Genomic DNA, 72089 nt, shown 5'->3' with positions numbered 1-72089 from the left:
ATCACATCAGAAACTCATGATGATTTTTTTTAAGATGACGTCATCTGCTTGCTTCCGAGTCATTACCTATAAGTAGATCTTCCCATAACCTTTCCTTCTTTACTTTTTCAAATTTTCCAAGCTTTCTTTTTCTCTGAAACCCTCTCAAACTGTGACCTTGCTCTTCATTTCCTCTTCCCAAAATCCTTTTTTTCTCCCAGTCTTTCAACCAAATTCTCACCATAGTAAGTTTCCAACTTCATTTTTTGCATTTGCATGACTCTTTATTACTTGTTGCATAAATTCCATGCATCTTTTGGAGATTTCATATCTCTATGTTCTTGATTTTTTACGTAAAAATAGTATGTTTTTTGCAAAAATCAGTGATTTTCTAGGAAAATGTCTGCTTAGGGAGTAGTAAAATGATTTTTGGTCTTGGATTACCCTTGATCGTGTTGTTGGCTTCGAGATGATTTCTTGTTTATTTGAAAAATCAAAGAAGTAATGTTTGCCTTTTTAAATCAGCACTAGTTTCTGCTTGAAAGTAGAATAGTGTTTTTCGAACAACTCAAACTTAGTTAGGCACACACATAGGCTAGTCGAATAGCTTATCTCTCCTCTATTTTTCAATATATGTATGCACGCGATCACTGAGGGAATGATTATGCTATTGACCCGAACCTGCTATAGACTCTGGTCGATGAAGTAGAACGGAGTCGACCAGATATTGACCTCAATCGTGATATTCCGGAACCATCTAATGAATCTAGTGAGCACTCTCATTATGATTTTTATTTTGTTCCCAATCATGACTGAGAGCCTTGAGGGTGTTGCGTTTGTGGAGCCCTTGGCTGCTGAGAAAAATAATTCCTCTGCCCAGACTAGAACTCCACTGTAACCTTTCCATGACCTTCCTGCACAGAAAATAACACCTTCTCAGATTTAAACAGAATACTTTATTTATAGCTACTATATATATATATATATTTTTTTCTATTTGTTTTTTTTCTTTATTTTCTCTCTAGTTTTTTTTTTATATTATGGGGTGCCTTTGATTTTCTTTCTTTTTTTTATATGCATTAAAACACTAAAGAAAAGTAAAATACTGTATAACATATAGCAAGAGAATTGGTTTGATTGTATATATGTGTTTGTCTTGTGAGCTAATTCCCCCACCCCAAACTTACATCCCAACATTGTCCCCAATGTGGCTGATATTGAAATTTCGGATTAGCTCACCACAAAGCTACACTCACCTCACTCACCCCAAACTTAGTGGGAAGAATTAATTCTTGACAAGTGAACGCAACTAGGTTGGGAGGTGTGTGGAAGGTTCATGTTTAGGAGGGGATATGTAGCATGTAGGATCGGGATAAACAAGAAAAATAGGCTTATAGGCTCAAAGACGGGGTCACTAAGGGAATTTGTTATATAAGGGAGGCTAGAAAGGCTCAAGCGTCCAAAGATGGCCTAGATCATTTCTAAGGGATAAGATTAGCTAGGATTTCGCCTCAAGGGGTGCACTAACCAATTCTAGATGCTTAAAATTTCACAAACAGCAGTCATTGGAAAAACTCAAAACAAGGTGGGATAACAAAAGTACATCACTATTGATTGGAGACTAAGAGGAAGCATCAATGATACCTAGCAAATCATCAAGCATAAACAACATATAAAATCCAGGCAGCAACACAAATGGAGTGAGCGAAAAAAATTCATCATCGAGCAGTACACTAAGCCAGACTAAATCATCAAATCTCTCAAAGACACATTTGACAACACACAAAAACAAAACCACAAAAACAATTACTGGACACTAGATAACTAACAACTAACAGACAGAACAAATATACAAAACACAGTACAGAAACTATAAAATAGATGATAGGAAAGGGAAACCCCCTGTTACTCGGAGTCCTCTTGTGATTGCTGCCCAGAATGCTAAATGAATGCTGTAACAACTGGGAAATGCCCCACCAATCGACCAATCAACCTTTTGTAAAACCCCGATACGAAAAACAACGTCAATTTCTTTTTGGACCCAGCCTAAATGCTTGCTGCCCAGTGTTGTTGACTGGTTGCTATAGCAACTGGGCAACAACTCTCCACCCCAAACTTAATTCCTCTGCCCAGACTAGAACTCCACTGTAACCTTTCCATGACCTTCCTGCACAGAAAATAACACCTTCTCAGATTTAAACAGAATACTTTATTTATAGCTACTATATATATATATATTTTTCTATTTGTTTCTTTTCTTCTGTTTTCTCTCCAAAAATGGTCTCAGAAAATCAGCTGTTTCTCCTAATGGGGGCTGCTTCTTTTTCGGCTGGTACTTTTTCTTTTTAGGGTACTTGGTTTACCCTAATTAGCAAGTCAATTCCCACCTTGTCCTCCACGTGCCACATCACCTAGCTGACTTAATTGTACAATTCTCTCGCCACCTCAGTGCCACTTATGCCTCGTTAAGTCCAGCTCGCAGTTGTCACGTTTCCTTCCTGGCTCTGCCCGATGCTACGGTGATGCTACAGCATTGAAGCAGCATCAAGCCCCTTTCAGAATTCGTTGTTCCCTTTTTGATTCCAAAGTTCCCTTTCACAAATTTTGCAAGTTTCCTTTCCTGATTAATACAACACAGAAATTTACATAAAAAAACACTGAAAAATATTACAATACAAAACTTAACTCTACCCAGACTCACTACCTAGAATAACACACTAACACTGACAAAATTACATGAAAACAAGACTCATTACTCTTTTTAATTTTGAAAAGCAAGTTCAAAGATTATAAAAATAACTCTAAATTCTAGAGTTATCAACACCCCAAACTTGACCTATTGCTCGCCCTCGAGTAATGATAAAAACAGAAATAAATAAACACACACACAAAACATGAGAGAGAGATCTAAATAATTCAATATGGCTTAGTGAACAAGTTGCTCTCAGAAAGGTGGAATGGAATGAAATGATGCAGTGTTTATGCCTTGACTTTATATGCTGTTTTTCTCAATTTCAGTACCTAGGATACCAGTAATACCTCCCTAAAGTCACCTAGCCAATAGTATGTACAAAAGCTTCCCACCTACACCTTGAATTCCTATAACAACTACCCCTTGATCCTCAAAATTAACTATTGCTCCCATAAGTTGAATTAGTGCACTCCTCTCCACTAATGTAGTCTAATCTTATCCCCTCGATCAAAAGGACTTTATTAAGCTTGTAATGTAAGGCTTGGGTTAGGGTACGGTAAAGCATGTCATTTAACTAGCTCATAACCTAACCACCTCACTTGTCAAGAACCGAGCCTCCTTATTATGATTCATATCTCTCAAACTCACTTCCCCAACATTTCTTTTATACTCACAAAGACATATTGCTCTAATGTACTTCTCTTGCTATTATTTCTGAACTTTTTCACTGTATTTTTGTTGTTGTTTTTTTTTCTTTCTCTTTTTGTTTTTTTTTTATTGCTTCTATTTTCTTTTTCTTTTTTTTTTATATGCATTAAAACACTAAAGAAAAGTAAAATACTGTATAACATATAGCAAGAGAATTGGTTTGATTGTATATATGTGTTTGTCTTGTGAGCTAATTCCCCCACCCCAAACTTACATCCCAACATTGTCCCCAATGTGGCTGATATTGAAATTTCGGATTAGCTCACCACAAAGCTACACTCACCCCAAACTTAGTGGGAAGAATTAATTCTTGACAAGTGAACGCAATTAGGTTGGGAGGTGTGTGGAAGGTTCATGTTTAGGAGGGGATATGTAGCATGTAGGATCGGGATAAACAAGAAAAATAGGCTTATAGGCTCAAAGACGGGGTCACTAAGGGAATTTGTTATATAAGGGAGGCTAGAAAGGCTCAAGCGTCCAAAGATGGCCTAGATCATTTCTAAGGGATAAGATTAGCTAGGATTTCGCCTCAAGGGGTGCACTAACCAATTCTAGATGCTTAAAATTTCACAAACAGCAGTCATTGGAAAAACTCAAAACAAGGTGGGATAACAAAAGTACATCACTATTGATTAGAGACTAAGAGGAAGCATCAATGATACCTAGCAAATCATCAAGCATAAACAACATATAAAATCCAGGCAGCAACACAAATGGAGTGAGCGAAAAAAATTCATCATCGAGCAGTACACTAAGCCAGACTAAATCATCAAATCTCTCAAAGACACATTTGACAACACACAAAAACAAAACCACAAAAACAATTACTGGACACTAGATAACTAACAACTAACAGACAGAACAAATATACAAAACACAGTACAGAAACTATAAAATAGATGATAGGAAAGGGAAACCCCCTGTTACTCGGAGTCCTCTTGTGATTGCTGCCCAGAATGCTAAATGAATGCTGTAACAACTGGGAAATGCCCCACCAATCGACCAATCAACCTTTTGTAAAACCCCGATACGAAAAACAACGTCAATTTCTTTTTGGACCCAGCCTAAATGCTTGCTGCCCAGTGTTGTTGACTGGTTGCTATAGCAACTGGGCAACAACTCTCCACCCCAAACTTAATTCCTCTGCCCAGACTAGAACTCCACTGTAACCTTTCCATGACCTTCCTGCACAGAAAATAACACCTTCTCAGATTTAAACAGAATACTTTATTTATAGCTACTATATATATATATTTTTCTATTTGTTTTTTTTCTTTATTTTCTCTCTAGTTTTTTTTTTATATTATGGGGTGCCTTTGATTTTTTTTTTTTTTTTCACTCTTTTCTGTTTCTGCTTCTTTTCTCTCTTTTCTTTTTATGAGGCACCCCAAGTTACAATTTTCAAGCATCCTTCAAGGAGATCGAGGTCTTTTCTCGGTTGACCTCGCCTCCCCAATAGTGTTTCAGCCGCTGGCCATTCACTTTAAACTCTCTTCCTGAAATTTCATCACGCAAGTCCAATGCACCACACGGAAAGACTTTAATTATCAAGAAGGAATCAGAGAAACTTGATGCTGGCTGTCTGGAACTTGCTTTTATTTTAGAATTAGAGAAATACACCCGCTGCCCCACTTCAAACCTTTGGGAATGAGCTTTCCTACCACACTTCTTTTTCTTCTTTCTACGTGGCTCTTGCAAATGAGACGATGCCTTGTTTATACTTGCCCCTAGCTCATTGTTGCTCTCAAATTCTTTAAGAGATAGCCTCATCCTCACTTTCTTGCTATACCTTGTGGGTACCTCTTCCTCCATATTAGAGTTCTTGACAGTGATGGCCAAACAATCTCCTACTTCATCTGGAGAACGTATATGATTGAATACCTTGAAAGTTACCTGTTCTTCTTGAGCTCTCATTGTGAGCTCCCCTTTTTCCACGTCAATCAAGGTCCTCCCAGTAGCTAGAAATGGCCTACCCAAGATAATTGGAACATCTCTATCCACTTCATAATCAAGAATGATGAAATCGGCCGGAAAAATGAACTTATCAACTTGCACTAGAACATCTTCAATTTTTCCTTCTGGGTGCGCCATAGAAAGATCCGCCAATTGCAAAGTAACTGTGGTTGGCCTAGCTTCCCCAATGCCTAGCTTTTTGAAAATTGACATAGGCATTAGATTAATACTAGCACCTAAGTCACATAGAGCTCTTCCCACATCTCTTCCACCAATTGAACAAGGGATTGTAAAACTACCAGGATCCTTCAATTTCGGAGGGATTTTACTCTTCAACATGGCGCTGCAACCTTCTGTAAGAGCAACAGTCTCAAACTCTCCCAATCTTCTTTTTTTCGTCAAAATATCTTTTAAAAACTTGACGTAGTTTGGCATTTGTTCCAATGCTTCCACTAAGGGAATATTGATGTGGAGCTTTTTTAACACATCCAGAAACTTCCTGAACTGCCCATCTTGCTGCTGTTTGCGAAATCGCTGAGGAAATGGTAGGGGCGGCTTTGGTACAGATTCCACTGGAACAGATTGCTGACCCGATGCTGTATCAACTGGGCCAGTTTCAGTAACTTCTTTTGCTGGTTTTTTACTAGATTCTCCTTCAGTTTGGATTGAAGTGGGCTCCCCACTGCCTTTTATTTTCTCCTCAGAATTTTCCAGAATTTTTCCACTCCGTAGCGTGATTGCCTTGCATTGTTCTTTGCCATCCCTCCTTGGATTCTCGGTGTCACTAGGCAAGGAACCTTGGGGCCTATTTTTCAGATCATTGGCTAATTGTCCCAGCTGCATTTCAAGATTACGAAGGGATGCTGCCTGACTTTGTATCACTGCATCATTCTTTGCCATATAGTCCCTCATTAGACTCTCCAAAGAATTGGATTGAGAGCCTTGAGGGTGTTGCGTTTGTGGAGCCCTTGGCTGCTGAGAAAAACCTGGTGGATAAGCTTGCTTCCCTTGTGCTGATACACTGCTGGAACTTGCTCCTTGACCCCCCCCAAGATAGATTCGGATGTTGCCTCCAAGCTGGGTTGTACGAATTTGAGTATGGGCCACTGTTTCGGTTAAAATTTTGGTTTCCCACATAACAAACTGCTGCTGGGTTGGAAGGGCAATTCTCAAACATGTGCCCATCTCCACAATATACACAGGAAATGTCCCCACTTTGGATGGCAGCAGCTGGCTGAATGTTGTTCCCCAAACTCATATTTTTCAGAATATTAGTCATGGAAGCCATTTGGGCTGTCAAAGCAGTCAATGCATCTACTTCCAGAACCCCCGCCACTTTTCTACTTGTTGGAGCTCTTGTGTTGGACCATTGATAATTATTACTGGCAATTCTCTCCAAAATTTCGAATGCTTCATTATAAGACTTGGACAAGATAGCACCATTGGCCGAGGCATCTAACACCATTCTAGAAGCTGCATTGAAGCCATTATAGAAGGTCTCCATCTGTATACAGTGCGGGATGCCGTGGTGTGGACACTTCCGCAAAAGCTCCTTAAATCTCTCCCATGCATCACTGGTTGATTCATCTTCAAGCTGCTGGAATGACATGATTTCGCTCCGAAATTTTGCATTTCTGGTGGGAGGGAAATATTTGCGCAGAAACTTTTCAGCAAGATCATTCCAATTTATGACAGAATCAGGAGGCAAAGTGTTGAGCCATGATCTAGCTCGGTCTCTTAATGAGAATGGAAATAGCTTCAGCCTTAATGCTTCTTCACTCACTCCTTGAAGCTTAAAGGAATCGCTCACCTCCAAGAATGAACGAAGGTGGAGATGAGGATCCTCCGTTGGCATCCCGCTGAACTGCCCCACAGTTTGGAGCATTTGAAACATCACTGGCTTGAGCTCGAATTGAGCTGCTTGTATTTCTGGCCTCACAATGCCTGGATTTAGCTCATTAAACATAGGGGCAGCGTATTCCCGTATTGCTCTGGCTCTGTCATCCGCCAAAACAATGGGATTAGTGACTTGCTGGCCATCCCCCTCATCATCAACACGTTCAGCCATAGTACCTCGGCTTTTAGCCTTTTGATCCTTTCTCCTTTTTCTGAAAGTTCGTTCGATCTCGGGGTCAATAGGAGCAAGTTCACTGTCCTCTTGCTGGTTCATACACTGTAGGTACCTGAGTTTGCACAACCCGAACCAACAAGGTCAAAAACAATGAAAATAAACTGTAAAATAGTTGATAAAACAGAATTTAATTTTAAAGTCCCCGGCAACGGCGCCAAAAACTTGTTGTGAATTTTCTAACAATTAAAATATGCGCAAGTATACACAGTCACAAACAAGTAATACAGTGATAAAGTATCAAAGTTCGTCTCCACAGGGACTTTTCAACTAAAATAAAGTAAAATCAACCAAAGACAGTTTATAATACAGTAACCAAATCAAGAGAAAGGTTGTGTAATTAATTCTGGAATTAATTGTAAATAAGCAAATTTAATTAAGCTAAAAATCAGAGACCAAATGAAGTAATTCTGTGCAAATTTCAAATATGAGAAAATAGATCTGGGTGGTTAATTCCCCTCTGTTCGTTCCAGTTGCTACAGCAATGCCTCAGCAATGGGTCAGCAATTTATGTCACAGTTAACAGAATTCGTAAAACCCAGTGAGTTTTTCCCAAAACTTACTATCTATTGTTTATAACCTCCCTCAATACATTCCTGTATTAAAAACAGACAATAAACAATCCATCAAGCACCAAATCTTTAGGTTATGCAAGGCAGCAAAATAGTCATATTCCACTACTAAAAATCACCTAAAACTAGGTAAGTTTCTTGCATCAATTGAATGGGTTCAGCTAGACTTCCCTTTTCCAAGTTAGATCTAACTTAATAAATGCTAAATATGGCCAGTAATTAACATTCAATTAACATTACAGCACATTCAATTGAACTATGACATAAACAACTTCACCATGCATTCAAAATATTGATCCATACAAAGGGTTCATAACCACCCAAATCCTCAAAAGCTTAGTTCATGTTTAATAATAGAAATACAAAACCAGTAGCCTTTAGCAAATCCATGGAGTTTGTTCACAAATTAGATAGAGAGAAAATACAATACAAAATGAAGAAGGGAGAAGAAGAAGTTAGAAGGAATTGTTGTGCTCAATCCCTCTAGTTGTCAGCTCGTGGTCCTCTTCCTCCTCTGTACTCTCTCTGTTTTCTTTTCTTCTGTTTTCTCTCCAAAAATGGTCTCAGAAAATCAGCTGTTTCTCCTAATGGGGGCTGCTTCTTTTTCGGCTGGTACTTTTTCTTTTTAGGGTACTTGGTTTACCCTAATTAGCAAGTCAATTCCCACCTTGTCCTCCACGTGCCACATCACCTAGCTGACTTAATTGTACAATTCTCTCGCCACCTCAGTGCCACTTATGCCTCGTTAAGTCCAGCTCGCAGTTGTCACGTTTCCTTCCTGGCTCTGCCCGATGCTACGGTGATGCTACAGCATTGAAGCAGCATCAAGCCCCTTTCAGAATTCGTTGTTCCCTTTTTGATTCCAAAGTTCCCTTTCACAAATTTTGCAAGTTTCCTTTCCTGATTAATACAACACAGAAATTTACATAAAAAACACTGAAAAATATTACAATACAAAACTTAACTCTACCCAGACTCACTACCTAGAATAACACACTAACACTGACAAAATTACATGAAAACAAGACTCATTACTCTTTTTAATTTTGAAAAGCAAGTTCAAAGATTATAAAAATAACTCTAAATTCTAGAGTTATCAATGACTATTTCCGGATGACTGATGAATTAGAAAAAGGAATAAGGAAATTCCTTCCAAATAATTGGACTTTTATTGTGCACCCTAACTTTGTTGTTCCACTCCCAGTCGGAATTTCGATTAGAGAGAGGGCAATAAGTAGGTCTTCGTTAGTTGAAGATGCCATAACGGTTGTATTCTGTTCTTCAGATATGGCTAATATCAAGCAAATGAATAGACACATATCTCATACAGATCCTCAAGTTGCTAGGTATGCAACCATGTTGATCCCAAAAGAGGGTGTTTTAATATTTAAACTCGCAAGTGCACGAATCGTTTCGGAATATAATGTTCATGTAAGTACGAGGTCGAACCCATGGGAGTTGACTAACATCAAAAGAAACTATTTCAAAAAAGCAAGAATATTCTAACCTAGTTCCAAATATTTGATGAGATTTTGTTTTAGAAAAATAAAAGACAAGTAATAAAAAGATTTAAGATTAAATATAAAAATGGTTTTCAAATGAGATATGTAAAATAAGATTATTAAGATTTTAAAATCCACAAAATGCAAGTTCAATAGTATTTACAAGTATATTGATTACCAAATTTAGATATAGTTGAAATAAATCACACTATACTTTTTTTCAAAATACATTTTCTATTCAAGCACAAGTTACTTTAAAAAATGTAGGATTTTTCTTCACTTATAAAAGATATAATTTCTAAGCATTAGTTGTGTTACAACCTAATGAAACTACAAAAAATCAAAGAGATTATGTTTAGGCAAAATATGATACTTATGCTCTAAGAATTAGATGTGAACAATTTAATGAAAAACATTTAATCAAAGAATATCATATTTTTGCATAATGTAGAACTAAGTGTAATATGCTTTAACACTCAATAATAGATGAAAAATGCATATATTTGATTGAAAAATCCATAAACAATGTTACACAAATGGGAAATCAACATACAATAAAAAAAATACTATCTAGTTACATTTTGCTTCATCATCATCTTAATAACCTTTGAAAAAGATTAGAAGCTCATAACTAGATTGAAATAAAAATTACAAAATAACATACTTGACATGCTCTTCAAAAGATGAAAATGGTAGAGAGAAACTAGTGAAAAGAAAAGAGAAAAATATGAGTAGAAGATGTTGAAAAGATGAAGAAGAGCTCCCCAAATGGTCTTACAAGACTCTATTTACAGGCAAATATATGGAGAATAAATTAATCAAATTAAAATAAATAAATTGATTAATTTAATTGTGTTGGGAAGTGGTAGGATAAATAGAGTAAGTGTAAGAGTGTTAGAAAGATGAAATGTTTAGTTGGGTAAAAGATTAGTGAAAAGCTGGGGTAAAAAAATAAATTAGGAATGTTTATTTAGGTAAGAAAAATAGGGAAGAGTGAATTGATATTTGAGTGAAAAATATTGGGAATAAAAATGTGAGTTTTGGTCTTATTTTTGTGGCTGGGTTGACTTAGGGGCAGTTGGTGTGTGATTGGGCCAGGCGGCAATGTGGTATTTGGAGCAGCTGCTGGCTCTTGGAGATGCATCTTGGGCCTTGGCTTCATGCGTGGAGGAGCTTTGCTGAAGGAAGAGGATGCGCTGGGTGATGATTTTATATGTTGAGGAAACATCTGGACAGGTGGCGGCAGGAGACATGGCCAGGTGTTGGCTGAATGGAGACAGGGGTGGGCCTGGAGAAAAATGCCACTTTCCTTGCTTTCCTTTTACAGAAATGCCATTTTTTTCACCATTTTTCTTGCTTTTCAAGAGCAAATAACATACAAAAAATTCCCTATAAAACAAACATAAATTAAATTAAAACTAAATATTTTCAATAATGAAATATACAACAAAAGTTCAATGAAAATATTAATTAAAATTTAATTTACTTAAACATTTAAGCTCAAAATTGCATATTTTTACTCCTAACATAACAATATTAATTTTAAATAATTAAACTATAATATTTTACAATAATATAACTATAAAAATACACAAAAATCTATAAAATTAAAGTAAAATTAATAAATTCAAAATTACTTAAAAACTTAATAAATCAATTAAAAACTCACGAATTAAGCAACAATTAGCACATAAAAAGTGGTAAAATAACTCTATTTTGTAGAGTTATCAAACCAATGGGGAAAATGCTGAAGAACCCATACAACAACAACTCGAACAACTAGAAAGAGAACAACTCGAGCAACAACCACAACCACAAGAGCAACCGTAGGCACGACCTCAAGACGTACCTTTTGATGAGGTTGATTTTGACGACGAGGAGCTAACCAATATCATAAGACTCATCACGAAGAGAAAAGTCTGCTCGAGGAGGCAGGTTAAGTGGTATGTGGCTCCAACCAGTGTTACGATTGATTAAATACAAATGGTAAAGTGTTAAAATACAAGCAAGGTATAAACACATACTGAAGATGTGAATTTGAGTTTAAAATTGTAGGCACTTAGAAACTGCCAATTTGGGTCAAAAGTGATACATAAAAGTATCTAAGGGTTCCCAAAAAGTCTGGTGGCATTTGAAGCATTTTTTGGACCTTTGGAAATGTCCAAAGTCAGAGGGGGTGGTGATACATCGCCACCCAGGAGGCGACACATCGCCTGCTGTATTACGTGGATTTACATAAATGCTCAAAAATATGTGTTTTGTAAGTCTAATCCTATTGGTTAGACCTAATGATGCTGCATACTCTATAAATGGGCAAAAACAGTGATTTGGGAGACTTGATCACTCTCTCCAATCTCTCTCTACCCTCTCTCTCTCTCTAGCTCCAAGAATCTCTAGTTTTCTCCAAGAATTCTCCAAGAAAGTGCTTAACTTAGAGAGTTGAAGGCTTGTTCAATCTCAATCCTCATTTCTTCAAAGAGAAGGCCTTAAGCATCAATGGTGGGTGGGAAATAGAGTATTAGGAAATTATTCTACAACATGTATAAGCCTTGGTTTGTGTTTTGGTTTGCTCAAAGGCTTGTTAAAAGTGATGAATTTGCCTAGGGTTTGAAGCTTCATCAAAACTTGAAGAACACAATTGTTCTACTTGGGTTTGCATGTTCTTTCTTAATCTTTTTTAAGTCTCTGTCAATCCAAATTTTGTGCAGATTCTATTTTATTGTGGTGGTGTTATCTCACTCTCCCCCAGCATTCTAATACTCTATTATTTGAGATAACATATCATGGAAGAATCTAACTCTCTTTCGGCTTTGAGATTCATGACGCAAGACTTTGTTAGATTAGATAGATTTGATGGGACTAATTTTGTGCGTTGGCAAGACAAGATTAGGTTCTTGCTCACTAATTTGAAGGTTTACTATGTCTTGGACAAGGACCTAAAAGCCTTGGAGGGCCCAAGGAAGACGATACTCAAGAAATCGTCGAAGAAAGGAAGAAGCGCGAAAAAGATGAATTGATCTGTAGGGGTCACATTCTCAATGCTCTATCGAATAGGCTCTATGATCTCTACACCAACACCAAGACCGCAAAGAAGATTTGGGAGGCCTTGGAAAATAAGTACAAAGCGGAAGAGGAAGGTACAAAGAAATTCATTATTACTCAATATATGGAATTTAAATTTTATGATGATAAACCCATTCTCCCTCAAATTCATGAGCTGCAAATTATTGTGAATAAATTGTCTACTCTCAAAATTGTATTGTTGGAATAATTTCTTGTTGATGCCATTATAGCAAGGTTACCTCCTTCATGGAGATGCTATAGGAAAAAGATGCTCCATAGAAATGAAGAGATTTCTTTGGAGGAGATTCTCAAACACTTGAGAATTGAGGAGGAATCTCGTTATAGAGATTTAAATGATGAGAAGTCCAATGGAGAGACTTCTATGACCAATGTTGTGGCAAATCCTCCTAACAAAGGCAAGGGAAATTTCAAGAACAAGGGCAAGGGCCAAAAACCCTTGGGGCCCAAAAAGAATGAGTCTAGTTTTTGTCATGTTTAGGTGGTGTTTTAGGTAGTCTTTTATGTCATTTAGTGCGGGTTTATGCTTTTGTTTGTTTGTTTTGCAGTTTTTGTGAATAATAGGAAGATTTGAGTACTTGGAAGAAAAATGTCCAACAAGAGAAGAAATATCCAAGTTTTGGTAATATTTTTGACAAAGGATGGATCTCGATGTGATTTGGAGGTGTTGGTGATTTTTCGGGCTTTAAAATGCAAGAGTTTAGAAATGTCTTAAGCGTTGCGGCATGAGTGCTCTAGAGCCGCAACCAGCCCTCTAAACAGATCCATTGTTTTGGAGGAGAGACTTGAGTCGTGGCATGGCTAAGGAGGGTCGCGGCATGGAAGAGCCAAATCCCAGAAATCAGGACTCGGGCAGCGGCATGGCTTTGGGAGAGCTGCGGCTCAGAAGTGTAGATCCTCGTGAATTTGGGACACGGGCCGCGGCATGGTGCATGTAGAGCCGCGGCCCGCCTCTTCTAAAATTGAAAAAAAAAAGTTTTATAAGAAAAAGAAAGGAGCGAAAAAAAAGAGGAAATAGAAGGGGAAAGTCTTGGAGGCTGAAGGAGGCTTGGAGAATTCTCAATTGATTACTTTTCATCTATTTTCTTTATGTTATTTTTAAATTTCTTTGTGATTAGAATTACAATTATGAACTAATTTTCTGTTTAGGATTTTTAATTGAATCACTTGAATCCCTATTATGAATTAATGCAATTTCAATTTTCTTCTTCATCTCTTTTCAATTCCTTATAGCCTGTACTTATTGATTGGCCATCTATAGTCATTATCTATATGTTTTTTAATCAAAATCTGAGAAGTGCGATTTGAATTTGCTTTGGTTATATTGGACACAATTCTAATTTGGAACGAGAATATCCAGATTAATTGTGTAACTATTTATTGAATTGTTAAGATTAATGATGTCTTTGTGATTAAATTTACCATAGAAATATAGGAAATTGTCACTTAGGTTGAGTTTATAATTCATAATTTGATTATAAGCTGCTTTTGTCAACTCGTTAATTGAAATAGGCAGAAAGAATAAGAATTTAGTATTTTGTATTAGGGAGTGGTAGGGAGGATAGTTGATGAGATTAAATATCCTAATTACTCTTTCATTGTTTAATTTTAAGGTTTTGTTATTACTCATTGTTTTATTTAATCTTTAATTATTGTTTCTGCACTTTATATTTTCTTTTGCTTTGTCTACAAGAATCGAAAGTCTAATCGACCAAATAGAAAAAAAGATTAATTGACTGGTGGCGCCCTGTTTTTCCCACGAGCTGATTAGCGAGCTGAGCTGCGGGACTAATCATGGTTACCTCGTGGATGCCCCCGCAACCGGAGCTGGGTCGTAAGATCATACCTCCTTAGCTCGAGGTAATCTAAGGAGTCACCTCTGGTTGCTTAATGACAGAGTCCGGGCTCTGAAGACCGAAGGTCGAGTCAAGCATCCAGCCCGTAGTACGAGCTGGGGGTGAAGGCTCCGATCCTTTATAAAGTCAGCCACGCAAGGTAAACGTGCATATATAAGACATCACGTGTCTGATATATCCCTGACTTCTCGGACACGTAGCAGGAACGTGCGTATTCAGACACCCACGATTGGGTTGGGCCGTGCAGCCCATTATCTCCTTACCAATTGATTTGACCACACTTATGTGTCAGGTTTAGGAATTAATCATGAATTTCACAGAGTTGATATGATAGGTAAGAAGGTCACGGGATGACCTTCTTACCAACTCCTAGGTGCCCTCTCCTATAAATATGGTGACCCTGGGAGTTAAAAAGGGTTGGATCCTCTCTTGTAAGAAATACCCTGTAATCGTATACCCAGAATATAGCAATAATATTGACTAGTGGAGTAAAAGGATTTTAACCTTCGAACCACTTAAAAAACGTGCCTTGAGTAGCCATTTCATTTTCCTAAGATCATATATCTGTTTTGGTTCAACTTTAAGCACTAATCCCTTTCTCTCCTTTTCTTAATTACCTGTTGACGAAGAACCGCGTCAACAGTTTGGTGCTTTCATTGAGAGCAAATTCGATTAGTGTTGTTGCAAACATCCAACTATGGTGACAACTTGATCTAGGCACGGTAATGAGGCAGAGCAACATGATGGGCAGGAGGCTCATCATACTGCCATCCCTGGCGAACAAGGTCCTGAAGTCCAGCAGCGACCCGGAAAACAGCCGGCGAGCCAAGATGATACTGGTAGTTCGGCGCCTCGACCGCCTAATCCAAACCCGTGTTATTACACGGCGGTGGAGATGGAGAACGCTCAGCTGAGGAGCCAGTTAGCAACAGCTAGCCAACAAATCAAGGATATGCTGGCTCGACTACCCCCTCTCACAACCGACGTTAACGTCGGAGAGAGGCAAGGTGAGGCTTCTAAGTCTCGCCGGGATAATTGGTCCAGGCGTAGCCGCTCAGACAGACTTCTGATGCCCAACTCCATCCCTTCATCACACCATCGAGAGGCAGATTCCAGAGGACTGCCTAGAGCCGAACAACAGCAATACAGCTGTTCGGTCAGGACGTCGACTTCTAGCTCCCAACCATCCTCGAGGACGCCCAGAAGAGCTCGAGGAAATTCTCGAAGGAGATTCGGAGCGGGCTCACGACATCAGCCCGTTCCCATCCTGCGCCTCGTCCAGATCGCCAGGCACGGGACCAGCAGGTTGGCAGGGCTGAAAGGCCCTCACCAAACTTGATCCGTCCTGACGAAACTAGGATAGCCTCCCCAGTCAGGCATCCTCCTTCTCCAATCAGATACCCGTCTCCTCCTCGGCCCGTCCGAGACATCCCAGCCTATGGGAGTAGTAGGAGAAATCCTCCATCGGCAGGACCTTCCCAGCGTAGCAGGGCGCCGAGGGAAAGCCCAGATCCTCAGCACCAGAGGCGGACTACAAGCCTATCTAGCAGGAGCCATTGGACCGGCAGTCACCAGAGTGATCTCTCTGGGGGAGACCTGCGCCAACGTCTGAGTTCGGCGCAAAGTCATCAAACCACTCAGGGAGGCGACCTGCGAGATCGCCTCAACTCTCATAGAGGGGAACAAGCAGGAGGAGATGGCCATGCTCGCTCAAGGGGGGCTCTGTCAGAAGTACGTAACGGGGGGAATGTCCCAAATAACCTATCTCAAGATAGGAGGGGCAATAACCCACCAAATATGTACAATGGATTCGGAGTTGTTGAACAGTCCCGGAATAACCAAGGACATCAAGACCAAACCCTCGAACGCTTGACCCAGATGGAGGAGCTGATGAGGAAGCTCCTATCAGAAAAAGAAAAAGACGAATATGATTCGGGGAACGAGATGGAACTCTTCTCCCCCAGCATAGTAGCAACGGCGTACCCATCTAGTTTCCGTATGCCTCACTTGTCAAAGTTCAATGGGGATGGAGACCCATCGGACCATCTAGGGATGTTCAACACCCTGATGATGGCCCACAACATTGGCCCCGAGCTGAGATGTTTAATCTTCCCTTCCACATTGACCGGACCTGCCAGACAGTGGTTCAAGCAAAGTAAAAGACAGTCAATCAGCTCCTGGAAGACTTTCTCAGCAAATTTCAAAAGGGCATTCCGAGCCTCCCAGGCCGCCCGTGTTCAAGCCGACTCCCTGGCTAACGTAAGACAGCAGCCCGGTGAGACTCTGAAGGCCTACTTGAGCAGATTTGCGAACGTCGCTGCTCGGGCCAGAGACGCAGATGATAGCTCCAAACTCATGGCCATGAGAACTGGAATCCTCGTCAGAGGAGATCTCTGGAAGGATATACAAAGGAAGGGAGTGAGCTCGGTTAACGAATTCCTTAACAGAGCCCAAGAATGGATAAACTTGGAGGAAGCCGAAGCCTCAGCTGCGGGAACCAGCCAGGTCCCCGAACAGCCCGCTGGAGTGGGGACGGAGGTCGTGGCAGCAACCCAGAACGTCACACAGAACAACCAGCTCGGTGGAGGCAAAAGAAAGGGTAATGGTGAGGGCAGCCAGCACGGCCAAAAGAAGAATAAGTCCATAGACAAGTTTAAGCCTGTCTTCGCGACTTATACCGAGCTCACCCAGTCTAGGGAGAATATCTTCCTAGCTAACTCTGCTCGAGTCCCTTGGAAAAGGCCGGAGCCATTAAAGCACCACAAGGGGAAGAGAGACGCCTCCAAGTTTTGCCGCTTTCACAACGATGTCGGCCACAACACCGACGATTGTAGGCATTTGAAAGATGAGAACGAGACTCTCATTCGAGCCGGCCCTTTGGCTTAATACGCATGGAACAGGGTCCCAGCAAGTCGACCTGCTCCGGAAATCCTGGCCAGTCAGCCCGGGTCTCGAGTAGACCAGGATGTTCCTCCTCCTGTGGTAGGAGGAGAGATATCCACCATCTCTGGAGGTCCACACATGGCCGGCACAAGCAGAGGCGCCCAGAAGAGATACGTGAACGAACTAAAGGCTCATAATGGAGTGGAGTTCGTTCCGAAGCAGCGCCTGCCAAAGCAGCAGCGATTGGAGAAGCAACCAATCATTTTTACAGAGGAAGATGCGGGCCATGTCCAGTTCCCTCACAATGACCCTCTGGTCGTAGCAGTCTAGCTCGCCAACCGGAGAGTGAGGCGGATACTGATAGACAACGGGAGTTCGGTGAACCTCCTATTCCGATCCACCTTAGAGAAGATGGGTTTGACTATCGCCGAGCTGAAGGCGACCTCCATGATGTTGTATGGTTTTTCGGGAGAAGGTTCAGCAGCGATAGGGACGATCGAGCTGGTGATCACCCTAGGCGAAGGATCTCGGACAGTCTCCAAGCTCCTCGAGTTCGTGGTCATTGACTGCTCCGCTGCCTACAACGCCATTTTGGGGCGACCTACGCTCATAGCCTTCGAGGCCATCACGTCCATTCGCCACCTCGCGATGAAATTCCCTACTTTGACGGGAATCTGCACTATCCATGGTGATCAGCTCGCTGCCAGGGAATGCTACATCATTTCCATGAAGGGAAAGTCTAAACCCGGACAGCTGGCTATGGCCATCCAAGGTGAAGAGGAATCTCGGGAACCCTCGGCGGATCCCTAGATTGAAAAACCTCAAAGCGCCGAGGGGGAAAATGTCGACTTAAGTGAGGACATTGACCCCCGAATAGGCGAGGACAGATCCGAACTCCAGGCGATTGAAGAGCTCGAGGAGGTGAACCTTGATCCGCAGACTCTATCACGAATGGTCAGGCTCGGGAAAAACCTCTGTAGCAAGAGGAAGGCGGAGCTGACCAAGTTTCTACAAGACAACCTGGACTTGTTTGCCTGGTCCCACGAGGACATGGTGGGAATTAGCCCGAGTGTCATCATGCACACACTTCATCTGGATAAAAGCGTTCCTGCCAAGTCCCAGAAGCAAAGGCGTTTAGGAACAGCTCGAGCTGAAGCCCTAAAGGAAGAGGTAGACCGACTCAAGAAATGCGGCTTTATCCGTGAAGCCAAGTTTCCAATATGGGTCGCCAACCCCGTGCTGGTCCCGAAGCCTAACGGGAAATGGTGGACCTGCATCGATTTCTCCGACCTGAATAAAGCCTGCCCCAAGGACTGCTTCCCATTGCCCAGAATCGACCAGTTGGTGGATGCCACGGCGAGGCACGAACTCATGTCCTTTATGGACGCGTACTCGGGCTACAATCAGATCGCGATGAATCCGGCGGACCAGGAGCACACCAGCTTCATGACCCCAACTAACGTCTATTGTTACAAGGTCATGCCGTTCGGTCTGAAGAACGCCGGAGCTACCTACCAAAGGCTAGTAAATAGGATATTCGCAGACCAGATCAGAAAAAACATGGAAGTGTACGTTGATGACATGCTAGTCAAGTCAAAGATTGCCGATAACCATGTTTCCGACTTGGAAGAATGTTTTAAGATACTACGGGAATATGGCATGAGGCTAAATCCACATAAATGCACTTTCGGAGTCGCGTCAGGGAAGTTCCTGGGGTTCATAGTCAATACCCGAGGAATCGAGGAAAACCCTGACAAGATCAGATCACTGCTCGAACTTCCTTCGCCCAGGTCGCGAAAATATGTCCAAGGCCTGACCGGAAGAGTGGCAGCCCTCAACCGATTTATTTCCAAGTCCACCGATAAGTGTTTGCCATTCTACAACCTGCTCCGAGGAAACAAGAAGTTTGAAAGGACAATAGAATGCGAAAGCGCATTCCTCGACCTGAAGGCACATCTGGCCGAGCCGCCCGTACTGTCCAAGCCCAAAGTAGGAGAGCCTCTTTTTCTCTACATGGCAGTCACTGAGGACGCAGCAAGTGTCGTTCTGGTTCGAGAAGAGGACCAAATTCAGAAGCCGGTCTACTACATTAGCAAAAGACTTCTTGGAGCTGAGTCCCGATACCCGTTGATGGAGAAATTGGTGTTCTGCCTCATCACGGCCTCTCGAAAGCTCAGGCCGTACTTCCAGTCCCACTCGATTCACGTCATGACCGATCAACCTTTAAGGCAGGTTTTGCAAAAACCTGAAGCATCGGGACGTTTGTTAAAGTGGGCCATTGAGCTTAGTCAGTTCGAGATTCTGTACACTCAGCGAACTTCCATAAAAAGTCAGGCCCTGGCCGATTTCATGGCAGAATGCACGGGATTCCAGGAGGACCTCGCAGAAAACTCACCCCAAAACAGCTCGCCCCTGGCTTCGTGGAGAATCATTGTGGATGGTTCATCCAACGAGAACGGCTCCGGAGCTGGAATCATTCTGATATCCCCTGAGGGACATAGATTCCACTCGGCGCTAAGATTCGGATTCAAAGCCTCCAACAACGAGGCCAAATACGAAGCTTTGCTGGCAGGACTGAGGATAGCCCAGGAGTTAAAGGCGAGCTCCGTCCACTGCTTCAGTGACTCCCAGCTCGTGGTAAACCAGGTTCTGGGCGAATATCAAGCACGGGGACCCAAGATGGCCGCCTATCTGGCGAAGGTAAAAGTTGAGCTGTCCGCGTTTGAGCGACGCTCGATCGAACAGATACCTCGGGAGCAGAACGCTAACGCAGACGCTCTCGCCAAGCTCGCCACCTCTGGGGAAACGGAGACCTTGGGGCTAGTACCAGTTGAATTCCTGGAGAAACCAAGCGTAGAAAATGTCAGGACGGAGGTCTAGATGATCGATGCCAGGCCGACCTGGATGACCCCCATCATTGAATATCTCGTTGAAGGCAAGCTGCCTGAAGGACGTAACGATGCACGATGAGTCCTATATCAAGCTCCTCGGTATACGGTAGTCGATGGGGTGTTGTACCGACGTGGGCACTCCCTACCTCTCCTCCGGTGTGTTCTTCCAGGCGAAGCAAAGTCCATCCTGCAGGAAGTGCACGAAGGATTTTGCGGAGACCACACTGGGGGGCAAAGCTTGGCCTTAAAGGTCCTGAGGCAAGGATATTACTGGCCAACTCTGTCCAAAGACTCGATCTCGTACGTGAAGAAGTGCAACAAGTGCCAGCGGTTCTTTGCAGTTGCCCGAGCTCCTCCAGTCGAGCTGAAGATGATCTCGTCCCCATGGCCGTTTGCCGTTTGGGGGATAGACTTGGTTGGCGCCGTCCCCACTGGAAAAGGCGGGGTCTGTTACGCCGTGGTAGCCATCGACTACTTCACTAAGTGGGCTGAGTCAGAACCTTTTGGCAACGATAACGTCCAAAAAAGTGCTTGACTTCGTGGTTAAGAGCATTATCTGCCGGTTCGGCCTGCCTAAGAAGATCGTTTCCGACAACGGCACTCAGTTCGACAGCGACTTGTTCACCGAGTTTTGTGAAAGATACGGAATCGTAAAAAGTTTCTCCTCCGTGGCCTATCCTCAGGCTAATGGCCAGGTCGAAGCTGTCAACAAGACCCTAAAGGCGAGCCTCAAGAAGAGATTAGACGAAGCAAAGGGGGTCTGGCCAGAACAGCTCCCCCAGGTCCTATGGGCATACCGGACCTCACACCGGACTCCTACGGGTCATACTCCCTTTTCCCTAACCTTTGGGAGTGAGGCAGTCCTCCCCGTGGAAGTTAAAGTGCTTTCGCATAGAGTCCAGTCTTACGACCAAGTTCGAAACCACGAGCTCCTGTGCAATTCCCTCGATCTAGTTGATGAAAGGTGAGAGGATTCGCAACTCCAGCTCGCCCATTATCAGTAGAAAATCACTCGCTACTTCAACACCAAAGTTAAAAAGCGCGCCTTTAGCGTTGGCGACTTGGTCCTAAGGAGAGTTTTCCTAGCCGGGAAAGATCCCAAAGATGGAGTTTTGGGACCAAACTGGGAAGGACCATACCAGGTCATCGAAGTCATTAAGGAGGGAACTTATAAGTTAGCTCGACTTGATGGAGGGGCGGTCCCGCGCACTTGGAACGCCATCCACTTAAAGAAATATTATCAATAATTCACCTGTAAGGCTTGGAAGGCCACTTTTTATGTATTAATGTGAATCAATTTTTATGTATGTTTGCAAGTGTAACCTAAAGTAACCACGAAAGACCCTTTCCCAGTTACTTGGGGGGCATATGGTACCTGGATATAACCAGGTCTCCTTAATGACTTAGAAGTTGATTCATATCGATTGACCGCTGTTTTTCTTAAAAAAACACGAGATATTGATAAGGATTAACGCTAACTAAGTCCTATCCTGGTTTTAACCGGGTCATAAAACTTAGAAGTTAATTTAAATCTATTGATCGTTGTTCTTCCTAAAGAGCCCGAGATATGGATAAAAGTTACCACGCACTAAGTTTTCAAAATAAGTTCCTGGTCATAACCGGGTCATAAAACTTAGAAGTTAACTTAAATCATTTTATCGTTGTTCTTCCTAAAGAGCTCGAGATATGGATAAAAGTTAACACGAACTAAGTTTTCAAAATAAGTTCCTGGTCATAACCGGGTCATAAAACTTAGAAGTTAATTTAAATCTATTGATCGTTGTTCTTCCTAAAGAGCTCGAGATATGGATAAAAGTTAACACGAACTAAGTTTTCAAAATAAGTTCCTGGTCATAACCGGGTCATAAAACTTAGAAGTTAATTTAAATCTATTGATCGTTGTTCTTCCTAAAGAGCTTAAGATATGGATAACGGTTAACACGATCTAAGTTTCTAAAAAAAAAATTGTAACCAAAGTGCGCAAGGACAAGAAAGAGGATCAATTAAAAACATAAAACCAAATTGTCTCGAGGTGGAAGCACCTAATGCAAAGGTTACACAAAAAATATATAATAGTGAAGGGCACAAGAGAGGAAAAGCCCTAAGCTCCGCTAGGTGGCCCCTTGGAGGTCGCCGTCTCGCCTTGCTCAGCTGCGCCAGAGCCTTCCCCGGCCTCGGAGGGCGCTTCTTTATCGAGGCGAGCCTGGAACTTCACCAGCAGACGCTCCCAAAGACTCGCTGATAGGAAGGAGTAATCAGCATCCGGGTTGTAGGCCCAACAATGATAGAACAAGTCTTCCAAGGCCTTTTCCGAAGTTGCCTGCTCGACCTCCAAGGCGGCCTTGGCCTCAACCTTCACGGTATCTAGGTCTGTCCGCGAGGTGGCGAGGGAGGTCTCGAGCTCTTGAACCTTCGAGCGGGTCTTCTCCAACTCGGTCTGCGAGGTTGCCAAGGCATCCTTAGCCGCCTGCAGAGAGGTCTAGTGCTCCTTCCTCATATCCTCGAGCTGAGTTTTGGCCCTGGCGATACTCTGGTGAAGAGCAACGACGCCCTGCGAGAAATGAGAGATAAATTGCCTTAGGAAAAAATAGGGCAAAGGGTAATACTAAAAAGTCATAAAAGGGTGAGTCAGCTTACTGTTAGGGTCATGCCCATTGAAGACTCCATCACGCGCACTGGGCTCATTGTCTCAATAGCCCGGAGCTCCTTCTCGGTGAACTTGTATATGTGGCTTACGGCGTAGTTTGCCGACTCATACACCGTTCCCCGGAAGGCCTCTGGGATCTTCTCCAGGTCCTGGGGGTTGACTGGGATGCGTACCTCGGGGGGTACAATCACCGAAGCCCCGGCCTCCGTTCCTGCGTCCCGGGCGGTGATAGGAGCTCGCGGAGGAGGTGGGGGCATGTTACTCCCACCAGCAGCAGGAGGATTAGTTCCCGCGACCTGAGCGGCGGGGGGCTGCTCCTTTTCCTTTGCAGGAGATTTAGTGGGAGTTCCGACAGTTTTCTTCAAGATCCGGGGCTTCTTCATCTTTGGCCCAGAGGCCCCGGCAAACGCACCTCGAAGGCTCTCTTCGGGCTGAGACATCTCTTCTGTCAAAGCAAAAACATGGTTAATACGAGATTTAGCAATCATACAGAAACAAAAACAAAGGGGGAAAGAGTAATTAAAGTACACGCATACTAAAGGAAGCCCTACCCCCCGGGCTAGAAGAAGAACCTATGGTTAAGACCATCGGTTCCGGAGTTTCTGCGGAAGAGTCTAAGTCAATTATTTCCCGAGCTAGAGCAGGTTCTGGTCCGACTCCGGTTCCGGGCTGGATTCTTCTTCATATTTCCTAAGTCCCGGTGCCACGGCACCTCTCCTGAGGGATGGCCAGGACCTAAGGTTGGTCCCATACTCCTCAAATAGGATCGACCTAAAGGACGAGGTGCTATCTACGACTACGGTACCCCTAGGTCGGCTATCTTGATAGTCCAGCACGAGCTGGTCGACGCAGTGGAGCAGGGTTGTGTCCAGATCTGGATCACTTCTGTGGCGATGGACGAGCTGTCTGGGGTTGAACCTAGCTAGCCGGGGGTCGGCAATGGCCCTATCTAAGTTCCTAAACATATAAAGGTTACCTTGGCCAGAAGGACCCGTGGCTGCTCCGGACTGGGTCCTCTCCTCGTCTGTTATCTGGGCGACCTCCAACGCCCGCTTCCTGTTCCTCACAAGTGGAGTCTCGTCCTCCTCGTCCTCGTCCATCACGACCTCCTCCACGATGATGGGCCTCGAAGTACGAGCTGGGGGAAGCCCCCGAGGCCTCCTTAGATTCAAAGTCTGATTTGGGAAAATCAGCTTACAGGCCACCATCGTCTCGTCCTTCACGAGCACTCGGTAGTCCTTCTCACTGGGGGGCAAGCCCGCCAGTGTCTCGTATTGACCCCCGAGGGTCGCAGATTTCTCTGTCCTCGCGAAGATAGCTGCAGGATTAATCTAAGTCAGATAAGGACACAAGAATTGTATGAAACTTAACTTCCGAGCTAAAGATAAAAAGCACTTACGAGGACGGTTGAAGTAATGGAGCTCGCAGTTCCTGAACCCCGTCGACATAAAGAATTGATATTTAAAGTCATTGGGGTGGCTGGGCAGCTCGATGACCGCAGCCGTGTTGGGAAATCGGGTTAGATAGTAAAACCCATCACCTCGCCCCTGCTGATCCGGGCTAGCCTTGAGGCAGAAGAAATACAAAATATCTACAGGAGTGGGGACTCCCACTCGTGCTTCAAAAATAAGTATCTCAACCCCGCCAACAACCGATAAGAGTTGGGGGGGAGCTGGAAGGGGGCCAACTTCACATAATTCAGGAAGTCAGTGAAATACTGATCCAATGGCAAGAAGGCCCCCGCCTTAAAATGCTCGTCACTCCAGGCCGCGAACGATTCGTCGAGTGGCGCGCAGCTCCGCTCGCCCTCTGCGGGAGGTCGGGCCACTATAGATGCCTTCCCCAGTGCGATGTTGTGGGAGAGGAAGATTTTGTTGATCTTCGCCTGGTCGGTGATCTTTGAGACGATCCTCTCTGCCTCAAAGAATGCGTCAGGAGCCACCTCGAGCTCCTGCTCCACTACCGGCCCAAAGCTGGGGATCGGAGAGTCCGGCATCGCCGATTTTCCTTTGTCCTGCTGAGAGGCCGAGCTGCCGACTGTCTTCTTTGGAGCGTTCCTCTTCGGTGCCATCTAGTCGCCTAATGAACAAAAGAAAAGATTTCAGAAAAGGCGACCTAAGCATAAGGAAGAATCAAATTGTTCTTTACACGAGCTAAGGTAAGCCCAGCCCGTGGAGAGTGAGACCACGCGGTTCAATGAACACGCGCCTGTTCTCCCAACAGATCCCCAATTACTCGGAATTCGTGTGTCAGGAGGGTTAGATTAAATTTTTGCCTTGGAGGGAAATTTCCAATTGGCATGAAAGGCAAAACCGCCTATGAAGCGTATCCCCTAAGCTACCCGGTTTTTCACCCAAAATATGTCAAAAATCCTACCCAGAAATCATCCCCAGAAAAGGCATCCTGTAAACCATACTCTTAAGTGATTTCCTACAGCAAAAATACCCTAACCTAAAAGGCTTTCACCCTTCACTCCCACAAAAAACCAGTAGACCCTTGCATGTGACTATAGAAAATATTTACCTAAGCCACAGTGAAAAATATTTTCAAAACACGCATGGTCAGGAGACTTACAGAGTATTTGATTGGAAGGTGGATGAAGGTGTCGCCTAGGTGGGAGCCTCGCCTGAGTATTTTTCCAAAGCGTTGAAGGAGTCCTCACGTCGGAGCTTCCTGAACGCTGAGGGTAACAATCGCAGAGAAGAGGGTTTTGTCTGAGATAAAGAGAGAAGAAGGAGAAAAGTTCTGAGAAATTTCGAATGAAAGGGTGGCCCATGCGTAGGGTGGCCACCCCTTTTTATATACGTGAGGGATCCGAGGCCCTCAACTCGAAATACGGAACGACGACTGGACATAGGCTAGACCATTAAATGCGGTTCTCGTAAGACGTACCGTCACCAACCACGATGTTCCACATATCAGGCGCCTGCATAAGAGGTGGAATATGAAGAGTTCATGGGGAAGCCTAAAAGCCCCTACTGTGGTCCTACCCGACGTGGCATACCACGGGCAGGGGCTTGGGGGGCAGATGTACGCCCTGTTTTTCCCACGGGCTGATTAGCGAGCTGAGCTGCGGGACTAATCATGGTTACCTCGTGGATGCCCCCGCAACCAGAGCTGGGTTGTAAGATCATACCTCCTTAGCTCGAGGTAATCTAAGGAGTCACCTCTGGTTGCTTAATGACAGAGTCCGGGCTCTGAAGACCGAAGGTCGAGTCAAGCATCCAGCCCGTAGAACGAGCTGGGGGTGAAGGCTCTGATCCTTTATAAAGTCAGCCACGCAAGGTAAACGTGCATATATCAGACATCACGTGTCTGATATATCCCTGACTTCTCGGACACGCAGCAGGAACGTGCGTATTCAGACACCCACGATTGGGTTGGGCCGTGCGGCCCATTATCTCCTTACCAATTAATTTGACCACACTTATGTGTCAGGTTTAGGAATTAATCATGAATGTCACAGAGTTGATATGATAGGTAAGAAGGTCACGGGATAACCTTCTTACCAACTCCTAGGTGCCCTCTCCTATAAATATGGTGACCCTGGGAGTTAAAAAGGGTTGGATCCTCTCTTGTAAAAAATACCCTGTAATCGTATACCCAGAATATAGCAATAATATTGACTAGTGGAGTAGAAGGATTTTAACCTTCGAACCACTTAAAAAACGTGCCTTGAGTAGCCATTTCATTTTCCTAAGATCATATATCTGTTTCGGTTCAACTTTAAGCACTAATCCCTTTCTCTCCTTTTCTTAATTACCTGTTGGCGAAGAACCGCGTCAACAACTGGTAATTGGGAATTCATTCCTTGAGGACGATACTTGGTTTTACCAAGATTATTACCATACCGATGGCACTATACAAACCTTTAAGGCTAGGCTAGTAGCCAAATGTTTCAAACAAAGAAAGGGAATACATTACTTTGACACATATGCACCGGTAGCAAGAACTACTTCTATAAGATTGTTGTTTGCCTTATCATCTATATACAACCTATATGTTCACCAAATGGATGTCAAAACGACATTCCTGAATGGGGATCTCAAGGAGGAGGTCTATATGGAACAACAGAAATGTTTTGTTCTTCAAGGAAATGAACATAAAGTGTGTATGCTTGTCAAATCATTATATGGTTTGAAACAAGCTCCAAAAAAATGGCATGAGAAGTTTGATAAAGTCATTGCTTTTAATGGATTTAGACACAACAATACAGACAAGTGCATATACTCTAAGACTTGTGGAGACTATGTCATACTTGTATGTAGATATGTAGATGATATGTTGATTTTGAGTAATGACATGAAAGGAATAATGGAAACGAAGATGTTTCTAGCCTCTAACTTTAAAATGAAAGACCTTGGAGAGGTGGATACCATTCTATGTATCAAAGTTAGAAGGAATAGTGGGGGGTTTTGTGTTGAGTCAAACCCACTATGTTGAGAAAGTGCTCGACAAATTCACTCATCTCAAAATCAAAGAGGCACATACACCATTTGATTCAAACATGAAGTTTGAAAAAAATGAAGGAAGAGTGGTTGCTCAATTGGAATATGAAAATGCAATAGGTAGCCTAATGTACGCCACTCATTGCACAATAATAGATATTGCATATGCGGTTAGTAAAATTAGAAGGTTTACTATCAATCCAAGTATCAAGCATGAGAAAGCTATTGAGAGAATACTTGGTTATCTTAAGGGTACCAAGGAGTATAGTCTTCACTATACAAACTTTCCAAAGATACTTGAAGGATATTTTGATGCTAATTGGATATCGGGAATCGGAGATAATCTCTCCACCTCCAATTGGGTGTTTACTCTTGAAGGAAATGTAATCTCATGGGGCTCCAGGAAGCAAATGTGTATATCACACTCAACCATGGAAGCAGAGTTCATAGCTTTAGTGGGAACCAGAAAAGAGGTCGAGTGGCTTAGGAATCTCATGAGGGATATTCCTTTAACGACATATATGGTATCAACAATTTCAATACATTGTGATAGCCAATCCGCACTTGCTATAACATATAATAGTGTGTATAATGGAAAGTCTAGACACATTATTCTAAGACATGCATATGTGAGACAATTGATTCAAGGTGGAATCATATCGATCTCATATGTTAAAACAAGTGAGAACTTAGTTGATCCATTTACAAAACCTCTTGCGAGAAGGTTAGCAAGCTCTACTTCAAAAGAGATGGGATTGAAACTCTTAGAAGAATAGATTCACCAAGGATGGAAACCCAAATCTCAACTTGTACAAATCAAGGGAAAGAGGTCAACGGGTAAGAACAAGTCATTGATAAGTGAATAGTTTCAACACTAAAATTTATGATGAGTTCCATCCGAGATGGTTAGTGTTGGTTGCTACCGAGTTAGGGTTAAGCCTAGAGCTTTTAATGAGTTCAGTTGAGTGTAACAAGCATCTATAAATGTAGCAAAGATGATGTAAGAACTTCACCTATGTGGTCTTAGAGGTGGTGCCGCCTCTCATGGGAGTTGAAGTTTCTCCCCGGAAAGTCCATGAAGAGATGAACACATGGCCATGATAGTGCTCAGCAAGAAAGAGGGAAAACAAAAGATATGGTGGAGGTGTGTGAGGTATCACCGGTGTTATCATATGGAATATTTGGTTCAAGCTTTAAGCTACTAATGATTTTGATAATACTTTGTGGTATTTTCACTAAGATAAAGTTCAAACTGAAAGACACTTTATTTTATGCACTAAAACTGTTTAAGCTAGAGAATTTGTCTTGAATTTAACCAAGTGGAGGATTGTTATGATTGGTTAAATACAAATGATAAAGTGTTAAAATACAAGCAATGTATAAACACTTAGTAGAATTCACATAGTGAAGATCTGAATTTGAGTTTAAAATTGTAGGCACTTAGTGTAATGACCCAACTACTCTAGACTTTTGGACCATTAACTAAAACTAAACATACTAATCCTTAATGAAACTTATATTGTGAAAATACCATAACTTTATTAGGAAACTTGTAAAAATAAGAGTTACTTACATAAAATATCAAGTAGGATATGGGATCCCATTGTTTTAAAAACAAAACATAATTTAAAATAAAAAGGAGTTACATAGCAAGTGCGGAAAAATACATGTAAAACCATAAAAAGAAGACTACATCCTCGAAAATCGAACTCTCGACTCCTTGAATCCATTCATCACCGATACACAATCCCCAAGCATCCACGAACCTTACCGCCACTATAGCTATTTTCCTGCACATATAAACAAAAAGGAATGAGCCTAATGCCCAGCAAGGAAAATCTACCACATAGTTCATATACATAGATTTCATAAGAAACATAAAAACATAACATAACATACATTACACTTATTTCATACACATACTATAATGGTCATTATTACTTGGGGTCCCATAGACTAAACAAGTCATATGCCCATGAGATTAGTGGGGTCCTACTAGCTAAGCAGGTCATATGCCCATAATCTATTTGGGGTCTTGTTAGTCATATGGGTCATATGCCCAAGCCTACAAACATACATATCATAACACTTATCATAACATAAGAAACATAAGATAACATATAACATATGAATTTCTATCCTATTTTCCTTACCAAAATACCGGGATAAGAGGACAGAGGTGGGACTTTGGAACACTCCTAAGAACCATTTGAAAAAGAGTGAGTATAGAGAAGAAGAGAAATGAAAGGAATGGAAGGACTAAACCATTGAGAAAAATACTTACCAAAAACTTATGTGTGAGTTCTTAGATTTCCTAACCAAAATAAGAATAAGGTTAGAATAAGTAGAAGACTATGAGAACTTTTAAAGAAAACGTACAGAAACGAACTAGAGTTTGGGTTACCTTGAAGACTTGTAAGACCAATCTAAACCTCGAACCGAAATACTATAAATCCTTACTTTCCCAAGTGTTTGATAAGCTTATGATGATCAAGCTTATGATTTCCCCACCCCAAGTGTTTACACTCTCACACTCACCTAGCAACTTGCAGCCTCTGAACTTAGAGCAAAAGATGAATAATGGATGGGTACTAGGTCCTATTTATAGAGTTTAGGAATGAAAGGATCTTAATTTAACTTGAATAAAAATAATGGATTTTTAGGTGAAAATAATTTGAATAATCGTTCAGCAGAGGCTGAAGACTCGTTCAAAAAGGTGTTGGACTTATCAAAAGGTTGAATGGTTGAATGGAAAATGAGTTCAAAAGCATTCAAAATATGCTGAAGGAGGCGATATATCGCCCCCTGTAGGCGATATATCGCCTGGGCCAGTATGCCCGAGGCAGTCGTGAATCGTTTCGTGTTTTCCGTATCTACGTGCTGCGATATATCGCCCCCTATAGCTGCGATATATCGGCATTCGCTGATTATTTAAACACGAAATTACACATTTTTAGCTTAATTCAAATTGAGTAAACAGCCTTGACTAAGCCCTCAAACGTATTCAAAGCTGCTGACTGACCTTAGAGCATTCAAACTTTTCCCTTATTAAATTAAATCCTCAAAATACTTAATCCTTAATCACCCATACATAACATGTGCTTAAAATCCTATTGGTTCTTATTTAAACCTTATAGTATAATAAATATTATCCTCAATATCAGACATATTAATCAAACCTTAGGTTAAAATTAATATTCCTACACTATAGGTTAAACTTAGAAAATCTACAAGTACTACTATGAGTGTCCAAATAAATCCCGGTCTGAACCAAAAATCCACAGTCATAAAGATAATACTATAGATACTATAATACTACTATCTAACTAGCTAAGTAAAGTTCTTGGACTCTACACTTAGAAAATGCAAATTTGGGTCCAAAGTGATACATAAAAGTATCTAAGGGTTCCCAAAAAGTCTGGTGGCATTTGGAGCATTTTTTGGACCTTTGGAAGTGTCCAAAGTCAGAGGGGGTGGCGATACGTCGCCACCCAGGAGGCGACACATTTCTTGAAAGCTAGGGCTTCCAAGCGATGCATCGCCTGCTAGCAGGCCACTGTATTACATGGATTTATGTAAATGCTCAAAAATACGTGTTTTGCAAGTCTAATCCTATTGGTTAAACCTAATGACAGTGCCTACTCTATATATGGGTCAAAAACAGTGATTTGGGAGACTTGGCCACTCTCTCCAATCTCTCTCTACCCCATCTCTCTCTCTCTAGGTCCAAGAATCTCTATTTTTCTCCAAAAACTCTCCAAGAAAGTGCTTGACTTAGAGAGTTAAAGGCTTGTTCAATCGCAATCCTCATTTCCTCAAAGAGAAGGCCTCAAGCATTAATGGTGGCTGGGAAATAGAGTATTAGGACAATGTTCTACAACATGTATAAGCCTTGGTTTGTCTTTTGGTTTGCTCAAATGATTGTTCAAAGTGGTGAATTTGCCTAGGGTTTGAAGCTTCATCAAAACTTGAAGAACACCATTGTTCTACTTGGGTTTGCACGTTCTTTCTTAATCTTTTTTAAGTCTTTATCAATCCAAATTTTGTGTAGATTTTATTTTTTGTGGTGGTGTTATCTCACTCTCACCCAACAGCAAGTACCCTCTCGAGCCGATTACTTGGGGAGTATCCCCAAAGATATGGAATTAGGGGCGTAGATTTAGTTCTTCCTCGACCTGACTAGCGAGCGCATAGTCCTGGTGGTGCGTATAGTGCCTGATCAAGATATAATATTCAGGAAGGCGCCAGTTTCCCCCTTCATCTTTATTTTAAGAGCGTCGCAAATTACTTCAACGTCTCTCCTTTTCAAATAACCCCAAATGGATACCTAATGCTCTCAAAATTATTTATCCTTCATCATAATCAATGATGGGCCACTCCTACTCCTCATAAAGTCCATTACTTATTCGATTTGAAATCGAATCCAGGCCATAAAGGTACTGGGTTCTTCTACTTTTGTCATTGGGACAAGACAAGGGAGTTCTTGATTGAGCCCACGTTTAGGAGCAACGTGGGAAATTATAATAAGGAGTATTTTCTAATAACTTCCCTGGTCGTAGACAATCAAGCTTTCCAACAAGCAGGCGAGCTGTAATGCCCTGAATTCTTCGGTGTGGTTTAATGGCAGGATTAGTAGGCCGGGAGGGCCATACTTGTTTAATTAAGCCATTAAATGATATTATGCATGTATATGTGAATTATATTATAAAATGATGTTAAATGCATGCATGTGGGTCCACATGTTTAATTACAGGGGTGTGGTGGTAATTTGGCCCATTGAGGGTATAATTGTATATTTGTATGCATGTCATTGATATATGTTGAGACCACATTATGATGTGGGATTGTTCGAGCTATTCGACATGAGACGATCTTGGATTATTATTTAGCGGTCTGGTCATGACAGGTTTAAGTTCGAGGCTCGAGAGGAGTCTCGGGGTGATTTTAATGATTAGAGCGTTACTAAGTATTAGAGGGTAACGGGATATGAATTATTGGCATTTGAGATTATTGAGAATAGCGGGAATTGGAGAGCATTAATTATGATTAACGAGATAGGTTAGAAAGGAAAAATATTCCCTTGGGAGCCTTTAGAAACCCTTAAATGACCTAGGGGTATAATGGTCTTTTTACCCCTAGGATAGATATAAACTCCTTTATGCTGTAAGTTGATGAGAAAAACAGAGCAAGTTCTTGAGCTTCTCGTACCTTCTCCTTCTTCCATTTTCTTTGTGAGTTTTGGTGATCTTGTTGAGGATTCAAGCTTGGGAAGTAGACCTTGGGAGTTTGGGAGAGTATTCCACCATTGAAGAGCATCACAACCTGAGTTTGAGGTAAGATTCCAACCATTGTTTTACTGGTATACTCTGTTTTGGTGTTAGTTTTCGGCTTGTGTTTTTGTGGTGGATTGTTGGAATTGATGGAAGTTTTGATTGGGGTTTATCTTGGGTTTTGCTAAGGGAGTGATATAGATCAAGTTTAGGGGTTGTATTGGAGATTTGAGTGGTGTTTAAACTTGGTTTGAAGGGTTGGTTCCAAGAGAAATCGCAAGGGAAGAAAAACATGGGTTATGGCTGAACTGCAGGTTGGGCCGCGGCCCTTGAAGGATGCTGAGTTTAGGCGCCTCTGTTTGAGGGGCGGGCCACGGCATGGGCAAGGAGGGCCGCGGCCCTTAGTGGCTTTTTGGCCAGAAATGGCTTCTTGGCTCGGGGATGCTAGCCTTAGGCCTCGGGGTCGATCTTACTACCCGGTTTAGTAGTGTTTGATATCTCGGAGGCTAGGTTTTGGTTTGGGAACCTTTTATTATTCATTTAATTGATGGAATCCCGTAATTGGTTATGACCAGGTAATCGCTAAAGGACCAAAAGGTTGATCGTTCTCAAGGGTCGTTCTTATTATTAATTCTTGTTCGAACAGGAGGTAAGAAAACTACACCCTGTGTATATATGACATGCATAGTTGTACTTTATGCATGTTGGATATTTATATGTGACATGCATGGCTATTATTGGTGCATGTTGGATTGTTAAACATAATGCATATGATGCACGAGAAACATGTGATTAGGACATGCTTTACATATTGAGTATGATATTGTTCAGAGCTTGAGCCTCTGTGTTCGTGCATGGTTCTAATTGTACTAGTACTTGTTAGGTAAGCATGCTGAATACCTTGTTTATGGATATTGGATATGTGATATATGTTTGGCGGCATGGCTTACTTGTGTGTGGCACTGACTTATTAGCCAGAATCGGCAACGGTGTTAGATACATCTGTGAAGCTGTGATTTACTAGTCAAGTTCACAATGGGTTGAACACTGGTCGTGTTTTACTGACCTAAGAGTCAGAGATGGCATAGAGTCATGAATGCCGAGCCAAATGAAGATTATATCTAATCGATATCAGCAAGAATGACTCATATGGGGTATTAACACTGGACCGACCCTAAGGTTGATGAACTTATAAGCGCTTGTCTGATCTAAGACCAGTTATTCAGAGCCAGGGCATATGGCTCCGGTGACTGTTTGTCACATGGCTAGGGAACGATGTTCCAAGGTTATGACTCTATGGTCATGAGGAAGGTTATGTTGGTGACCATTCACCATATACCTATCCTGTTCAAATTTATGAAAGGTTCTCTTATCAGTTAAGCCCGAGTGACCCTAACGTCACATGGCTAGAGGGGGGCTATACCCACTTTTGTGACCGTTGCGACGATCACCTATTTGTTGGGACTGATGGTCCTGGATGATTATTATGATCATTGTTGATATTATATCATGCGTTATTGTGTTTTCTTGCTGGGCCTTGGCTCATGGGTGCTATGTGGTGCAGGTAAAGGGAAAGAAAAGCTCACCCAGCCTTGAGTGGAGAGCTTAGGTGGTGATGTGTACATATGCGGCCGCTTGACCACCACGGCCAATGTTATATTATTTTATAATATAATGTAAAATTATATTATATTATAATATAATATTTTAGATTAAATAAATGTGACAAAGTGTGTCACATATTGTAACATATAATAGAGAGTTACAATATTTAGATATATGAGATATATCCAAATAATGTAACATATTTGGTGTTACAAATTTGTAACCTCCAAATATTACCCTTTATTGTGTAAATTATTGTTACACAATATTGAGATGAATTTCATAAAAGCCATATATGATATGGCTGTTAGAGATATGATTTTAACCCCAATAATGTGTTTTGGGAGTTACAAAATCATTTGGGAGGGTTTGGAACAGTTTGGAAAAACAGCACAATTTTTGTGCTGAATTTGGTCAGTGGCCGCGGCCACCAACATTCAGTGGCCGCGGCCACAGGCCAAAACTGACCAAATTTTCAGTTTTTTCAATCTTTGTTGAACGGCTCAAAAAACCCAAATAACTCCCAAATCTCTTTTTTAATTCCATATTTATCCAATTAAACATTGGTAACAGTCATGGGGGTTGGTGGAATTTGAAATTCAAAGGGTGTCTCTAAACTCTATAAATAGGAGCCTATAGCTCACTTGTAAGACACAACTTTTCTATCCACTAGAGCACTTGGCTAGAAACACCTTAAGGCTTGATAATTCCAGAAAGCTTTTCCAATATCTGAGAGATATCCCTTAGTGCTTGAGTTAGGGGGAAATAAGCTTTTGGACAAAGGTTTTAAACCTTGTTCAAGTTGGTGATCCCCAATCCTCTTCACTTAGGTTGTGTAAGTGAGAGTTTGATTGTGTTTCTGTTCTTCTTTTTATTCTATTGCTTTTCTTCTTATTCTCTTGTTCTATTTACTTGTATATTTTGTTTAAGAGTTGTAATCTTTTCATTTGGTCTAAACACTTTATTTTACATGTAATCTTTTGCTTAGAGTTGTATTCTCACTATTCTCTCCTTCATCATCTTCTTCTTCCTTTCTTTAGTTTATTTTTATTTTCAGTTATAGAGTTGTAACCTTATTTAATCAATCTATATTTACTTGTAATATTATTGCATAGAGTTATAATATTATAATAATTTCCATTGAGGCAAAACAATATTTTCCTAACAGCCAAGGCGTTCTCAGAGGAACTAGGGGGTTCACCCTATTTTGCCGCTTAGGTCGGCGGGATTGTAAATTTAAAACTGTAATGACCATTTTGTACTGAGAACAACTTGTAAATGTTTTGATTAGCTCTACAGAGCAGTTTGTAATGAAAATATCCATTTCCTTTATATTAGTTTTCCACCTTAACCTGATAATTACATTTAGAGCACGTTTTTTACCAAAGGACTCGGGTAGCGGGTCAAATTTCTGGTCCCCACCGTTCACCGTATCTGTTCTGGGGTAACCAGGGCATTACACGAGCAGTGGTCTTAGATCGACTTCCCTTTGAAGCAAAGAACTGTAGGCTGCTCGTAACCGATGAGAACCTGAGGAGAGTTGGTTTGCTCGATACCCACCATGCCAATGAAGAAGGCATTGCTGGTGGAGGAACTGTTGAGGAAGCAATTGAGGGAGGATTGAGGGAGGACCAGTCTCAAGCGCTCCATGTTCCTCAAGGGAGGACAACATGGATCAGCATAAGGGAACAAGGTGAGCCTCGACACCTTCTATTGACAAAGGAAAAAGCAAGAAAGTGCTGGAATTGGAGGAGGATGAGCCCATGTCTTATGACGAGGAGGAGGGGATTCCACGTAATGTAGTATTCCCTTTTGTTGTGTGTATGTTGTGGTCGTAGGCTATTTTGAAAAGTCTTTTGAGTCATATATCATTTGGTATAAATGTAATGCTTATTCATATATTTCCATGATATAATACACTTGCATTTCTTAACTACAACCATGTGTGATTCAGAGATGTTCGATCTCTATGCTTCCCCTTCACTTCCAGCCAAAAAGATCACCAAGAGAAAGGTGACTCCAGAAGCCGGCTCGAGCAAAGTGCCGACAACAAAGCAGCAAAGGAGTGATCCTCTTGCTCGCAGATCTTTTGTTTCTCCTCCGACGGTGCCTTCCAACCATTCGTTAGGCACTCCTTTTGATGTTGCTACTGAGTAGCAGAACACTCTGACCCTTGCCCGTGGAATGGATCCTCTCGCGGACGAGAAGGAACGAGTGAAGGAGAAACTGAAGGCAACTGCTTCCTCCATCTCCTCCCTGGTCCAAACCCTTGTTCAACACTCATCGAGCATTGATGCTGTCTTCAAGCATCAAAACGCGTCGACCGACTCCAGCCTTGGATGGCCACTGTCCGAGATCATTTCAGTGAGTTGATCTCTATTTTCTTTTTAACTCTTATACTCGTTTATTCCTTTCATGTGCTTCATCCCATATTGATTTGTTTTTGTAGGGTGTTATTACTCTCACCAACACCCGTGCCGAAGCAGTCAAACTCGATGAGGCCTTGTGAAAATAGTAGGATGCCGTGAAACACTTTAAGGACAGCCACACTCTCCAGTTTCAAGCTGCTCAGGAATTGCAGAATGACCTCAATTACTCGGTCCATTCGGCCATTTTGATAGTCCATTCAACGATTTACTTGGATTACTCGGTCAGTCGACCACATCGCACCCCGATCGTCTTCTCGGTCTAGACGGTCACCTAACACACACCAATAGGCCACCATCCCCACGCGCGCTAATAGGACCACCAAATGGCCACCAATCAGCCAGTCGGCCTCTCGGCCCGTCCGTGCGAATAGGTCATCAATCAGACTAGGTGGTCTGCCGCACTTGGCCAGTAGACCACCAGTCAGGCTCTCGGCCAGCAGGCCACCAGCCCTACGTGTGCTAGCATGCCATTAGTCAGCCTCTCGGTCAATTGACCTACCAGCCTCGCGCGTTAGGGAAACTCCACACCCGTACGCATTTGGCATCTCGACCTTGCGCGCCTGCGCATCTCCTCTCCCATGACCAGTCGCCCACTCAGACCATGCGCGTCTGCGACTCCATGCCTGTGCACACCACACGGCCAATAGGCCTCTTTGCCACATGGACCAACTCAGCCTACGATCGGTCGGGCGTAGAAGCGAGTCGCTAGAAGCTTTCAGTAGATTGATTCCTTGCGGCCCGGCCACGAGGAATTAAGAGATCTTTGCCGGTGCTGACTTGGATCTCGGGTGACGGAATAAGGTGGCCAGAAGCGAGACTGAATCCATTCGATTTCTAAAAAAGGATTACTAATCCTTAACTTTTCGAGGAATCATTCATCAGTGGTTGTGAATGACTGATTTTTCTCAATATTTTCGACTAGCACCTTTGTCTAAAGCTTCAAATGAGACTTCATATCCGAAACACAGGAACGATCTGACTAGAAAGTCATTCAAAACTTGATCGAAGAACCAGCGTTTATTGCGCACGTCCCATGACGTTAGGCGTCAAACGGTAGTCGGCCAGCCAACCCTAGGCTCCACTTGTGCTTTACGAAACATAATCTGACATCATAAACTCTCTAGCTAGAATAAATTCTAACTAGAGAGTGAGGGACAAACTATAGTGGGAAAATTCCGTCTACATGATCCATGAAATTAGTTGGACTAGCCAACTAGGACCAACAAGCCAACCAGACTTGCTAGTCAACCCAATCGAACATAAATGGACACATGTATGCTAAATGACCCATCTGATTGATCAACGAATATCTGAACCCGAATTTAGAGACATTCAGTCAGCTATAGACCTTGAATCAGTCAAGGTATATGCAACCCCTCCCATGAAAATTAGGGGGAGAACTACTAAGAACAGGTCAGATGGATCAGGTAGGCAGAACTGGAACGGTACGAAAAACGACTATAAAAAGGACCGTTAGGGGCTAAGAGCGAGGCATCTAAAAAAAAAGTTACTTCGAATAATCTTTTTTTACTAAGAACACTCTCTCGAATCTGATCCCGTGAAGCAAGTCGAATTAGTCAGACTGACCTGACCGGACCCTTATCACGAACCAGTCAGACTGATCTAATTAGACCGTCAAGCTCTGCAGTCACCGTCACCGTCACCTTGACCATTCTACTATTCATCCATTCATCATTATTTACATTATTGTTTTACTACTTTCAATTAACTGTTACTACAATTCAACTGACTTGAGCGTCAGAGTCTCTTTGGCTGACACCCCATCGGTGTTCCCCATTTGAACTCTTGTCTCTCTTTTTGTTATTGACAGGTTGTTGGTGCCCATTTAATCAATTATAGGAAATCACATCTACAGATACTAAATAGTATCCTACAAAATTTACATAGATATTCTACATATAATTGTTATATTATTTATAAAACAATATAATATGTTGATTAAATAAACTATGTGACAAATAATAGAGTGTGACAAATGTTATTTTGTCAAATGTAACATATATTGTGGAGTTACGAATTTGAGAAATGATGATCATAAAATATTTTGTTACATATAGAGTGGATTTATACAATTGTTTAGAAATGATGATCATAAGTTTTGTAACTCTTACAAATATTCATTAATTGATGTGTAAAAGGAGTTACACATCTTGAATTTTATTTTCATTAGCTATAATATTGTTATAGCTGTTGTGTGCATGTTTATAACTCCCAAATATGTGAATGGAGGTTACAAAATATATGAGAAAGATTTGTGACAAAATGCACAAAATTGTGTCTGGTTGGTCATTGTGCACTGCCAGCCAGTGAAATAATTTTTTGCATTTTGAATGTTGCAAACATTTTGGTAAGTCCTAATTCCTACTTTTAATTCCATAAACACCCAATTTAACTTTGGTCACAACCAAGGGGGTTTGTGGAGTTTGAAAATAAAATGGTGGATGAGTACTTTATAAATAGAGACAATTTTGCTCACTTGGAGGTATTGTGTGAAAGTGAAAAATATACATGGATAGAACACTTGTGATGACATGCTCATCTTCAGAACACCATGCTAAGTATAAAAGAAGTAAATTCAGTATTTCTAGAGAGTATTCCCAAAGTGTTCTTATGAGGGAGGAAATAACTTTTAAAATAAATGCTTTGAACATTGTTTAAATCTTGTATTGTTCTTGAGATCTTGATCTTCTCCATTTTACTCTTATGATAATTGTCATAAATCTCTACTAATCTTATATAATATTATTTGTTAATGTTATATATATTTTCTATTATTTTGATTGCAATCATCTCTTTTATTAATATTTTCTAACAATTATATACATACTAAATAGTATTCAACACATTTTAATAAAAATAGTATCCAACATATAACATTATGCATAAATATACTATTAGACCTAATTATAACTTTTTTTGGGATATATGATTGTATACTAATAGTGTTCGCTATACACACTATACTTCTATTGAGTATCCAACGAACACAATATTAACAAACATGAAATTATTTTGACAAAATCAACTTTGACATACTTATATGTATTTATAAAGTGGTGAAAGTTAATGTTTAAACATTTTATACGAAGATATCATGCATATAATTATATACCTAGTGATATCTTTTTTATATAAGGGTAATTGGTATAATGATCTATTTTTTGAAATTATTTTGCACTTTGGCCCAATTTTAATAATTTTATATACTTACTAGTGTATTACATAAAATTAAAAAAAAAAACTACCATTTGGTATCCTACCTACAAACAGAATATAACCATGATCATATGAACCACTTTTTAGACAAGTATTTGTAATTGAATATTGTAAAACATTACCTTTTCATATCCTAAATACAAACAAAGTATAAACATGATCATACGTACACTAGTAGTAGATACATATTCTTAAAAAAAATTGGTTAAATTTGATATCATATGGCTAGTCTGAATGTTGATTAGTAGTGTAGACCGTGGTGACTTTTTGCTAACAATTAAACCAAATAAAGGAATGGAAATTAGTAATAAATCAATGATTTGGTAGATTAAGTTATTTTAGGAAAATTATTATGTAAGTGAGTAATTTAGGAAAAGTATTATATTTAATTAAATTAAATTAAATATGTTATATATGACAGTACATTATTGGTTTTGGGTATATTTTTTATAACTTAGTTAGATATGTAAAATGCCCTATAAAACTTTGTTAATCATCACAAATTCAATGGTAAACGAGGAGAGAACCCTTGAAAGAAAATAATTACAAAGATAAATCGGAATTATAATAGACAATTAGACATATGAATTCTTACATAGAAATCCAGTATTAAACTTACTTAAAATAAATATGTTATTTTTGTAACATTTGAAAATTTTGTCAATAACTCTATAAAAAAAGTGCACTCAACAGCCCAAATCACAGAGACACGGCCCAATAAATTTACCCTAGTTTTTGTCACTATAAAATCCTCCTTTTTCCCCAAAACCCTATTTCATCACACCTATCTCTTGTCGTCTCACCTCTTTCTGCAGTCATGCAGATCTTCGTGAAAACCCTAACGGGTAAAACCATAACCCTAGAGGTTGAGTCTTCCGACACCATCGACAATGTCAAGGCCAAGATCCAGGACAAGGAGGGCATCCCGCCGGACCAGCAGCGTCTCATCTTCGCCGGAAAGCAGCTCGAGGACGGCCGAACCCTAGCGGATTACAACATCCAGAAGGAGTCGACTCTCCACTTGGTGCTCCGTCTCAGGGGAGGAGCCAAAAAGAGGAAGAAGAAGACCTACACTAAGCCAAAGAAGATCAAGCACAAGAAGAAGAAGGTGAAGCTCTCGCTCCTCCAGTTCTACAAGGTCGATGACTCAGGCAAGGTCCAGAGGCTGAGGAAGGAGTGCCCCAACGCTGAGTGTGGCGCCGGCACTTTCATGGCGAATCACTTCGATCGACACTACTGCGGGAAGTGTGGTTTGACTTACGTTTATCAGAAGGTCGGCGGCGATTAGGTTTCTTTTTCGCTTTTTATTTTTATTTTTATAAAAACATGAAATTATCGAATTTTGGTATTTTGTTTGAGATGGTACCGTTTAATTTCTTTCAATAGCTTTTGGTTTATGCAATTATGCTAAATTCTTAGGTATATCGACTGTTTTGGATTATTTTTAGTTGATGAATTGGCCGCTTTAAATAGCATTTGGATTATGCTCATCGAGATTTTTTGTTTTCATGATTTGTTACTCTTGAAATTGATGATTCAACATGGTTTAACTGTGTTTTTATCTTTTAATAATGTAACGTGTTTTTTGTCACTTGTATATTTGCTCTTCTTAGTTAATTTCAATTTTGGTTGAATTCTACCATAAATCAACTAAACCATTTCTAGCAGCCAAAATACACCTAAACATTACTTCATTTATTAAAACTGTTGAAAAAAATTGGTGGCCACTGTTTTAAAAAGTTGGTGCTCACTCTATGTTATGTTGAGGAGTATATATTGGGAACACATATTATTACTGAGTCATAATATTGGACCGGCTTAGTTTTTTAAAATTACTCAATTTCTTGAAAACTGTGCACAAAAGTAAATGAGTTATAATCCATTGCGACACCATTGAGGCATTAGAAAAATTAGATACCTCCGTCGTTTTTATGATTTGTATTGTTGTTAAATGTATTGATCGTTTCTTAAGGTAATTGTGGGGTTTTTAGATTTTAATTTTTTTGTTATTTTATTCGTGCTAGTTAATCCGATTAATCTTAACTCAGGGCATTGCAATGTAACAGCATTTTGCAGAGATCAGCACACGGTATTGTATTTTTTTTTCTTTTATTATTTTATTATATAATTATTATTATATATATTTATATTATTATATATATAATTTAGAATTTAGTTTTTTACCCGGAGATTAAATTGTATACAAGACACATTAAAAAAAAATTAAAATTGAACACATTAAATATCACATTCTCATTATAATCAATAGTACACATTCTCAACATTCACAATTACATTACAATTTTTTTTAATATTAATCAAAGTAATGCACACGAAACGTACTCAAAATTATACAATAAAACATTATAAACTTAAATCTTAGTTAATGTTACACAATAAAAACATTACAAACTTAAACATATATTGAAAAATTAAAATTAAACACGCCAAAATCAAATAATGTGGAAAATTATTCTCTGTTCCGCCAAGATAGTCAAAATATGGACTATAATTTTGTGAGTCATTTTCAGATCTTTCACCTTGATCTTGAGATCGTTGCCCTTCATCTTGAGCATTTTGTCCTTGATATTGAGATGCTCGATATTGTGATCCTTCTCCTTGTTCTCAAACTTCGGATGTTCGTGCTCTTTCTCTGTAAATTCTTCTTTTTTCGCTTTGAATGTACTAGCGAAACTCTGGATCGGATATAGAATTCAAATCCGTGAATAAAATTTTATCTTCAGTATTTCTTTTATGAGGTTCATTTCTATCTGTGTTACTCTTTTCAATAACTTGAACGAGTTTTTTACTTTGTTCCATTAGTTTGTTAAATTGATCATCACCTAATTGTTTTGCCTTTGCTTTTTTCACACCAATAGGTCTTTCAATTGAATTAGTAATGATTTCCTCATTATTTATATTAAGATCAAATGAACTCATACCGGTGGATGCTGACGTCGGAGAATCGAAATTGTGAGATGATGATTTGGACGAAGTAAAATTAGGACCATCTTGTTGGAATCTACTTAGTGCATTGATGTGTCATCACTTGTAAATTTTTGAATGTGTTTGAGGATGAGCCACACATGATCAAATTTGAAGCCTCTGCTATATTTTTTTTCTTGGGCTAATAACATCTTTCGCTTGATTTAACTATTAAAACATAAATAAAATAATGATGTCAATAAAATTTAAAAATAATTTAGTAACAATAAGTAAATTATAACAAACACTTGCAATATCTTCTTGTGAAGCACCACTTGGATTTTTATTTTCAATTTGATTGTGCATCCCCGTAATTTTGCAACTGCACCAATAATGGTAGTCATTCGAGTTTGCAAAGATCTTCTTGGTCGAGGTGGATTACTAAATTTCCCATTCTTGTGGTACTCTGATTCAACTCTTGCCAAAAACTGTTACCTGATTGGTTTCTTCCTATGATTGGATCTTGAGAAATGTCAATATATACATGGCACAAGTGCATATCTTTTTCAAGTGAGTATGAAGCAGTGCGACTGGAAGACATTTTGGAAGAAAATGTAGTTGTTTTGAAAATATGTTGAAGAGATATGATCAGTTTGAATGAGTAGTGTGGAAGAGGTAATCTATTTGAATGAGTAGTGTGAGATTATATAGGGATGAAAAAGCTACATAAGATTTGATTTATTTTCTTCTCATTTTGGATTCAGAAGAAAAGATGTGATTTGACAACACAATGCAACGGTTGAGATTGTGGTCGTAGTGGGTCCCCAACTATTATTCTTGAAGCTGTAGCTGACTATAATCTCTGGATATGGCATGCATATTTTAGTTTACCGAGATCTAATAATGACATTAATGTGCTGGAGGCATCCCATCTTTTTGCTAATCTTGCTGAAGGTATTGCTCCTTCTGCTAATTATGTTATTAAAGGAAAAGAGTATAATATGGGTTATTATTTAGCTGATGGTATATATCCAAAATGGTCTACGTTCAAAGTATTCATGATCTACGTGGTCCAAAAAAGAAATTATTTGCAATGAAATAAGAAGCATGTAGAAAAGATGTGGAACGTGCATTTGGAGTACTGCAGTCTAGATTTGCGCTGGACCGGCACGTCTTAGTATTGCATGACGTCATTAATGTCATTATTAGATCCAGTAAAAAGATGGGATGAAAACAACTACATTTTCTTCCAAAATATCTTTCAATCGCACTGCTTCATACTCACTTGAGAAAGATATGCACTTGTGCCATGTATATATTGACATTTCTCAAGATCCAATCATAGGAAGAAACCAATAAGGTAACAGTTTTTGGGCAATAGTTGAATCAGAGTACCACTAGAATGAGAAATTTAGTAATCAACCTCGACCAAGAAGATCTTTGCAAACTCGAATGACTACCATTATTGGTGCAGTTGCAAAATTAAGGGGATGCATCAACCAAATTGAAAATAAAAATCCAAGTGATGCTTCACAAGAAGATATTGTAAGTGTTTGTTATAATTTACTTATTGTTACTAAATTATTTTAAAATTTTATTGACACCATTATTTTATTTATGTTTTAATAGTTAAATCAAGCGAAAGATGTTATTAGCCAAGAAAAAAAATATAGCAGAGGCTTTAAATTTGATCATGTGTGGCCCATCCTCAAACACATTCAGAAATTTACAAGTGATGACAACATCAATGCACCAAGTAGATTCCAACAAGATGGTCCTAATTTTACTTCGTCCAAATCATCATCTCACAATTTCGATTCTCCAACGTCAGCATCCACCGGTATGAGTTCATTTGATCTTAATATAAATAATGAGGAAATCATTACTAATTCAACTGAAAGACCTATTGGTGTGAAAAAAGCAAAGGCAAAACAATTAGGTGATGATCAATTTAACAAACTAATGGAACAAAGTAAAAAACTCGTTCAAGTTATTGAAAAGAGTAACACAGATAGAAATGAACCTCATAAAAGAAATGTTGAAGATAAAATTTTATTCACAGATTTAGATTCTATATTCGATCCAGAGTTTCGCCAGTACATTCAAAGCGAAAAAAGAAGAATTTACAGAGAAAAAGCACGAACATCCGAAGTTGGAGAACAAGGAGAATGATCACAATATCGAGCATCTCAATATCAATGACAAAATGCTCAAGATGAAGGGCAACAATCTCAAGATCAAGGTGAAAGATCTGAAAATGACTCACAAGATTATAGTCCATATTTGACAATCTTGGCGGAACAAGGAATAATTTTCCACATTATTGAATTGTTGTCTTTGTATCTCATAAGGTTCATTTCTATGTTATTACTTTCCGTTTGATTTTGGCGTGTTTAATTTTAATTTTTCAATGTATGTTTAAGTTTGTAATGTTTTTATTGTGTAACATTGACTATGATTTAAGTTTATAATGTTTTATTGTATAATTTTGAGTATGTATCGTATGCATTACTATGATTAATATTAAAAAAAATTGTAATGTGATTGTGAATGTTGAGAATGTGATGTTTAATGTGTCTTTAAATTTGTATTGTGTAATATTTAATAATGTTTTATTTAAATTATAATAAAAAAAAATAATTTGTGGTATATACAATTTAATCTCCACATAATAAACTAAATTCTAAATTATATATATAATAAAAGAAAAAAAAAAGACAATATCGTGTGTGTACTGCAGTACACGGTATATATTTAGTCAGTGCGGACCCAGGATTTGATAATAGGGGGGGCATAAAAAAAAAATTCTAACAAAAAAAATTTCTCAATGCCAAAAAAAAAAAAAAAAAAAACTAATTTACTGTGTAAATATTTAAAAAGTTAATATTGATTACAAACTCATTCAAACTGATGCTTAAAAAGCATTCTCAATATTCCAAAAAGTTAACAAAATAAAGCAATCATTCAACACATATATTTAAAGTTGTCCTCAACGAGTTTTCATATTTTGAAAACGATGAATAATAGTCTCATTGTCAATAGTACTGAATATATCTTTTTCAAGATACACAGTCAAGCTATCATTCAACCATTCATCTCCCATTTTGTTGCACATTTGATTTTTCACAATGTTCATAGCTAAAAATGCCCTTTCTACTGAAGCTGTTGCAACTGGGAGTGTTAATGCCAATTTAATAAGCAAATATACCAATGGATATACCTCATGTTTATTTGTCTCCACTAATCTTTTTGAAAGGTCAGCAATTCCTTTCAATTCTGAAAATTCAGTATGTGAACGCAGATCATCAACATAAGTTTGAAGTTGAAATTCAAGTACCCTCAAATCCACTGTAGAAAAATCATGAGGATAGAGCTGAGCAAGACGAATTAGCTTTTCCTTGTCAAAAGCATCAAAAGAATTATTTGGAGACAAACATGCTACACAAAGTAGCAACTCAGTGTTAGCCTCATTAAAACGACTATTTAGCTCTTGTAGTTGTAAATCTATCACACTGTTGAAAAAATCAATACGAAAATAGTGAAAATTTGTAAGCTTCGGAGCTCTACGTCGTGATTTTCCTTGAGCACAATACATTCCATCCATATTTAGAACATCGATATTGAATTCCACACAAAACTTAGAAACTTCTTCTACTAAGGAATCTCATCCATTATCTCTCATTATTTGTAATTGCTCATTGCATACTTTAACTAAATCCATGGCATTCACAATATCTTGATCACCTTTTTGTAAGACTTGTGACAACTCATTTGTGATTCCAAGTATATTTTTTACCAAATGCAAACTAAACACAAAGTCATATGATTGCACCACTTGTAACATAATAAATGCTTCATATTTTTGGTCACTATTCAAACTATCATTTGTAATTTCCTCAAGTATATCAAGGATAGATGAAAACATGATAGTGAAGCTTACCAAAGTGCCAAAGTGTGATCCCCATCGTGTATCACATGGACGCTTAATCCCATTTTCTTGATTTAAGCCTTTTCCACTTGAAAGTTGTCCACTTTTTAAGGCTTCAATGACTTTTGGAGCTTGTTTTTCTCGAAGAATGTCACGACCCTTAGATGATGCTCCAACAATATTCACCACATTGGATACCACAGTGAGAAAAGTACCTAATTTTTTTATTAAATACAAATCATTAAATGGAAACATAGTTACATAGTTTATTAAATAACAAGTATTAATATATAATTACAAGAAAATAAAATACCTATTAAATCATGTTTTTTGACTACACCCATGAGTGCTAATTGAAGCTGATGAGCAAAACAGTGAACAAAAAAAGTACATTCATTCTCCTTCATGATAATACTCTTCAAACCATTGAATTCTCCACTCATGTTACTAGCTCCATCATATCCCTGACCCCGTAGTCTAGATATGCTCAACCCATGCTTTGAAAATAGCTTATCAATTGCTATTTTTAGTGAGATTGCTGTTGTATTTGGAACATGTTCAATGCCTATGAATCGTTCAATCACATACCCTCTCTTGTCCACATAACGAAACATTACAACCATTTGCTCCTTTATAGATACATCACGAGATTCATCAACTAAAATAGAAAATACAACATCTCCCATGTCTTTAATAATAACATCAATTGTTTCAATAGCACATGCATTTACAATGTCTTTCTGAATCCTTGGGGAAGTCAATCTAAGGTTTTCAGGAGCATTTTTCAAAGCAACAGCTCTAACTTCCTCATTACGATCAGCCAAAAAATTTAGAAGTTCAAGAAAGTTACCTTGATTATTAGAATCTTCAGACTCATCATGACCACGAAATGCAAGACCTTGTCGTAGAAGAAATCGAATACTGTCAACTGATGCAGTTAATCGAACACGGTAACTTTTTCGATCTTTGTCGTTTTTCTTGACAAAAATGTGTTGAATTTGTTGTTTTTCATTCATCAAGGCTTCACATTTCTTGTAACATTCGTAATGAGAACTATCATGTTTTCCAACATGATTTGCAAATGTTTCTGTTTTCTTCCAATTTGAAAAACCCTTACTAACAAATATCTCACCACCACCTTGTTTTCCATTATTTTGCTTAAAAAGATAACAATATAGACAAAATGCGGAATTTTTATCGATGTTATACTCTAACCAAGTAGGAAATTGATCATACCATTCAATGTTGAACCGACGCTCCACGCCTCCAAAAAGTTTCGGAAGAAATTTATGATTTTTTGGTTGACAAGGCCCTTGCTGCAAATAATGTCTTCGAATTTGATCTTGAATATTCAGGCTATAATCTGAAATTGGAATTCGCAGTCCAGGATCAGTAGGAAGATCACTCATATCAATTGAGATGCAATGTCTCTTTGTACTGCAATGGCTTTTTGTACTGCAATCAATATCTACTTTCGGTGCCGGAGGATGTGATAAATTTTGATCAATTCTTTTATAATATCTTTCCATACCTATTTCAAATATGAAATAAAAATAAATTTATAAAACAAGAAATTATTATCTGTAAAATATATTAATAATGGTCTATATTGAATAATTTGTTTATAGAAGAAACATGGACAATGAGGCATAATTATAATTATAAAGCTGCAGATATATATAGCACATAAACATAAACATATTACATATATATTAATTGTTAATAAATTAATGTCAATTTGTCTATTAATATAAATCCAATCTATAATCTGTTATATTTATATATTATTCTTGTCCAATTTATTGGCTTTTTTTTAGGATAAGTAATCAAAAATAAATTTTCCAAAACAATAAGAAAAATGGGCATGCATTTCAATTCAAAGCCCATCTAAAACTAATTGAAAAAAAAAAATTACTGTCTATTTAAAACCTATTGACAATTGCAATGTAGATAAAGAATTAAAGATAACTCCAATGTCTAAGCATCAAATATTCTAAAAAGTAAAATATTATATTATATATTATAAACTTACCTTTTGAAAATGTGGTCCCAGATCCAGTCATGGAGTCTTGGAGTAGGTTTAGATTTTAGTCTTTGAGACTTTAAGTTAAAAGATTCGTACAGGGAATAGATTAGAAGTAAATAGCATTATAAAGAAGTGTTAGAAGATAAAGAACTGATAAGTGATCTGTTAGAAGATAAAAAATAATAATAAAGATTAGAGAGAGAGAGTAGTAGGATTATAGAGAAGTGTGATAATCTGATAATGATTAGTGATAGATAGAAAAATGTGGTGTGAGTGGAAAGATGTGTATTGATAGAAGTTTAAGAGTTTATTTTATTTTATTTTTTTTTTTTGAAGTATTATATTATTATTTTTCATTTACGTAGAAAGTTACTTTTTGATATATTTGAGGGGGGCACTACACGTGATTGAAGTAATTGGCATTAAAGTTTTATATTTTTAGCAAATAACTAAAAAGGATTTGGAAAAGTCAGTAGGGGCAATTGCCCCCCTGGGTAATAGGTAGGTCCGCCTATGTATGTAGTGTACTGTAGCAAAATACAGTGAATAATAATACTACCTTAGAGAGATCTCTGCACCAAATATAACAAAATGCTGTTACATTGCAGATGCCCTTAGTACCTCAAAATTCTTTTTGAAGTTTAGGACTCTGTAGCAACGGCATTTGGTTTGTTTTGGTACAAGGGTTTCAAAATTATCTGATTAATGATAATGTTTTATTTTATTAATGAGAGGAGAATATGATTGTTGTTTGGTTGTGCATGGGAACATTTGGTTAGATCTTAGTTAATTGAATTATGTTGAACAGAATATATTAGATTACTCTCTCCTAAAATAGTCTCATTTAGTTGTATCCTAACAGAGGAATCTCGAAGATAAACATTTCATTGCAAAGAGTAACTCATATCAAACAGTTCTTTAATTTTTTTTTACTTTTAATTGTCACGTTTGGCTACCTTGAATTTTTTCTTTTCTTTCAATCTTGACTTTGGACTGGTCCTAATTTAAAAACTAGAGATCAAATCTAGCGGGAAAATACATCACATAATAATAATGAAACATTTAATCGATTTTTCAGTCCCGGCAAAACCATTGATTCCATGCAAATATGCTCGATTATCAAAATGTGACAATAATAATTGGAAAAAACTACCTATTTGTCTAATTATTGTCTATAGTTTTATAAAATTGGGTGTTCAAACTAAAGACAGCACATATAAATGGAATAACACCTTATTAGTTCAGCTATTTTTAATAGCACAGACGGTCTTATTTTTTGTTTTTGTTATGGTACTTAAAAGGGAAGAAGGGCCTCTAACTCTGCCCCAAAACCAACCCAAGCCTCGTCACCCGCTATAGGGTGCATTACCTGAGTCCCATCAAGAACAACTAGTAGTACCAGAATTACCCACCCTCTATAGGGTGCGTTACCTGAGTCCCATCAAGAACAACTAGTAGTACCAGAATTACCCACCCTCTGTAGGGTGCGTTACCTGAGTCCCATCAAGAACAACTAGTGGTACCAGAATTACCCACCCTCTATAGGGTGCGTTACCTGAGTCCCGTCAAGAACAACTAGCGGTACCAGAATCACTCACCCGCTATAGGGTGCGTTACCCAAGTCCCGTCGTCAAGAGCAACTAGCGGTACCAGAATCCTGAGTAGAGCCAAGGGTGTGGACTGGCGGAAAAGCCTCGTATTTAAGACCCCTGTACAACCAATTGAGCAAACAAATGGCGAGTCAGACAGTCTAATTTGAATTGTTAAAATTCAGCTTATAAATCCTAGAAGATCACTAAACCAGCATCATATTCTTCAGTCAAACGAACATAGAGAATTGTGATTGGTCTAACTTTAATGAACAACAGCGACCCACCAATGGAGGTTGAATAAATACAATATACTAATGTTCAATTTACTCGTCATCCAATTCCAAAGCTTGTCAGTGTCTTTGAATTTCAACGTCTTCGTATGAAACTTAAACTCTTCAAGTCTTTTCTCACACAAACCAATACTATTAATTGTTCTGCAAAACATGCCTTGGGGGGACAGGCACTCCTTCCCTCTCGATTCCTGCCAACCATTACAAAAGCTCCCATTCTTTTACATGTTGCTAAATTCCAGTCCCATGGTGGTTAACATGTTAGAAATTTGGTTGAGGATGAATAAATATGGACTTTCTGAAACAAATTGTTTCATGTAGTGTTGTGAACTTGTGATCCTTTGTGAAAGGCAAAAGTCATGTGTTGTTTCATTTGTGATGTGACTTTTCGTGAAAGAAATTCACTAAGAGGTGCCAAAAAAATTGTTTTTAAGAGACTTTTAGCTATTCAATAAGCATCTTATTATTGTAAATTATGTTTTGAGAAAGTACAACCATTTTCATTCATCTCTAACTCAATACAAAAAAGATCAAAAACCAGAAATTCAAAGTGTTGATACATACTTTTAGAACAAGCTTGAAGCTATCAAGAGGGTGGAAATATCGTTTTTTGAAAAGCATTATCCAACGTGTTTCGAGCCTACAAATGCTCCAAGTTTAATCCTCCATATCCTAAATTTCCAACAAACCTGTATTATGTACTGTTTTATTATCTAATTATGTCCTAAATCAGCTACTTATGTTATATATTTGACTCAGAAAATGAATAAAGATCTTAAATGGGATTAAATTATATTAGTTAACATTGCCCTTGGGAAGAGATTGATGCTCACTGTCATCTATTCGTGAATGCACTCATTTTTACACGACAGGGATTACTGATTATAAAGTTAATCTTCCATTTTTGATACATGTATATGTGGGGGACCCTGAGCTATATATATATAGAGAGAGAGAGAGTGAGAGAGAGTGAGAGAGAGAGAGAGAGTGAGAGAGAGAGCTTGAACTGACTTGAAAGCACGTGGATGAGATGAGAGTGAGCAATAACTGAGGGAAGAGTTAAAATGGAGGTAATAGGAAGTTACTAAACAAAGATAGATCAGAAAACTGAGGTGAACTCTTATGATGTCAATTTTACTAGCTCTTTTTCAAGAAAGACAAATTCTAAGATGCCTCTTTTCCCTTTTCATGCACCCTTCTAGAATCATGCTTTCAATCCCATATGACAAAATTTCTGCACTTTCACTTTCACGCAAGATAAAGTGCTCAAAAATATGAGTCAATTGAAGAGAAAACTACAGATGAAGCAAGCAAGCACCACTTGGTTGTTTTACTTACTGACATAGAAGGCAGCCTAACCTTAAAAGTAGAAGCCTACACTAATAAGCTGAGACTAAAATTGTTGAGTGTTTCATAATTTTACTTTTTCAGAAGTTTGATTTCGATTTAATAAGAATGGTTTCAAAGTTTGATTCCATCAACAAAACAAGAAGCATATGAGTTGTATGGTATCATTATCTAACATCTATAAATACCACCTCCCCTTTAAAGACTTCTTCAACCTTTCTTCCTTCTACAACACCAGCCTAAGCACAAAAACAAAAACCATTGAATATGTCAGCCCTGAACCAACTTTTCAATCTCTCTGAACAGATTTGTTATGTACAATGTGGTTTCTGCACCACTATTCTACTGGTACAAGTGTTACTACAATTTTCCTTTTGTGGGGTTTTATAACTCTAATGTCTTATATAATACTCATTTCTGTATGAACATATAGGTTAGCGTTCCATGCAGCAGTTTATCAATGGTGGTGACAGTCAGATGTGGCCACTGCACAACCCTCCTCTCAGTCAATATGATGAAAGCCTCATTTGTTCCACTGCAACTCTTAGCTTCACTAAGCCAAACTCACGAGGTGTTTGTTCCTTATTAGTCACTCTTTTACTTGTCTTTTTCTATCATGATCTACCAACCTCTTAAGTACCCACATTGTAAGTTAATGCACTCATCAGTACCATCTTTTCCCTTTGTGCGTTTCTAGCAAAAAGAAGAGGTAGATTTCGAGGAAATGGAGGCACAAAATGCCATTGACACGTGCAGCCCTGTGGTTTCTTCTGACAACGAAGAAGGGGATAGTGTCTCCGTGAATCAAATTGTTACCAAACGTAAGGCCATTAAGTACAACATCAAGTTAAAATTGGCACAGATTTGAAAGTAAACTTAACATTGCTTTCTTATTGTCTGTATAGCTCCAGAGAAAAGACAAAGAGCTCCCTCAGCATACAACCAATTTATCAGGTAAGTTTAAGGCTTAAAACAAATCAATTCAGTGAAATTCTTATCAAAACTTGGAACTTTGATGATGATCTTAATTGTAAAGCAGAGAAGAGATCAAGAGGCTCAAAGCTGAAAATCCAAATATGGCTCATAAGGAAGCGTTTAGTGCAGCTTCGAAAAATGTAAGTTTTTGAACCAAGAAAAGCATATCTTAATCTAGAGAAAGATGTCTACTTGACTTGTGTTTTGATTGTATATAGTGGGCTCATTTCCCTCCAACTCAGCACATAGAAGATGGAGAGAGCTGTAACCAGGGAGAGGAGGAGAATAATATAACATGGGATTCTGATGTCAATAAGGTAAAGTCTATAATAGGACAAATATGATTTTTGCCCTTGCATTATTGTCTTTTAGAATGCTCCTTAAACTAATTGTTATATAAAAAAAAAACTTACAAACAAGTCAGTTCTATTGATCAGCAATGGCATAGAAGTAACAATAGTCATATATGTTTTTCACTTTTCATGCAGTATTATTATATTATGATACACAAAACAACCATTAATTGGAGTCATATCCTCATAAAGATTAATAATTACACACCCACATTCCCTGTGACCAATATGACTAGGAGGTACTGGAAACCACTGAAGATTAACAAGGTCACAACAACCGTACTGTACTCACTTATTAAAGCACTTTATAGCCTCACAGCATTTTAAATACCTCCAAAAATTTGACCATGAATTTATTGCTTTTTTAACTACCTCATAATATCACAAGTTAAGGGTCTCTTTAGTGCACCCCCCTCTTATTGTGGTAATCTATGGCACTGAAATGGGCGCATGGCTTTCTGTTGTGACAATTTTCAGGTCCATGAAGAGGGCAAAGATTTCCGTGAAAAAAAGGGCCTCAAAGATATCTATATATATGACCAAAAGCAACCATTTAGTGAGTGTTGAAGGGTTGATCTAATTTTCCATTAGAAGCAAGTAATTTCTTTTTAGGGGGGCCAATATTGGGTTAATCATGAGTCACTTTATTAATGTAGATGCTCTATAGCTAGGGAATGAAGTTTTTAGTGAAAGTGTCACTGTGTCAGTCGCTCAAAGAAGTAATACTCTAGCTTTCAAAATGCGATGATTCAAGAGTTTTGAGAGGTTTTAAAAAAACTTTTTCTAATGTAACCTTCTATTAGTTAGTAAAATTCTATTTTGTGTGTCATCGTTAGAAATAGTATAAAGATTAGACTTGGCCATATCAAGCATTATTTTACATTAATGTAGATTATCTTCTCACTCACTGCCTGTAATTAAAGGATAATTATTAAGAAAAGAAACTACATAGATATTATATATATAAATATATATAATTAACCAGTTATTATTTCTTAAATTATACAATTTGCCAAACTATATAGGGTCTTCATAATGTACCTACTACGTATCTAATCTCAAATACAAAGGCCAACTTCATCTTCACTTGTAGTAGCTAGATAGTTATCTCTCTCTCTCTCTCTCTCTATATATATATATATGTATGTATATATAGCCTCATAAATATTAAATGTGGCGTTCAAAATCTACTAGCTATATATACTTGATCACTTCAAACTGGTACTACTTTTTCAATTTTGTGAATCTTGGTGCCCTCTGGATGTATCTACCTGAAAATATATTTTAAAAATGGCCAACTCATAAAAAATATGACATGATTAATATATAAATGATCATGCAACCAATGATTATAATAATCTTTAAGTGATAATAATCATGTTCATCGTGAACTTAGCATAATTAACTATATACCAAATAATAATAATAATACACACACACGTATATATATATATATATATATTGTTCACAAATGACAGGAGAAGTATAGTACTGAGTTCTTACTAGTTAAGGGTCTGGGAGAATTAATAGAATGGTAATATGCATGGAAGAAGTCCTTATTCTCCTTCTGAAGCTCTCTCCAAACTAATCATTTATCCCAAGCAGAACAAATTATAAAGACATCAAAGTAAAAACAAATATAAGTGAGATATGATGATATATATATATATATATACACACACATACCAGTAAGTGTGACAAGGGGTCGAATGCTTGCATGGTGAGCTAGAGCTCTGATGCATTGGTCACGATTCATGTGAAGCAGTAAACATCTCTCAATAAGATGTTGAACCTGTAATATATAAATATATATATTATATACTTGTTATACTATAAACTTTCCATGCATGTATACAAAACTAAGATAATATATAATATTCATAAATATAATTAGTATTATAAAAGATACATGTGATGAGGAGTAGAAAAACAAAGTTTAATTATAATTACCATTCTAATATAGCTGTGGGGATGGCAATGCAAACAAGGGTGATCATGAAAGTGGTGACCAATATTGTAGCACATTTTTTTCTTACAATTAGTGATAAGAGAAGACAAAACAGATAGCTAATGATTTAGAGAGAAAACAAACAAAAATTTAGCCAAAAAAGTGCAAAGATGAGAGGAATGTATATAATATTGAAACAGGTCATCAACAGGGAAAGATATTTGAGATGGGTTTTTATTTTTTTATTTTTTTGGATACATTTCTAGCAAATAAATAAAAGAAAGCTGAGTTATTGTTATCCTCAGATATCTAAGCGAAGGGCCAAAAAAGCACTAGAGATCACAATGATAGATTCACCTCATCTCCAAGCAGATAAGAGGGAAAGGGATGGTCTTTATTTGATGATCGTTACAAGGCGGTTCTATATATGTATCTAAATATATATATGTATATATATATATGTCTACGTATACCTAAACATAAATATATGTACATTTTTGTAATGTCCAAAATTATGTTTGTCTTAAAGTGTAGTGATTGTATTGTATCTACTTCATCTCAAGTTATTTCAAACTATATATTGAGATAATAAAATGAGAGTAGATATGAAAGTCCAAGAACCATTACTATAATCATAGTAAAAAATGTGTATTTATATATAAGTATACCTTATAGTTATACTTAATCGGTGGTCAAAATTAAAAAAAAAAAAAAATGATGAAGAATGGTGGTCCATTGGCATCTTACCACAAACATGCTACTACTGCTTGGTGCAGTGGTCTTTAATTAGGGCAGCTCTGCTCTTTTATGAAATGAATAATAGCCTTACAATTATGGATTCAAAAAATGGCCACGTCTTCAATATTTGAAAAAAGGGCATATATATATCTATATATTTTGTTCAATTATTTTTAATGTAAGGTTCAACTTTGGGTGAGCAATCACACACATTATTTATTAGTTGCCTAGTTGAGGGCCAATATTGTTGTGTATATTTAGCCACACCCACACCATCTAAATCTCAATATTCATACTCAACAAAGCCTCTGAAAAAGCAGGGCACTAAAAATAAGTGGTCAACCTCAAAGCTTGTCACTAACCAAATTAGTCGTGGCCTAAACCATATATTGGTCACTAGGGACAAACTTGCATTCTTTCTTTTCATCCCAAAAAGAAAAGAAAAAATAATAATCAATTTTATTGACTATTAGGTAGATACCGCGTGGACAATATAATTCCAAACCACAGGAAATGAATCATGGAAATAAATGGATTGTGATTCAATATTTTATATTACTTGTACCTATTCTAGAAAATAATAATAGAATCTCTCATAATCAAGCATAATGCCTTCGAGACAATAAGAAAGTTTTATTTTTATTTTTTATTGTTAGGAATTGGTCATTATAGATTTCAAATCAACGACAGGTTAAAACTCAACCACATACAAATAGTTTATTAGCAATAAAAACTAGAGACATATTTTGCTTATATATATATAAAATGTTAATTAGTGTTATTATGAAAAGGAATAATAATTGGAACAGATTACCGATAGAAGATTTTTGGCTGAGTCGTGGACAATGTTGTTCTCTTTAAGACGTTTCGCGACTTTATTCTAAGTGTGCACGACAGTCTAGCAACTACGCCGTCCTCAGGATAAAACAACCACCGTATACAATACCTCTCTGCACCAAAAGGATTCGCTCTCGTACACCCTCAAAAGTTTAGAGAAAATTCGATTTTTTAGAAAAGAATGTTTTCTATAAAAAAGATTTATTCTCTCGTTATTCTGATCTAACTTATAAACGGATCACGTTTACTGCTTCTAATAAACCGTTTTAAAATTAATTAATAAATAAAAATATTTATTTTATTAAATAATTTTTCAACAAAAAATAAAATATGACACCACACCGCCCACCAGGTCAGCTCGGGTCGGTCGGACGGCGGCGGTGCGCACGTGTGGTGGTCAAGTGTGTGAGTCCTCACCCATGCGCACAAAACTGGGTACCCCTTGGGGCACACCCCAATGCATGACACTTGCATCTTATATACACTCTTGGAGGAGTGTTCCAAATTCATGTGAGATTTTTCCCATATCACACACAAATGTACTTTTTCAATTTTAACAATTCATTTTTAATTTTTAACAAAAAAGTTCTAACAATCCCCCACTTGAATTTTTAAAAAATATTTTCTCAAGCAATATATCAGAATCTATAAGATTGTGCATAAACAAATATATCTTTCGATTTGAACATTTGCGTATGAATACGATTTAGATTATACTAGAGTGACACGTAGTCTTAAACTCTATTTCTAATATCGTACCACGCACCAACCTTTTAAGGGTGTAGTCAAAAAGCCCGTGCGTTAATGACCATGCACGTCTGTCCCAGTATAGTGAATGCTCTAGAAATTTTGCCCAAAATTCCATAGGAAGCGGCCCCACTTCCACATTCACATAGGTGAGTCTATCAAGAGTACTTCTCTAGCTCGGTACTCCACTCCACATAGAGTATAGATCTAATTAAGAGTTTCTATTAACTCATCATCTCATCGCTTCAAGAATTCATGCTTCTATATGCTTTAATGGAAATAGCATGATCCAACTCATATCACTTCACAAACCCATTGAACCTAGTTCTTGGGATCTCCAGTCTTTAGATTGGGTTACCATCATGAGTGATTCATCATTCTAAGGGCAATATTCCCATTCCTTACGATGTTTTATGGACTTTCTCTCTAGCTAATCCTTTCGTCAAAGGATCTGCTAAGTTATCTTCAGTGCGTACATGGTCCACTCTAATAGCTCTTGTTGAGAGAAACTCTCTAACAGTACTATGCTTACGACGTATCTGTCGTCTCTTACTCTTGTAATAACGGTTCTAAATTTTTGCAATAGCCGCGGTACTATCGCAGTGGATCAACACAGCTGGTATCGGTTTTTCCCATAAAGGGATCTCAGCTAGCAGGCTTCTTAGCACACCTGCTTCTTCACTAGGTGTAGCTAGTGCTATCATTTCAGACTCCATGGTGGATTGAGCCAAAATAGTTTGTTTCTTTGACTTCCAAGAAACAACTCCACCAGCTATACTAAAAATATAGCCACTTGTAGCTTTGGAGTCATCAAACAGAGTGTTCCAGTCTGCATCACTATATCCTTCAAGAACAGTTGGAAACTTTTGATAATGTAATTCAAGGTTCATGGATCTCTTTAGATATCTCATGACCCTTTCAATAGCATGTAAATGCTATATACTAGGTCTACTAGTAAACCTGCACAATAATCCCACAACATAAGCAATGTCGGGTCTCGTACAATCAGTGGCATATTGAAGACTGCCAATGATGCTCACATAGTCAGACTGTCTCACACCGTCACCAGTGATCGTAAATAACTTAACACTTGGATCATATGGTGTGCAAGCAGGTTTACAGTCAAAGCAATTGTATTTATTTAGAATCTTCTCAATATAGTGAGATTGATCCAAAGAAATTCCCTTTTCAGACCTAATAATCTTAATACCAAGGATTACATTTGCTTCTCCAAGGTCTTTCATATCAAAGTTAACACATAACAGAGATTTCACAGCATTCATAGCATGGATATTTGAACCAAATATGAGCAAGTCATCCACATATAGACATACAATAGTGCAAATGTCATTCTCAAATTTATAGTAAATGCATTTGTCACTTTCATTCACTTTGAAACCATGTGAGATGACTAAATTGTCAAATTTCTCAAGCCATTGCTTAGGTGTATGCTTAAGACTATATAGAGACTTATCCAGTTTACAAACCTTATGTTCCTAACCAGGGATTACAAACCCTTCAGGTTGGTCAATGTAAATCTCCTATTCTAATTCACCATTCAAAAAAGCAGTCTTAACATTCATTTGGTGCACAACTAAGTTATGAACAGAAGCTAAAGAAACCAATATTCTAATGGATTTTATTCTAGTAACAGGTAAATAAGTGTCAAAGAAATCTACATTCTCTCTTTGCTTAAAACCCTTGCCTACAGAATAGCCTTGTACTTATCAACAGTGCCGTCGGGTTTCAATTTCTTTTTCAAAATCCACTTACAACCTATAGGATTACAACCAGGAGGTAAATCAACTAAGTGCCACGTATTGTTAGACTCAAAAGAATCTATTTCATCATTTATGGCTTCTTGCCAGAGGTCAGTATCTAAAGAAGACAAAGCTTCTTGGAGGTTAGCAAGATCCTCCTCTAATGTATAGACACAAAAATCAGAATCATAATCTTTAGCAACTCTAGCTCTCTTACTTCTCCTAGGTTATGATTCTCCATCCTCAATATGCTCATTACTCCTAATCGTAGGAATGTTGCTAGTAGATGCGCTCCCACTATTTCTCAATTTAAAAGGGAATCTATGTTCATAAAAATCAGCATCATTTGATTCCATAATAACATGCGCATTTAAATCATAGAACCTATATGCTTTACTATTAATTGCATATCCAATAAATACACATTCATAGGCTTTACTTGCTAGCTTAATTCGCTTAGGATCAGGAATATGAACATAAGCCAAACAACCCCACGTTCTAAAATAAGACAGGTTAGGTTGCCTATTTTTCAAGATCTCATATGGTGAAACTTTGCTCTTAGACTTAGGAACTTCATTCAACACATAACATACAGTCAAAAGAATTTCACCCCACCAATGAGATGCAGTACCAGAATTCAATAAAATAGCCACAACAGATTCAGTAAAAGTTCGATTCTTTCTTTCAACTTTACCGTTCATTTCAAGTGAATATGGTGCAGTGGTTTTGTGTACAATGCCATGTGAATTATAAAACTCAATAAACATGCTTGAATCATATTCAGTTCCTCTATCACTAGGAAACCTTTTAATTTTCTTATTGAATTCATTCTCAATTTCAGTCACAAATAATTTGAACATCTCAAGCGCATCACTTTTATTTTTCACTAAGTACACATAAGTAAAGTTAGAACAATCATCAATAAAAGTGATGAAATAACGTTTACCATTCCTAGTTAACGTTCCATCAAGTTCACAAATATCTGAATGAATTAAATCTAAAGGCTCGGATTCTCTAGTAACTGATTTATGTGGTGTCTTAGTTATTTTTGTAGTGCTTGACTACAAAAATCACATTTTTCAAAATTATTATCTGACATTTTAGGAATTAAAGCGATGTTACTCATGTTCTTAATAATGCGCTCATTAACATGACAAAGTATAGCATACCAAACATTAAAATCACACAACATATAAGCAGAAGAAGAAACTTTATTAAATTCAACATTTAACTTAAACATGCCATTAGTAGCATAACCCTTCCCAACAAAAATATCATTCTTAGTGATGGTGTACAAATCAACCCCAATAGTTTTAGTAAACACAACCTTATTAAGCAGAAAACCAGAAACCAGATTCTTTCTCATCTCAAGAGTATGCATTACATATTTCCGTAACAAAGTCTTTCTTGAGGTAAACTTAAGCTCCACATTCCCAATCCCAGCAACAATAGCGGTGTGGGAATCTCCCAACAACACTTTCTTATCATCAGCAGCAGTATATGTCTTAAACATAGCACGATCATAGCAGACATGGCGAGAAGCGCCAGTGTCTGCCCACCATTCATCTGATCCACCAATTAGGTTTATCTCATAAATCATAGCTGTAAAAGCTTCTTCGGTCAAGTTAGCACGCGGAGTAGTGCTTGGCTTATTCGTACACTTGCGTGCCATATGACCTGGCTTGTTACAAAAAGAATTGTCCAGAGTCATTCCGTTTAGGTGGAGGTTGCTGCCTTCCAGGTTGGTTCTTGTTATGGTTCCGACTCTAATTTTTGTTTCGAGGAGTGTTCTGGTTGTTGCGGTTGGAATTTGAATTGGAGTTGCGGTTCTGATTCTTAAATTTTTTGCCATTAAGCTTTAGAACCGCAGGTATGGACTTCTTGGGGTTGTTGTTAGAGACAACAAGCATCTTTTCTTTCTGATCTTGTTTCCTTGCTTCCTCCTCAATACAAAGGCGGGTGATCAAACTCTCTAAGGAAAATTCCTTAGTCTTATGCCTGAGTACACTTTTTAAATCCTTCCAAGGAGGAGGTAATTTGTCAATTAAAACAACAACTTGAAACTGTTTATCAAGAGTCATACCTTCTGAGATAATCTCATGCGCGATTTTCTAAAGTTCGTGAGATTGGGCTTCCATAGATTTATCGTCCACCATTTGATATTTCAGGCAGCGGCTGACAGCATATTTTTTTGTTCCTGCCTCCTCTGTATCATATTTCTTTTGCAACGCCTCCCAAATTTCACTTGCAGATTTATCTGAATTACAATAATCATAGAGGTCGTCAGATAAATCGTTAAGAATAAAATTCTTACAGAGAAAGTCGTTTTCAACCCAGAAGTCCAATTCCTTCTGTTGCTTCTCGCGTTCAGTCTCTTTGTCCTTGTCGGTCGAAGGTTCAGAGACAACCGGCTTCAGAGCAGTGAGGAAAAACGCAACCTTCTTCATGGTCAGATAAAAGAGCATCTTTTGTTTCCAATGCTTAAAGTGCAAACCCTCAAAACGAAAGGGCATGTTAATATTAGTGGCAGCAAAACCAGAAAAATCATCGGTAGTAGCCATAGCAGAACAGATAACGTCTTAAAATTGTTAATTAGTGTTATTTTGAAAAGAAATAATAATTGGAACGGATTACCGATAGAAGATTTCTGGCTGAGTCACGGACAATGTCGCTCTATTTAAGACGTTTCGCGGCTCTGCCCTAAGTATGCACGACAATCTAGCAACCACGTCGTCCCCATGATAAAACAGCCACCATATACGATACCTCTTTGCAGCGAAAGGATTCACTCTCGTACACCCTCAAAAGCTCAGAGAAAATTCGATTTTTAGAAGATAATGTTTTCTATAAAAAAAGATTTATTCTCTCGTTATTTTGAAAAAATAAAGTACCACACCACCCGCTAGCTCAGGTTGGTCAGCGACGCGAGCGTGTGGTGGTCAAATGTGTGAGTCATCACCCATGCGCACAAAACTGGGTACCCCTTAGGACACAATCCAATGCATAGCACTTGCATCTTATATACATTATTGGAGGAGTGTTCCATATCCATGAGGAACTTTTCTCATATCACACACAAATGTACTTTTTCAATTTTAACAATTCACTTTTAACTTTTAAAAAAAAAAAAGTTCTAACAGAAAATATGCACAAATTAGTGTAAATCACATGTATTTAGCAATATTGGACACAAATTCCTTGTATCCTTATAAATGTTTTGTCAACTATAAACCAAATAATCTCTTGTGCCCTAAAATTATGATATTTTTGCCATTAATATGCATATTGTTGTTTGAAAATAATGTAATGAAAAGACTATAAGAATGAATTTTGTCCAGTTATGAGATGTATTTTGTTCACTCGTACTCGATAATTAGATAATTAGATTGATTGGAAGTCTAATATATTCCATTTGGAGAATTGCCAAATACTATATTGTGTCTGGTATATAAATTTTAGGTGAGAGACCAAATATTGGGTGAGAACAATAGTACTATATATATATATAGTAACTATTCAACAGTACCGGTGAGGATGTGTATTATTGGTACGTAGTTCAAGTTTATTTATATATTTAGTTTGGTAGTTTAATTAGTTGGCTTGTAGGTAGAGGTACATAATAAGATATTTTACTTTATTGTAAGACCCCTCTTGTGTAGAGCATCAATACCATTTATAATAACGATCCACATGATCCAATGGGAAACTTACAATATACTTTAAAACAAAAACGACCTACATATTAGGAAAACGACAAAATATGTCATAACTTATAATATGGCAATAAAATCTTGTATATAATTGATTGATAACTTATGTTTTAAGATATCTTGTATTAGAAAAATATGGCCTTAATACAAATGCCTAAACACAGAATTAGTTATGCGTACCCATACATAAACCAAACGACCAAAAGTGTTATTTGGTAACCCTTGAAAAATAATTTTTTATTTAGTTAATTAAAAATTTGACAATTAAACATAAAACAGATTTAGTAACTCAATTTTTATTTATTATTTTTTAAAATTTTAATTAAAATTCATTAAATTTTAAAAATGAATTTTTTCTTTCAAAATTTGTTTTAAACCGTTTTTTACTTTTTCGGTTTTTTTCTTTCTCTTCTTCAAATCAACATCTCATATTATTAAATAAAAAATAAAAATAAAAGTTATCAAACACGTTTATTATTTCTTAAAAAAAACAAAAAACAAAAATAGTTACCAAACATATTTTTATTTTTTTAAAATAAAAAAACAAAAATAAAATAATATTTTCATTTTTGTATTTAAAAATTTTTAAAACAAAAATTTTACCAGACATAACATTTATATCTCTAAACTTATGTTTAAAATAATTTAAGTTTTAAATTTACCCATAAAAGTATTTCAAAATATAATAATTATTTTTTTTACTTTTTACCATATTTAAAAAAAAAACTTTTTTTCTTTTTATGATAATAGAATAAATTTGTTTGGTGCCTAATTTCCTCATTTCAAGATTATACATTATATAATTAAATTTTTTGCTTATATATCCAATCGTTTTTCTTCCTTTTTATAAATAATTTTATATAATAGTTATAAATTATAATTACAATAATGAAAGAGGCAATATATTTTTACCCAACACTCTATTTTTATTTAAAATTAATATATAATATACATTATCTTTAATTTATGCTCATATTTTTCTAATTTTTTTCTTTTTCATATTCTAAAAAATACATATGAATAATATATATTTTAAATATTTAAATATAAAAATTAAAACAAAAAATATATAAAATCTTGTTAAAGTAAAATTTTTTTTCTAAAAATTATACCTTATTTTTTTACAAAAATAATTATGAAAACAAGATAAAATAAAATTATTGTAAATATCTCTTCTATATAAAAAGTGTGTAGATAACGGAAATTCTTGGTGTTAATGATTTTTTATTTTTTTTTTTGTTAACTTTAACAGAATATTCTTATATTCAATGGTAGATTGTAAACATGACTTAAACTTAAATAAAATTTAATAAATAAATAATTAAATAAATTAAAATAAGATTTTTTTTTAGATATTTTATAATGATAATTATTTAAAAATAATAAAACCATACATTTTTTAACTTAAATAAAATTTAATTAAAGTTAAACTTAATATTATATTAAACATATAATATATAATATTTTGTTGTCACTGCCAAATTAAAAAACTAGAACAAACATAAACTTAAACAAAAATAAATTAATTAATTATTTAAAATATGATATTTTTAAGACATTTTATGATAATTTAAATAATTAAATTATATTTATTTAAAAATAATAAAATCATACATATTATTTTTTTATCTTATAAATTTGTGTAATAGTTGCTTTTTATCAAGTAATTGTAGCTCTTTTTTTTCATCAAATTCACCAAAAGGCATTGTGAGATACATTAGAAACTAAAAAAGAGTTGATGCATATATACTACTGTCTACACTATGACTTTTTTTATTCTTATTTTATTTCTATTATTAGTTTTATTTTAAATATTATTGTATTTTATATATATCATGTATTCATATAAATATATATCTATATCAACATTGTATTTAGATGTCATATATGTAGAGATTATTGATATAAATATTTATATACACTATAGAACTATAATTCATTCTACTAGATATATTTAAAAAAAACAGTGAAACAGTTTTTATTAAAATTCCAAACAATGTTAACATTTTTAAAACTAAGCAAACGTGCATTACACGTTGCTTCTACCTAGTATTAATAAAAAGTGTTAAAAATATATATTTTTTCTAATTAATTAAGCGACTATATATATTCTTAGTGTGCAGATATAATATTTAGAATAAAAATACTAAATAGTTTCACTTTAATTGTTGTAACGAGCTGATATGTTTTTTATAAGGGAAATTTGAGTTTTTATGCTTGACGAGGAGTTCTAAGTAAAAAAAAAATGCTAGGTATTTAAATCATTTTAAAAAAATACCAATTCTTTTGACAGTACCAAAAATACCACTCTCATAATTTTTCCCAGCCACTTTCTCTTCTCTATTCCCTCTCTCTCCCTCAACCCATTTGTCTCAACTCTCTCTCTAGAAAAAAAAATCCATGGGAAAGGTAAAATATAATAGAACCCAATGTAACGACAAGTATTTCTCACTTAGGACACTAAAATATTACATTTCGAAGAGATCTGGGCATGATTTTTGAGTTTTTTTTTTTGCGATTTTTTTCAGATATGAAACTTTGAAATCTGTAGAAAATCGTGGTTCGATGGTGCTCGATGCCAGCTCGATGGGGCCTTCAAAATCAAGATTTTCGTGAAAAAATCGATGTTGTTCGATGGAGGTTCGATGGTGTTCGATGCGATTCTTGCAAGATACGTAATTTTTCACTCGGGTGTCCGTTTGGGGTGATTTTTCATTTTTGGTATTTTTTCAAGATCTATATGTTTGAGATGTGTATATACACATTTAAGAAATGTAAATCTTGAAAAAAAAATGTAAAATGCAAAACATACCTCATGTTCAAGTTATGTTTTGGTATGTTTTCAAGTTGTAAACTTTGAAAATGTGTATGTGAACATCTAAAACGTGTAGATTTCAAAAAAATACCCAAAATAAATTTTTTTAACCCCAAACGGATACCCAAGTGAAAAATTATGTCTCTTACAAAAATTGTATCGAACCACCATCGAGCAACATCGATTTTTTCATAGAAATCATGATTTTGAAGGTCCCATCGAACACCATCGAGCAACCATTGAGTTGGGCATGATTTTTGAGTTATTTTTCAGATCTAAAACTCTGAAATCTGTACAAAATTGACTTTGCTCAATTGTTGCTTGATGGTGCTCGATACCAACTCGATTGGGCCTTCAAAATCAAATTTTTCATGAAAAAATCGACGTTTCTCGATGGTGGTTCGATGGTTGCTCGATGGTGGTTCGATGCAATTATTGTAAGAGGCATAATTTTTCACTCGAGTGTCTGTTTGGAGTAATTTTTTATTTCAGGTATTTTCTTGAGATCTACACATTTTAGATGTTCACATACACATTTTCAAAGTTTAGAACTTGAAAACATACCAAAACATATCTTGAACATGAGGTATGTTTTGCATTTTGCATTTTTTTCAAGATTTACATTTTCCAAATGTGTATATACACATCTCAAACGTGTAGATCTTGAAAAAATACTCGAAATTATAAAAATTACCTCAAACGGACACCCGAGTGAAAAATTACGTATTTTGCAAGAATCGCATCGAACACCATTGAGCAACATCGATTTTTTCTTGAAAATTTTGATTTTGAAGGCCCCATCGAGCTAGCATCGAGCACCATCTAACCACGTCGATTTTCTGTAGATTTCAAAGTTTCATATCTGAAAAAAAATCGCAAAAAAAACTCAAAAATCATGCCTAGTACGAAATAAGTATTTTGGATATTGTCAAAAAATTTGACATTTTTTTGAAATAATTAGAATATCTGATATTTTTTGACTTAGTACCTGTCGTTAAGCATAAAAATTCAAATTTTCTTTTTATAATATATCAGCAAACTGAAAATACTAATTAACTAACTGCTAATTAGTTTTTCAGTCTCCACCAATTACAAAAAGCCAAAAATCACAACATTAATCATTGAAGTTGGATCATGAATTTGAAGGAAGATAACGAGTACCAAAGTGATAATGTCGGTCAAGAGATGAGGGAACGTTATAGATACCAATGAAAACTCTATCTCTTGTCGGTTTTGAATTGTGGTAGTAGTAATCCCACTTACGAAACGGTTAAATTATTAGTTATTGCTCTATTTACGCACCTGTATTTGTATGCCGAATCAATATATAGAAAATAAAAAAGTTAAATTATATCATATTTCATGAGAATTTTTTTGGGGCAACTCATTAAAAGAGGTGTATCGGTGCGTTTTATGAATAGTTTTTTGCGTAATTTTTTTTGAATGATAGTGTATATTATAATTATATAAAATATCTTATAAATTTTCAATAAATTCTAAATAATTTATCATAAAAAAAAAAAAAAAGGTTAACATATTATTTTACACACAAAAAAAAAAAATTACGGTGCAACAATCTTTTTAAACAGTAATTTATTAAGAATTTTATAAAAATTTCGCATTGAAAACTACGTTGCCTATGCACCTTGAGGTGCACCGTAGAAATACACCAAATTTTATTACCCAAAACAAACAAGAACCTTTGCCATTTTAAAATATTTATTATTTAAAAAAAAAAACCAACTGGGTTGACTCATCTTTTCGCGTTTGAATTCGTCTTTGTGATTGCTGCTGGCGAGACGACCGAGTATAAGTAAGTGGGCCTATGACTGGGCCGAGTATTAAAAGCCCAATTTATTCACGTTCCTTCATATTTAGTTAGTTCAGGCAAATATCTATTAGCCAAATTAAATAGGTAAAGAATCTCTGAATCTGTAACAAAAACAATCGAGGGTTTCGTAGAAACAAAATTACAGCTTTCGTTTTCGTGTCCATTACTATTAACTACAATTTATGAAATTTTTGAACTGCTGTATTTGCAATAATTATTACTTTCTGTATAAGACAATAATGATGACTTTACAATAGATAGATTATTATGAATAATTATTATCACAAATGTTTTATTTTAAAAAAAAATAATAATAAATAATTGAGGTAGAGAGGCACGTGATGTGAATTGAAAGAGAAGAGGAGTAGTAGCAAACGTGGAAAGTTCATGTGAAAAACTAAAAAGTCTATCCAAACACGGCTTTTGGGTTCCACTAAGACTAACATAACATTTGTATTCTTATGGAGACTTTGGGTTGGGTTGGATTGATAATAGTAGTACGTAGTAACTAGTACAAGGCACTATATATTATTATAATTAATATAATACTTATAAATTGTTCCTATCATAAGAACCATTCATCTTTGATATGCACACCCAAACACACAATAGCTTTGGATCTAAGAAATAAACTACTTTCTTATGCTTTTCTAGTTTTCGGATCTCAATAATTCACATTAATTTAAAATATAAATAAACAAATATATAAAAATATTGAGTTGGGAAGAATGGATAATCACTCTCATTAGCTTTATACCAGAGATAACAATTTGACCGGCAAGCAGGGACAGATACATGAATGTAGGGCTTTACATTGATTGGTTTGACCAGGTTATAGCATATTTTAAGTAATCAAATTTAAATATTAGGTTGCAAACATCCAACTGTAACCCGTCCAAATAAGAAAAAAAATGTTTAACCCACCTAAAGATTTTTGCTGTTTGGTTAGGTTAATCCGTTTAAACCGATCTTCAATATTTTTTGGTTTTGTTTTTTTTTTAGTTTTCAAATAAACAAATTCAATCAACTAAAAATATAATGTACATCTTTCAAGATTAAAAATATTATATTCTAAATTCATTGTTAAAAATATATAGTTTTATTCTTTTTATTTTTGAAAAATATAATTTATGTAATATTATATAATATATATGTATAAAGAAAAATTTATTCGGTTTATTTGAGTTATTTGGGTGGATTGGAATATTTTCCAACCCATCAAATTTTTAGATTGGGTGGTTTGGGTTTTCATTAGGTTATCTAAATTGTATTTTTTTTTGCTAGTTTATTCTGTTTGATTTGAGTAATTTGCAAAATTTTTTGAACAACCCTGTATATGAATGTTTTTCAGAGGGGTCAAAAGATAAATTTTATTTTTGAAGAGGTAAAATATATATATATATATATAAAAGAAAATAGGACTACGTCTATCCTTGCTAACAAGGCAATGTATAGTGGTAGTCTGTTTTTAATGGTGCATTTTTCCCACCAAATAAATAAGGTGAGCAACGGGACAAGAATCCACCATTCAAAATTTTTAGATGAGGTTGTAGTGGTTTATTGCTTGCCTTGTACCCAACCCGTATTATTTATGTATTATAATTAATATACAATTTTTGTTATAAATTATTATATTTTATATAAGTGTTATTTCTATTATTTAATAAATATAGTGGGTGGGATGCTATTTTGATAATCCATGTTTTTTTTTCTTTCAAAATTTGACACACCAAAACATTAATAGAATTTGTGCTAGGATGGAGCGAGATGAAATAACATAGAACGGAGATGACATTTCAAAAAAACTAACAATCCTATCAATAACCATCTCTTGACATAGTTTTTCTTCAGCAAAAATTTAGAGAATAATTAAAGATCTTAAAGAAATAGAAAATATAAAATTTTTTAACGTGATTCAGTAATTAATAAAATTTAGTCAACGACTCTCTTTTATTGAAAATAAGAACATTGTGTTCCAACTCAAAATATTATTTCACTGTGAGTGACATTTTGTATGTGAAAACATATATGTTTTTATCAGATGTCTATACCCATATTTATAATAAAGCATAGAAACCCCTTCACATTCAAAGGTGGAGTTATTATATTTTTTTAGCTTTTGGATTTTATTTATTTAAATTTTATAGTTTTATAGATTTGATTTAATTTTATAATTCTAGATTTTTTTAATTAATTTTATTTATTTTGAGAAAATCTAAAATTAAACAAATAAAGTGTAAAAGCTAAAAAAATATAGCTTTATTTTTATTCTGGATTTTTTTTTTTTAATTTTAAGTTTAATCAATTCCATAGATTAATTATATGAAAAAATAAATATATTAATAGATTTTAAGTCAAGGTATTTTTGTCTTTATTAAGAAAATTTTGACTACAAATAAACCTAAAAAGTCCATTTTTCACTGATTTAAAAATGTTATTTCTTTAGGTTTTTTAGAAATCCATAGTTAAATATGGTAATCAACATAAACCGAACGAGCCAAATAATGTAAATTAATTTTCTTAATATTATATTTTTTGTGTTTGATGCACTGTAATATGTCGTATTGTATTATAATATATTGTGTTTTATAATACAATATAATATAATACGACGTAATAAGTAATATCAAACATACCTATTTTTTAAATATTAGGAATAGTTTCAACCTCCCACTCATTCTCTTTTTCTTTTTCTTCATCTATATGGCATCTTTTTCTTCATCTCTACAAACTAGAGAATAATTTCCACAAATATGAGAATCTTCATAATGGCACCACAATATTTTTTTCATTTTAAATTCTTAAAACTTTGGACAGTATAATGATAATAGATTAAGAAGGCAAGAAGGATTAAAAAGAGTATACAAACATATTCACACCCTAGAAGAATAAACTTACCTTTTTGTAGCTTAAATTGCAAATAATAATAATAATTAAAAAAACTATAAAGATATATGAGATAAAAGTATGAAATGAATTTTTTATTTTTATTTTTCCAAATTGAAGCACTAGTATACCAAATAAAAAGGAGTTGTTGACAAAAAATACAAAATATCCCTGTTTTGCTCCATTGGGTATAACTTCGTGAAGTATCATTTAGTGGTGATATGTCAATTTCTATTAATTCAGGAAGTTTAAAGTTATTTTAAGAAAATATATTAGAGGATTATTAAAATTTTACTATCCATCAATTAAACAAATAATTAATAATTATTTTTAAAATTGTTGCATTATTAATTTATAGGTTTAAAATTTTATAAGTTAAAAAAATACTTACAAATTCCATTAACTATTCTTTTTTACTAACCCAATATTTGGTAAGGAGTAAAAAGTGAGTGGAAAGAAAATTTTGGAGAGAAGAGTGAAGAGAAGAGAAAAAAAATTGAATGTTTGAGAAAAGAGAAAGGAAAGGAAAAGTGAGTGGCAAAAGTTGGGTGGGCCCGTCAAAATAGTTTGCTCTCCAAAAATGAGTGGAAAACTTTTTCAAGCTAATTAGAATATTAAATTACAAAGATATATTTTCTTATTTAATTTTTAAATAATAATAAAATGGTATAAAAGTAATCATAAAATAACCTGATTTTCTTTACTCATTCTCTACCAAACAACTATAGTAGAAACAAGTTTTCGTTTCCATCTTAAAAATTTCAGACACTTTAAGAATATCACTAAATCAATCAAACATGAATCCCTATATTTTTTTCTTTCTACAAACAGACTAATTAAAAATGATTTTTAGAGGCTAAAATAAAATAAAAATTGAAATTTCAGTAATTAAAAAGTGATTAATTAAAAGTTTCTCCAGAGACTTCACATACAAGTTTTATTTTCCCTAAAAATAATAAGTTGGGAAAATGTTTATCTCAATATCAAAAAAATTCTTCATATACTTAATTTTATCATTGTGCTAATCTACCTTTTTATTTATTTATTTGTGTTGTAGATGTTTTATTGACTTGTTTGGCTTGTGAAAGATACATCTTCAATCATTGGACATAATAAGCAATTTAGAAATTCACAAATAAGTTTTAGTTTTTTTTCTTCATAAAAATAATAATTTAGGATGATGTTTTTACCATTTTTTTAAAAAAAATCTTCATATCATTATCATTAGTTAGCATGCTCATCCACTATTTAATTTATTTAATTTTATAGGTGGTTCATTTTTATGGCTCAAGCGGTTTGTTTGGTTCGGATTGCTTAGTTGGGTGATCTCAAGTTGTTTTGTCTAAATTTTTTTAGGGTAACTTTGTCATATATATCAGTTGCTTTGTTTTTTAGCCACTCATATTTGGACTTTGTATACAATAAATTTTAACAAAATTAAAATATATATATGTGAGTTGCTTTACTTTTTAGCGACTCATATTTTGACTTTGTATACCT

At 36.8% G+C, this 72089-nt stretch overlaps 5 protein-coding genes across 5 annotated transcripts; 3 read left to right on the top strand and 2 right to left on the bottom strand.

Annotated features, from left to right (window-relative positions):
• Positions 1–40649: 40649 nt before the first annotated feature.
• On the top strand, positions 40650–41442 carry LOC133822138 (ubiquitin-ribosomal protein eS31 fusion protein-like). Its single transcript, XM_062254373.1, has one exon. The coding sequence runs from the start codon at positions 40699–40701 to the stop codon at positions 41167–41169; it is 471 nt and encodes a 156-aa protein (XP_062110357.1). The 5' UTR covers positions 40650–40698; the 3' UTR covers positions 41170–41442.
• Positions 41443–43199: 1757 nt separating this feature from the next.
• LOC133823652 (uncharacterized) lies at positions 43200–44978 on the top strand. Its single transcript, XM_062256506.1, has 4 exons — positions 43200–43267; positions 43693–43829; positions 44281–44351; positions 44436–44978. The coding sequence occupies exons 1-4, from the start codon at positions 43200–43202 to the stop codon at positions 44976–44978; spliced, it is 819 nt and encodes a 272-aa protein (XP_062112490.1).
• Positions 44979–46470: 1492 nt separating this feature from the next.
• LOC133823651 (uncharacterized) lies at positions 46471–48797 on the bottom strand. The gene is made up of 3 exons (XM_062256505.1): positions 48767–48797; positions 47048–48265; positions 46471–46949 (listed from the first exon to the last, which is right to left on the bottom strand). Exons 1-3 carry the CDS (start codon positions 48795–48797, stop codon positions 46471–46473), a joined length of 1728 nt encoding a protein of 575 aa, XP_062112489.1.
• A 3314-nt stretch (positions 48798–52111) lies between these two features.
• LOC133822131 (axial regulator YABBY 4) lies at positions 52112–54142 on the top strand. Its single transcript, XM_062254364.1, has 7 exons — positions 52112–52337; positions 52423–52560; positions 52687–52810; positions 52895–52943; positions 53029–53104; positions 53183–53281; positions 53795–54142. Exons 1-7 carry the CDS (start codon positions 52257–52259, stop codon positions 53882–53884), a joined length of 657 nt encoding a protein of 218 aa, XP_062110348.1. The 5' UTR covers positions 52112–52256; the 3' UTR covers positions 53885–54142.
• A 128-nt stretch (positions 54143–54270) lies between these two features.
• Positions 54271–55616, bottom strand: LOC133822132 (uncharacterized). The gene is made up of 4 exons (XM_062254365.1): positions 55268–55616; positions 55004–55109; positions 54821–54901; positions 54271–54588 (listed from the first exon to the last, which is right to left on the bottom strand). The coding sequence occupies exons 1-4, from the start codon at positions 55340–55342 to the stop codon at positions 54542–54544; spliced, it is 309 nt and encodes a 102-aa protein (XP_062110349.1). The 5' UTR covers positions 55343–55616; the 3' UTR covers positions 54271–54541.
• Between the last annotated feature and the right edge of the window lie 16473 nt (positions 55617–72089).

This window comes from Humulus lupulus, chromosome 3, assembly GCF_963169125.1.
Source record: "Humulus lupulus chromosome 3, drHumLupu1.1, whole genome shotgun sequence".
Lineage (NCBI taxonomy): Eukaryota > Viridiplantae > Streptophyta > Magnoliopsida > Rosales > Cannabaceae > Humulus > Humulus lupulus.
Note: the sequence above shows the minus strand (reverse complement) of the source record. Positions and strands in the feature narration are given on the sequence as shown.

Coding starts and splice junctions, on each gene's coding strand:
- LOC133822138 (XM_062254373.1), top strand. CDS start 40,699: ATGCAGATCTTCGTGAAAACCCTAACGGGTAAAACCATAACCCTAGAG.
- LOC133823652 (XM_062256506.1), top strand. CDS start 43,200: ATGGTAGTCATTCGAGTTTGCAAAGATCTTCTTGGTCGAGGTGGATTA. Junction 43,268..43,692: donor CTAAATTTCCCATTCTTGTG/GTACTCTGATTC, acceptor TGCATATTTTAG/TTTACCGAGATCTAATAATG. Junction 44,352..44,435: donor ATGCTTCACAAGAAGATATT/GTAAGTGTTTGT, acceptor ATGTTTTAATAG/TTAAATCAAGCGAAAGATGT.
- LOC133823651 (XM_062256505.1), bottom strand. CDS start 48,797: ATGACTGGATCTGGGACCACATTTTCAAAAG. Junction 48,266..48,766: donor TGGGACCACATTTTCAAAAG/GTAAGTTTATAA, acceptor TATTTGAAATAG/GTATGGAAAGATATTATAAA. Junction 46,950..47,047: donor CAAAAAACATGATTTAATAG/GTATTTTATTTT, acceptor TAAAAAAATTAG/GTACTTTTCTCACTGTGGTA.
- LOC133822131 (XM_062254364.1), top strand. CDS start 52,257: ATGTCAGCCCTGAACCAACTTTTCAATCTCTCTGAACAGATTTGTTAT. Junction 52,338..52,422: donor TCTGCACCACTATTCTACTG/GTACAAGTGTTA, acceptor ATGAACATATAG/GTTAGCGTTCCATGCAGCAG. Junction 53,282..53,794: donor GGGATTCTGATGTCAATAAG/GTAAAGTCTATA, acceptor GACAATTTTCAG/GTCCATGAAGAGGGCAAAGA.
- LOC133822132 (XM_062254365.1), bottom strand. CDS start 55,342: ATGTGCTACAATATTGGTCACCACTTTCATGATCACCCTTGTTTGCAT. Junction 54,902..55,003: donor ACCCCTTGTCACACTTACTG/GTATGTGTGTGT, acceptor ATAAATGATTAG/TTTGGAGAGAGCTTCAGAAG. Junction 54,589..54,820: donor TTCTCCCAGACCCTTAACTA/GTAAGAACTCAG, acceptor ATATATTTTCAG/GTAGATACATCCAGAGGGCA.